Raw genomic sequence first — 72089 nt, 5'->3', positions numbered from 1 at the left:
TTTTTTTTATTTACATGTATTTTTCATCGTGTTGTTCACCGGTGAGTTTGTTCAACATGAAGCAATAAGTAATAACAGTGTTACGACCGTGATCATAAGTCTTGCTGTATGTATTCTTCTATCTTGGTTGTGCATGTCAGCTACAGGTGTGTTTGGGGAGGAGAAGGTGATTGGACCAGCTCCGAGCCCTCGACGCTGATTGGCTGCTAAGTGCTACTGGTGCACCTGCCCTTGTCCCACCTGCTTACCTGAACAGGTTACAGGACCCTCGGCAAATTCACACTTTGGAAGGTTTAGGGTAAGAGAGGCCTCGCGAAGGAAATGACAGAGTGTGTTCAGACGGTCGGACCAGGTAGAGGAGGAGGAGGAGGAGGAGAAAGCGACATCATCTAAATAAGCGTCACAGTTTCTGGATGTTATGCAAGAGACGCTGGAACAACACAGGAGCGTTGCACAACCCGAGTGACATAACTGCATACTGGAGGAGATGATCAGGTGTGACGGCAGCAGGTGTTGCAGATTCTTGCGGCGTTCAACAAACCTGCCAGCGACCTTTTTAACACGTCCAGCCTGGTGACCCGCTCTGCCGCTGCCCTCCACCGTCCTGGGGAGCTCGGCACTGCCCTCAATGACGCCCTACGCACGGTCTCTGGATGCCTACGAGCCACCCCAACCCACCGACTACCTGTCCCAGCTGGAATCGCCCCAGCCGAGGTCAGACGAGAAGGAGCTATGCTGGCTCTTGCTCGGAAGGCACAGGTGAATGAATCCCACCTCCTTCACAAAACCATCATGGAGAGACCGCAGCGCAAGCGTCTCAAATCCTGGCGCCCATTTGCCATACACGCCCAGGAACTGCTCAGCACCACACCAGCTGACATCAGCAGAGCTTCCTGGGTCAAGGCCAGATGGAGGGAACAGTGGAGAGCAGCAGAACCATCCAGGCTCCAACACTACATCGAGGACCCCACAGATGTCCCTGGCGAGCACCTTCCCCGAAAGCAGTGGACAACCCTCAACCGCCTAAGGAGAGGTGTGGGATGTTTCGGAGAATCAATGCAGCGGACAGTGCCCACTGTGAATGTGGAGACCCCCTACAGACTGTTGATCACATCTTGACCAGCTGCCCCAAACACCGGCCACCAAATGGCGACCTGGGCCTAATGAACCTGGACGACGAGACGCTGGAATGGCTTGCTACATCAGAACTGAGGATCTAAAGACATACGCAAGAAGAAGGGAGAGGAAACGAGTCGGGTTTTGTGATGGAGTTGACTTTTCTGTAGTCAGAGCAGAATCGAGCGGTGCTGCCACACACAGGGAGGAGCTGGTACTAATTACTCCTGAGCTGTGTGTTACGTGAAAAGTATGAAAAATATATATATATATTGGTGTTTTAAAGCTGATACAAGTTTGTGTTTCCCAGTATTTCATCCCTGGGCTTTAGGGCTGGGCGGTGTGTGTCCACACTGTGTCGTCTGGTGTTTACAGTGAAGTTCATCACAGTGAAGTGATGTAATTACAGTGTTATGAAACTTTCTGAACTTACTGGACTGTTTGCCTTTACCCACCAGTATTTATCAAAATGCCTTTTCATGAAAAATCTCATCGTGTAAATATTTAGTGAAACCAAATATTAGTCCCCACAAGATCATCACGATTTTGTGCATAACCCTACTAAATATTGTTTTATTGTTTATCGTTTCCTCGCCTTGCTCTTCTGTTTCCGACTTCTCGTCCCTCCTCTCCTGCTCTCATATTAGGGTTAGGGTTAGGGTTGGGTTAGGGTTAGGGTTAGGGTTAGGTTGGGGTTAGGGTTAGCTCCCTCTCAGGCCTGGCTGTGGTGGGAGCTTTTCACCAGAACACCACAAGGTTGCCCGACGCATCTTAAAACTCCTGTGTCACCGTCCGCACTGATTTGAACTGTCAAAAGAGGCAAACTTCCTCAGAAAACGCCGGTTCTTAAATGGTTCTTCAAAATGCTCATCATCAATTGGACCATCAGCAGCTGAAGAACCTCTTTATCTAGGGGCTGGTTCTCCACACACTCTCTGTGGTTCTTTAAAGTGCTAAAGGTTCTTCATTTTTATTGGAGTTATTTGGTGGCGGCAGCAGCTAACAATTCTTTTCCTTGTGGATTAATGTGCAGATTATTTCCTCAGTGAATGGATTAATGTCTCGCTCTATAAACCGTCAGAGAACAGGGAGAAATGCCACAGCGCCACAGCTGACATTTTTAATAGCTCGTCTGGAACCCAATGAAGGAACAGGGAACGTGAAGAACCGGCCAACAACATGTTCATGTTGGTTTTCAACCTAAACACAGAACCTTTAATTCTGAACTTGCACCTGCTAAACAGAGCAGAATCTGTGTGGGTCAGTGGGGCTAAATGCTCTAAACTGATCAGTCCATTTGATTCCAGATATTGATCAGTAACTGGACCGTTCCTGTCCATATTTCTGCTGCAGACAGGATTATAAACTGGAATTATAATCCATGGCTGTAAAATGATGTGAGTTTGAACAGATTAGCACTGGCATTGAGGCTCTGTGCTGCTGACTGGCTGCAGAACCACAGGAGAACCAATCATCTGCTTCCTAAATGTTCCACATTTCCTTCCTCTGAGCTCAGAGAAATGTGGAGCTTCTGAAGCAGCGGCTGCTCATTTTCACCAACACACAGGAGGAAAAAAATATTATCATTTAGAGAGCCGATTTTCTGGAAAAGTCCCATCCATTGCTGTTCATTTGACTCTGTTTAGCCCCGTTTGGGTGCTCTGCGTCGCCCCCTGGAGGTGGAACCACATGTTCTTGCAGAGAGGAACATGTCAGGTTGAACTGATCTCTAGTTTTGTGTGTGGCCGCTGTGCCCTCTCTCTCTCTCTCTCTCTCTCTCTCTCTCTCTCTCTCTCTCTCTCTGTGTGTCTCCTGGCTCTGTTTGAAACGAGCGAATGACCTCCAACTCCTCAACTTTTTTTTTCACCGGTTGCTTGTGATGTTGCTGATGTGGGAATTGAAGATTATTCTGCTGTTACCCTCTGGACACCAGCAGCTTCCACCCTTTATATTTCATACTGGTTTACGGCGTCGGGTCTTGACCCGGCTGTGCCCACGCCAGCTGTGGTCGCTGGGAGGTTTGTGACGGGACTGCACAGCCTCTGTAGTCACATTCACAGTCCCAGTCCCACCGCCCACGCCAGCAGGATCTCTTCCCTGGCACCAGTATCTGTCTCTCGTCTTCAATATGTTCTGCTTGTTTCATGATCCTCAACATGTGCTTTCAGTTATTCATAATTATTTGCTGTTTAATCTTCAGCATTATGCATAGCACTATTTCTATTTGTTCTGTTCAAGTCTATATACCCCTTTTTTTTTTTTTTTTTTTTTTTTTTGCTACAGCAACAACCCAAACTCCCCACGGGGATCATTAAAGTTTCATATAATCTAATCGTTAAAAACGTGCGTCAGTTCGAGCCAGCAGCCCAGTTCCAGCTGACCTGGAGCCAAATCATCCGCTCCAGTGCCAAACTCTAAATCTGAACCCACGGGAGAGACTGTTTCGCATACCGTAAATTCTCATCCTAGAGTGTGTGTGTGTGTGTGTGTGTGTGTCCTGTGTTAGGGTAAGGGGTCTGTAATGACTACCACATGCTGCCGTACGTCGACCCAACTGTTTGTGTCGGAGTTTGAGTTTATTTCCAGTCTGACTCATAACACAATGACTGAATTTCGAAGAGTGTACATCTCCAAAGCCACAACATTAAACACAACACAATTAAAATTTCAGCAAGTCAAATGACTCACTGTCAGAGGGTCTGGTGCCAGTGGGTACGATGGCATTTCTCAGCCGACTAGTCCTCGCTTTTATGACTAGCTTTGACTCCGGCCTGCGCATTTGTGTGGTCCCTCGTTAAAAACAAAGAGATGCAAAATCACCGATCTGAATTCCCTGAAAAACACAAAGAACATGAGTTCAGCCTGGTTTAGTGTTCCCAAACGGACTGGTAGGTAGCGTTGACAGAAAAACTGCTGCTTAGGAGGCAGTTTCTCTGCTTTGGTTGTGGAGTAAACATCCTCGGTGCTGCCAGCAGCTCGTACTCGCTGGGCCTCGGGGGTTCCTGAACCTGGAGCTGAGCCTTGTGGTGCAGCGCGCCGCGGGCCGCCAAGCCGCTGCGTGCACAATAACCCACCATACTCCAGGCACGGTCATAAATGATTTTGACACCAACTGCAATAGCGGTGTTTTGACGGAACGGGTTGGGGTTTAGGAATTAGCTGCGGCTGAGGGGAGTGAAATGATGGAGGCGAAGTCAGGATGAAAGTCAGGATCTGGAAATCACCACTACAAACTCAAACAGGCTCTGGTCGGCAGGGTGGCCTCGCGGTTAGAAAAAGCCGAAGCCGACCACATAGCTGAAAAGTCACAGGGTCGATCCCTACAGCAGCTAATTCCTCTGACATTTGTGAGTGCGTCCTGTCAAACAATCCCTAGTAAAATCCCTAAAATGTACATAAACTATATGGAGTATGACAAACACTGACAGCCATCTCTCTTAATATCTGCAAAATATATATACTTTAAGTTTCTGCTTGTCTTTTCCCAAAGCAAGCGTTGTATTTTAGAACTGTGATATCATTTTCCCTCCCTTTAAATCAGCTGCTGGTCTCCATTCATTCCACTACAAACTTTCAGAGACTTCAGACTTTCTTCACACCAGTATCCATCACCGTAATAACATCATCCACATTAGTTTTCCTCAAAGCAGCAGCACTGTTGTGTTTCGATGACTTGATGATTTGGGGTCAGAAAAGACTCAGGTGTCTTTTCTGGTTTCCAAGCGTCTCAGGTGTCATTTCCCCCTTGTGGAAACAGCAAAGTCTCTTGTGTCCATCTGAGCTCCATGGGCGTGTTGCTCTTAAAATGAGGTGAGCTCAGCTGCAGTGTTGCTGCGTTGCTGTCTTGAGGCTGAAAGTGACTGAGCAACAAACAGCAGCTCTGAAGTCTCTGCTGCAGTTAGTAAGGTGCAAGTGCGCCTGGATTTTAAGTGGAATTTGGGGACGACACTCTGATTGGTTTATTACATGTTATGTAATAAACCAATCATCACACTCATGACACTCATGATTCATTTAGAGAATAAGCACAACCCTTTTGAACCATGTGCCTGGAGCAACCAGCCTTTTTGTGGACTTGGACACACCCTGCTCTTCAGACCCACATTTCTGCTTGAGCGCTTAGGCATTTTTTGGCCTGTTGGTGGCGCTGTGGTGGGCCAATCATGTTCGTTTTGTGGCTACTGGATATCAATTTAGAAATACATCATTCCCTAAAGGTTCACCAAACTTGAGCGGGCAGTATCTGAGACATGAGGGGTGATTGATAAGTTCATGGTCAATCAATAAAACTCTTAGGATCCGTCTTTAAAATGTCCACATTGTCATTGACATGTTGTGCCGAGTCGTTTCTGATCAAGTCCAAGAAGCCTCCGACGGGCTGACACCACGGACATTTGGAGATCATTTCAGATGACTGCACGGACGGGTTCCTGGGAGATACCCAGCTCGATGGCATCGTCACGCTCGGATGCCCATCGATCCGCCGCGATGATGTCATGAGTCTCGGCGGTGGTCCCCTGACGCGGGTCGTCTTCCAGGCTCTCCCTGCCACGTCTGAACTCAGCGGCCCCTTCTTTACCGCGCTATAAGAAGACATGACATCCGACCCCTGTGTGGCCACCATGTCCTCGTGGACCCCCTTGAGGGCGAGGTAGTGGATGACAGCATGACGGCTGATGTTTTCCATTTTCTCAGGGACGGATTACTTTTTATTTATTTTGTGGCATCCCACAGTTAATAACGTCAAACTGTATAGCTCTTCTCCTTCTAATGTAGGCCACAAACTTATCAATCACCCCTCATGTTGATCGTGAAGGTTGGGGCTCTGTTGGTCTGGTGGGCCAATCAGGTTCAAAGATGGACGCCATTGTTAAAATCTGTCATCCCTTCAAGTTTCATCCAAAAGAGGCGGCAGGGGATCGGATATCACGCAGAGACCGATCCACAGTCCCTGAACATCAATTGTGGGAGACAATTAACGATAAATAATTAATGCCTACATCCCATCTTTCGACAAAGACGTCTTCTCAGTGACAGCTGAAAGAGCTTCGGGCCTGAGAGTCGACACTGTGAACTCCCCGGGGATCGAGAAGGGGAACGGGTTTAAAGTAATAATCTGTGACAGTTCCTCACTAATAAATGTCCATTGTTCTGTCTGTCACCAACTGTTAGAGCACAGCTGTGATCCAGGCTACACGAGGGTCATAAATCTTCTCCATTGTCTCTTGTAAACTCTGAGTGTGTGGCCGCACTTTTCCTTCTGCACAGGAAGTGATGCCTTTTAATTTCTGCTGTGTTTGGAATAAACAGAAGAAGAAGAAGAACTGGGTGGTTAGCATGAGCAGCGAGGGCGTCTGGAACCGAATCACAAGGGACATCCAAGCCCCGCCCACCATGTTTGATTGACAGGTGGTCTATGTGGGGGTTGGGAGGCGGGGTTATTCCAGAAAGCAGGTTTACTGACTAAACCGAGTTTGTTAAGCCAGAGTTAAGGGAAAGCTTGGATTTTCGGTTCCACAAAGTGAGATTAGATTAACTCAAAGTCAGTTACCATGGTAACCGACGCTCTTTACTTGAACTAACTATGGAAATGAAGTTTGGCCTTCTTGCTCAGTGAAAAAGTGATAATAATTCTGGCTTCTGTCACTGGCGTTTCCAAAGAAAAAATCATTTTAGATATTCTCCGGTCTTAAACTACATCATCTAATGGCCATTTTATCACCTGTTCACCTGTTTAAGATCCTCTTGTCTTGCACATTAATATAGTCTGCATATTATTCCTCCAGCTCCCATTTTCTCTCCCATCACAAACACACACACACACAGACACACACAGACACACACACACACACACACACACAGTTACACAGAATCAAACAGATTCAAAATATCTCATCAGTCTGAATCTGAATGAAGTTGAACTTTTGTTGTTGTTTTTTTTTGTCTGTTTGTTTGTCTGTTTGTTTTTGCCATTTTCACTGACTAGGATGTGTGATATATCAGCGATTGAAGTCTTGTGTTAAATTGTTGAAATGTATGAACTCGCTCCCCTGCAGCTGCTGCCATGTGACGTTCCTCTCATGTTCCACACGGCGTTGAACTCTAATTTCAAATTCAGGACGAGTCAAACATGACGCGCTGGTTTCCTGGTTGTCGGTTGCCATGGCGAATTTATTTATCTGCACTCGGTTGATGCTGTCTCACCGAGAGCGCCCCTCAGTTTGTTCCCACCAGCTGTGATGAGCTGCTCTGGAGCCTCGTCGGCTTCACCCAAACCTGAGTCTGGACAAACACACAACAACAAACCTCTGAAGAACCACAAGGATGAAAACTTTGGGCAGGGCTGCAGCATACAAGGAATTATGGGTATTTGTAGGAGGACCTCTGAGTCGAAGTCATGAGGTTCCCAGAAGCCTGATTGTATATTTTTGTCTTAATTTGATTAATTTAAGCTCAAATCCGTGCCTTTTGTCCAGCAGCATGGAGGTAAATTATCACAAATTTAGTGCAATAGCAGATCTATTCATGCACTTGTACTCACTCTGTCCCACACACACACACACACACACCATGTCCATCTTCGGGGGGAAAAGAAAAGCAGGGAGGGGAATAACACGATTTAAAGCTGATCTTCCCTCTGAAGTGCCAGGAACAACTGTCCGGTCATTATTCAGCTCAGTGTGTCCTCCCTCGCTCTGAAACTCGAGCCCCGCAGGGACCAAACTGGACGCCGCCCGATCAATACTGAATTAGCCAAACTGGCAAATGTGCTAAGATCTCTGCCGAGTGTTTTGGGATCAATTACTGCAGTTGATTTGAATTGGATAAGGAATTTGCTCGGGGCGGCGGGTGAGGAGGCGAGTGTGTGTGTGTGTGTGTGTGTGTGTGTGTGTGTGTGTGTGTGTGTGCAGACTTTAATGCAGTGAGTCAGATGTGTTTTGCTTGTCTCTCATTAAGCCAAATAAACTCAGACAGAAAGAGAGCGAGAGGCCAACTGGCCGCTCTGCCTCCCAACGCGACCATCGCTCCTCATCGCTTCCCCCGCTCTTCTCGTCCGTCCCGTCTCATCCGGTTTTCCCCCAAACCCAGAGAGCACACATCCACATCTCCAGACCACATCAGGACAGATACATCGATAGACAGACAGACAGATAGATAGATAGATAGATAGATAGAACTACACAAAATCTGGCTAACAACACTGGAAGAGAAAACTATTTATCTTCAGAAAAATGAAGCAACAGTAACAAAATGAGTGGATCAATACAAACAATATCATAGAAAAAAAAAAGCTTTGCATAGACTGTAAGAGTAATAAAAAATTAAAATATACTAAAATATATCTATAGAATACCTAAGGACCTGTCATCTTTGAACCCTTTGCATAGACTGTATGTAGAATGAACTATATCTGCAAAATATCTGTCAAAATATCTATCTATGGAAAACATTATATAATTCAACTTACAAGTATACAGAGAGTAAAAAAAAAATCAGTGCATAACTGACTAAAACTTCTGTCTGTATAAAATCTATAGACCTTTATATAAAGATATAAAATGTGTATCAATGAATACACAATATTACACAGGATAACATACTGTATGCTAAAGCAATGAGGGAAGGCGGGGGGTGGGGGGGGGCGACATCTGATCACTGATCAGTTTGATCTGGGCTGATCAGGAAGGTTTTCACTTTGTTCAGTCATGATGGTGGTAGAAGTTTCAGAGCGTTTGACGTTTTGTTCTGTGACATAAATTAACATCTCATCTGCAAAACTGAGCAGTTATCTGCTTTAAAACAATAAGCTGCCAAACTGACGGCTGACAATTTGAAACTGATCCTGCATTTTTAACAGCTTGAGTTTGTTTAGGAGGACCTCAGCCTCCTCCTGTCCTGTTTTTGTGTTTTTCACGTGGAGAGAAAGTTTTCTGTTGTTATTGTTGTTGTTGGTTTCCTGTTGCTGTCTGTTGTTTGGTGCTGGATGCTTTGTGTTGTAGCTTATGGCGTTTATGGAGACGTTGTCAGATCAGGCATCCAGCCAGTGGACATTGATCTGCCCAGCCCTGCCAGCGCCTCCTGAAGGTTCCTGGATTTAGCATCAACCCTCAGAGCAGACCTGACATCAGCCTCCAGGAACTTCACCTTGAATCAGAGCCGGTGAAATAGCTTTAATGATGCAGCACTTCTCGCTAAGTTTGGTAAAAACAACACTTTCAAGATGATGTAAAAGCTGTTTAATCGAGGGTTTTTCCAGCCTGACAAGGATAGAGTTTTGTCTCATTAGTTTTTTAGCTTGCATACTGACACAGGTGTCAGCCCACTGGCAGGTTTCAACCAAAAACAGCTGACCCCTGTTCTCCTATTGACCTCTGGGCTTTTAAAAGACTAAAACCTAAAACACACAAATGGCCTGAGAGTCAAACAGCTGTGAGAGGTGGGGCTCCTCAGTGTCTGGTGTTGTTTCCAGGACGTTGTCGTCCTCTTCGCTCTGACTGCCTCCGGCTTTTTGTCAGAGTGAGGTTCAGACCTGAGACAGGACAGGGCTGCAAAGAGCAGGGGTCCGTCTGTCTGACCACTAAACGATCCGCTCATGAGCTCCAGCTTGACTTCATCAGCTGTATCCCGGCATCGTTGACCTCTGACCTCCTGCAAGCCTGGGGCGCAGGCCTGTCAGAGAACATTGCTCTCTGCCGCCTCCCTTATCTCAACTCAACACGCGGCGAGCGGCTCGAGCCGGGGAGGAACCGGCACAGCTCCTTCCCGGCGAGCCACGCTCTGCAGGCCAGGGAGTTTCTGTGAAAGCAGAGCTGGATGTTTTCTGACGTGGTCACGCTGCCGAGGCTGCCGAGGCTGCTGAGGTCTGCGAGAGCCTGGGTGGCTCTGCCGCCCTCGGCTGGGAGGAGGCAGAGGATGCTGGAGATCTGGATGCAACACAGGAGGCTTGTTGCCACACTTTTACCAGTTCAAAACCACCGGCTGGAAAAACTGGGTTTGGAAATGGAGAATTTCCCTCCTCACCCAGAGGCCGAGCTGTGTTCAGTCAGAAATACCCTGCTTTTATTAGCAGCCTGTCTCTATTTTCTTAAAACTCTTAAAACTCCAGTCCAGGTGGCAGTAAAATCGTCCTGAATTTTACTTTTTGGCACCTGCAGATACGCTGCTTGTTAATCAGCAGTTAGCACAATGAGAATACATGATAGTGTCACTTTATCAGCTCCACCTGTATCATCTAATCTAATCTAATGTCACAGTAATAGAGGTGTCCATTCACTTCTGTGTTTGGCATTGAGCTATAAGAGACTATAAGACTGTATGTATGAGATCTAAAACTAACCTCAGACACTAAAAATACTACGAAATGACATCATTCCACCAGTCTAAATATAGAAAAATGAGAATTAAATAGGTAAGATACAAAAAAGTGCAACTAACATCACAGTGTAAATGGATTCAGAGTAAAGAGAAATGGATGCTACTCAGATGGACTCCCTGGGAAAAATGCAGGGGTCACTGATGGATTCATGGGACCTTGAACTGGAAACAAAAAAGAAGAGAAAAAGAAAAATAATCGTGATCTGCTGGTCTAAATAACTCTGTTGGTGTAACTAAACACTGGCTGGGAAATCCTGGGTGTGGTGAGGAAAACCAGAAAGTCCCTCTCCTCCCCTGACATCAGAAAATGAGGTGAAAGGTAATAAAAAAAAAAAAAAAGCAAGGATGAATAGTGACTCAAAGCACTGAGGCGACCTCTCTCAGCACCTCCATCAGCTGTGTGTGTGCGTGTGTGTGTGTGTGTGTGTGTGTGCCCTACTTTAACAATCAAAATGGCAAGATTAACCAATGAGATAACAGAAAATAATCCTGACTCATAACAAATAAACTGGACTAAAACAACAGGAGCACAGAACAAAGTGAAACCTCCTTAGCTCAATTAAAACAGAGACTTTAATCTCAGAGTTTAGAGTTTTTCTTTTGTGACTTTTGTGAATTTGTGACTTTATAATCTCAGAATTTTCTATTTTTTTTCTCATTTTTTTTCTAGTAAATTTACCACTTAATCTCAGAGACTATCCGGAATAGCCAAGTTTTTCTCGCAAATTTATGACTGTAATCTCGAAAATTTGAGATTACAGTCTCGATTACAGATTACAGCCCCCCTCCAGATCCATATTTTTTTTTTTTTTTTTTTTTTTTTTTGCCGTGACTCTGATACACCATCATACAGTTTAAGAAGAGGACCAGCAAATAACCCTGGTCATCCATCTAATGGATTAACAGTTCATTGTTTAGCACGGCCACTCCTCCTGGCTACTTTTTATTTTTATTTTATTTTCATTTTTATTTTATCATTGTGGTTTTTCTTATGCACAAGCTATTTTTTATTTATTTTGAGGATTAAAAGATAAATAATTGCTATAGGGTTAACATGTAGTGTACAGGCCACCGTTTCATGCACAGGCTGCATTTCTAATTTCTGATTTGGAGCGTAGTTCTCATGTTGTGTGTATTCAGTGTACTGAGCTTCTGCAGGCCTAAATTTGAATCAAACAAGTATCTATCTATCTATCTATCTATCTATCTATCTAATGTGTTTAAAGTGCGGCGAATTTTTAAACATAAAGTTGGGAGGCACAGCACTGAGAGACACTGAATTTTCCAGACAAACGTTCCTGAGGGATCACAGGAGGAACGATTAAAGGAATAATGAATAACCAGCAGCTTTCCTTAGCTCATCCTGCATGGTGTGTGTGTGTGTGTGTGTGTGTGTGTGCTTGCAGCTGCAGGTTACTGAATGGGACAGGACAGTTGGAATAAATCACACGTGTGACATCACCTGGTGGCGACCAGCTCGGCCTCCGTCTGCGAGCGTGAACAAGATGGATGATTATAATTAGCAGCCGCGGCTCCACGGGACGGTGAAACACCGCATGAGAAAAGGAAGTCAAAGCCTGAGTCAGCAGAAACGGCCGAGCACAATCCCCAACGCAATTAAGCGCAGCGGCACCTGGAGCGGCGGCCGAGTTACAGAGTTAATTAGAAACAGGAACGTGTGAGCGGCTTCAGACACGACTTCCAACACGACTCCACAGAAAAACCTGCAGCACAGAGACAAACTCCAGCAGGCCTATAGAAACATTATGAATAAGAGTCTGTGAGCTTTATCTGTTTGAGTGGCATGTTTGTGGCATTTTTATGGTGTTCTGGGTGAAGTGATGGCGTGGCACATGTGCTCCTCACAGTTCAGCTACACATCATCAAACTTCATTTACTTGACAGTTTGAGTTATGAGGATCAATTCATTCATTCAGTCATTCATCCTCAGCCACTTATCCGAAGTCGGGTCGCAGTAGAAGCAGTGTCAGCAAGGGACCCCAAACTTCCCTTTCCCCCCAACATCAACCAGCTCTGACTGGGGAATCCCGAGGCGCTCCCAGGCCAGTGTGGAGATATAGGGTCCTATCTTGCGCCAGAGTCCCTAAACCCGTTATTTGGGGATTTAGCATTGTGTAAGTGCCAGGTGCCATTGCCTTTAAGGGCAGGCTGCACTATCCCAAATCCTAAAACCAAAACCCGTGATGGAGAGAGGAAGGTCGCAATTTAGTACTATCTGTGCCATTTTCTCAGGGGTTCAACTGAGGCTTAAGTAAGGTGGCTTTTTATTCGGGAGGTGGAGCCGCATGTGCACGTGCACATGTGTCCAAGTGGACGCGCATTGAAGCCGCCTGGGCGTGCTCCTGTAAAAGCCCAAATGGGATAGCGGGTGGTTTTGAGGACCCGCTATTCACTTTCCCTAAAGTGTGTGCTCAAGATAGCAATAGTACAGAAAGCGCATAAACACGCCCACGGCCACACCTCCAGGCGCAAATAACGGAGTCGGCATAATGAATAGTGGGTGGTGTGGGCGCAAGATACCATTTAGGGATAGCGGAAGCTGCTAAATGCGCAATTCACGGGTAATGGGTAGTGGCAACGGGTAGCGGGTGGCGCAAGATAGGGCCCATAATCTCTCCACCTGGTCCTAGGCCTGCCCCGTGGCCTCCAAGCTGAATGTGCAAGGAATACCTCCCTTGGGAAGCGCCCTGAACCACTTCAGCTGGCTCCTTTCCATGCAAAGGAGCAGCGGCTCTACTCCGAGTCTCTCACAGATGACTGAACTTCTCACCTTATCCCTAAGGGAGACACCAGCCACCCTCCTGAGAAAACCCATTTCAGGCGCTTCTATCCGCGACCTTGTTATTTCGGTCATGACCACAGGTGAGGGTAGGAAGATTTACCGGTAGATCAAGAGCTTTGCCTTCTGGCTCAGCTCTCTTTTACTCTTCTCTTCTCTTGCGTTCGCTGTAACAGTGAGGTACAGCGAACGCAATACCGCCCCTGCTGCTCCGATTCTCCGGCAAATCTCCCGTACCAGTGTTCCCTCACTCGTGAACAAGACCCCGAGATACTTAAACTCCTTCACTTGGGGTAAGAACTTGTTCCCCACCTGCAGTGGGCATTTCACCGGTTTCCTGCTGAGAACCATGGCCTCAGCTTTAGAGGTGCTGATCTTCATCCCAGCCGCTTCACACTCGGCTGTGAACCGGTCCAGTGAGTGCTGAAGGTCACAGACATTAAAGTGTTTTTTATTAAAAACATCAGCCGTGGGGGAAGGAGGCTAACGGTTAGCATTTGTAGCATCCAGTCAGAATCCACATAGACATAAAAGTGAAATAAAATCACAGTTTTTTAAAAATGAAAAACTCTCCCTACAAACAGCAGGAAGCTGTGTTCCTCTGTTACTGACTCACCACAGAGCAGCCCAGACTCACCTGTGTGTGTGTGTGTGTGTGTGTGTGCATGTGCATCCCAACCACTTCCTCCATAACCCAATTATGTTACCACCGAGGACGTTTGGTTTCCTGTTTGTAATATTCTGATGAAAATGACAAAACCACTTCCCGTCGCCGACGGCGTCGCCGGGGGCAACGACCTCGTTAAGCCGTGACTCATCAGAAAAGTAAAATCAAAGCCATAAACGTGCAGAACGTTCACCACAAGTGAAGGAGGTTGGGAAACACACACAAACACACAGCAGAGCAGTGGTTTCCAAAGCGGGGTCGGGGGCCAGCCGGGGGCCCTCGCGGGGCATCCAGGGGTCCTCAGCAAAACAACAAATAATGTAATTTCTCTGTAATTCAATTCACTAGAAACTGGTTAGAATGCAGTGAATATTTGAGGGAACATTTGATCATTTTCATCTTTTTGGTTTAATCTCAACACGTCTGACATCGACTCAGTTTAACCCTTTAAAACCTGAGAAACAAGCAGGGAAAAGGGCAAAACAGCAAACTAGCAAAAAAAAAAAATAGAATACTAACCCTAACCCTTTTGAGCGAGGTGTCTTCTGTATGAAATAGTGTCTAAGGTATGGCCACGCTGTGTTTAAGGTTTAGTTACAATGAGTTAAAGTTTTATCACATTGGTTTAAGCAGATGTTCTTAGTGTGTAAGCAATCGAAAAAACACTGTGATAGAAATGCATTTCACTAAAATGCATTTCATCGATTAACCCTAATAATAATTCAGATCTCACTAAAATCTGACTGAAACTTGTTTGCATTTTAAAGGGGAAGCTCTTGTGGCAATAAAACACCTTCATAGCAGAACCTGCTGCTGCTCGCTCCCTCATCTGGGACCCGCAGGTCTGATGTTCTGTGTGTGTGTGTGTGTGTGTGTGTGTGTGTGTTTTCTGAGACACACACAGCTCTGAGTTCACACAGATTACATAATGCGAGGGGAATTCAGCTCGGAGGGAAACAGCGACCGCTCAGGTTCAGGAGCCACAGGAAAATAAAGCAGGCTGCGCCCTCTAGAGGCGAGTCAGGAAACTGCAGCCACACTGGAGCCCAGCCATCTGCTCTCAGGTCGTAATATATAATCTTTTTTTTTTTTTTTTTTTTTTTTAAAGAGCTTTTACAAAATTCTTTACAACAGGTCACAGAAACATAATCAATTAAAAAAAAATTCATGGTTGAAAAGCAGAAGGAAGAACTATTTGATACTTACAAGCCTGAACATCCTGAAGTTATATACAAATAAAAGAGGAATAATAAGTTAAATAGCTATAAATTGTATGTTTTCACTGATGTTTGCACTTTCCTGAGTCCCTGCAGGGAGAGAGAGAATGTTCTGCTGTGGTAATCTGGAAAAATAAAAAACTGTAAAAACACAACCAAACCAGACAACCTCTCTCTGCAGCTTTCTTCTTCTTCTTCTTCTTCTTCTTCTTCTTCTTCTTCTTCTTCTTCTTCTTCTGCGTTTATTTTCTGTTTGAGCGCTGAGAGCAAATCAGATTTGAGTCAGAAAGTCCCGGACAGACTCCACACCAGCTGAGCCGTCGGGCCTGTAATGCGATCTGGAGAAAACCCAGTTAGACGCTTAATTTCCTGGGTGGGTCGGAGATATCTGAGAGGGATAAAATGTTTTCCATTCCTCTCCGCTGCTCTCCCATGAATCACCAGCTCAGCTGTCTCAGCAGCTTTTTATCTCTGTCCTCTTCCTCTGGTCATCAGCAGAAAACTTCATGTTCTGATGAACTCGCACACTCGTGCTGGTGGCATTTTGCTTCTGTAATTAAACGTGTTTCTGAAAAACAACAGGAGGCTGGAGGCTCAAAACGCATCGTCGTTTAAAACAAATTGTCTTGCTGTTGTGATGAGGGTATTTTCTCGATCGCAGCACGTCTGCACCTCCTGATTTATTTCCTCCAACATTCTGCTTCCATAAAAAATAACTAAACATTGCACAAAAAGTAAGGAAATTTGTGTTTGGTAGATTGTTTCTTTGTTGTAACAATGCTTCTTGGCAATAAATGTCATACCGTTGGAAAGCCTGTTTAGTTCACTTTTAAATGGAGCCACATTTGTGAGGAACATGCGTTTGTGGGATGAGCAGCAGAGCTGAGGATGTGGGTTGCGCCCATGAAAAATTTGCCAAATCTTCTCTGCCAGTGCCAAACAGCTTATTTTGCTGTTGCTATTGACTCTTGTTTTGAGCTTCTGGTACGTCCAGGTGCTGCCAATCAGGTGCCTGATTGGCAGCACTGATTGTGGGGTGGCATCTCCTCACTGGAAAAACGAGGCTTGTCATCATTGGAGGCAATCTCAATGCAGAGAGATATGGAGATGAGATTCTGCAACCAGTGGCAATCCCATATCTCCACAGTCTGGAACCGAACTCGATCCTCCAAGATGACGCTCGCTCCCACAGAGGAAGTCTGTATCTTCAATCTTTTATTTTCTGTGTCTTTTGAGTAATTTGCTCTTTCCACATCAGGATCAATAACTGAAGTAACTGAGGTGAAGTAAGAGATTCAGATTTTGAATAGAGCTGCAGGTTGGTGTGAATGTCAAATGTCAAAATAGGTCCACCTTGCTGGTGCTGGGTTGAACCCCCTTTTGCCTTCAGAGCTGCCTTAATTCTTCTTGACATTTAGATTTGTCGGCTGCATGTCCACGATGCCAGTCTGCCGTACCACCTCGTCCCAGAGCTGCTCTGCTAGACTGAGATCTGCTGACCGGAGGCCGTGAGAGTCCAGTGAACTCACTGTCATGTTCAAGAAACCAGTTTGAGATGATCTGAGCTTTGTGATGTGGTGAGTTCTCCTGGTGGACGTACCCATCAGAAGATGGTCCACTGATGTCCTGAAGGGATGGACGTGGTCAGCAGCAGCACTCAGGCTGTGGCGTTCAGACGCAGAAAACCTCCTCCAGTCCATCACGGCAGCAGCTCCTGAGCCGCTGATCCGAGGCAGGACAGATCCAGGCCGTCATGTTGCTGGCGGCAAATTCTGACCCGACCATCCGAATGTCGCCGCAGAAATCCAGACTCATCAGACCAGGCGACGTGTTTCCAACCTCCTGCTGTCCAGGTGTGGTGAGTCGTGTGACCTGCAGCCTCAGGTTCCTGTTCTCAGCTGCTTCAAGGTTCCTCAGGTTCGGCCTTCAGAGATGTTCTCCTGCAGACCTCGGCTGGAACGAGAGGTTCTTTGAGTTCCTGTTGTCTTTCCATCAGCTCCAGCCAGTCTGGCCGTTCTCCTTCGACCTCTGGCATCAACAAGGCGTTTTGAACCAGAGAACTGCTGCCCGCTGGGTGTCTTCTCTTTTCCAGACCGTTCTCTGGAGACCCCAGAGATGGTTGTGGGTGAAAATCTCAGCATATCAGCAGTTTCTGAAACACTCATCAACAACCACGCTGCATTCAAAGTCACTTAAATCCCCTTTCCTCCCCGTTCTGATGCTCGTTTTGAACTTCAGCAGATCATCTTCACCGTGTCTACAGGCCTGAATCCACAGAGCTGCTGCCGTGTGATTGGCTGGTCAGGTATTTGTGTTAACAAGAAGTTGGACAGGTGGACCTACTAAAGTGGCCGGTGAGTGTGTGAGGTGAGTGAGAGGGAATCTGATGAGGTTTGTGAGTTCCCACTCAACCTGCAGGAGTGTGTGCAGCTTCAGTTCTGTCAGAGGCTGCTGAACACTCACTGATTCCTCTTCTTATTCATATTTTGGTGGTTCGCCAAACATTCATTAAACCCCTCTCTCTTTTTGCCTCATGTCGATCATTTAGGCGATCATTTTTTGACTAATGACAAGGGGTTACTTAAGAGTACATCATAAGCCAGAAGAGTTTGTTGTAGCTTGAAAAGTGACTTTCCAGAACACATTTTAAAGGCGGACTCTGTGATTCCACAGAGAGATTGATGATATTTCTGCGCAGCTTCACCTCAAGCATCAAGGAAGTATTTCTGATTCTGATTTTAATTCTGATATTTGAAATGAACAAATTCTCCTTGCAGTCCACGAGCTGTCTGTTCTCTCTCTCTCTCTCTCTCTCTCTCTCTCTCTCTCTCTCTCTCTCTGTGTGTGTGTGTGTGAGACAGAGAGACGGTCAGTCTGGCTACTGAATTCAGAATCAACAATTTCTCTCCATGATTGCTGACTCCACCTTTAACTTCACATTACTGGATGACTGATATTCCACCACATAACCTGTTGTCCTTGGTTTTGGCGACACCTTGTGGTCAGAAGTGGTCACTGCATTGGTCTCTGCTCTGTCTCTTACATTTCAAACAACCCACTGTTGATGCAGAAAACACATCACTTACACCGGATTATTCCTGGGGAAAAAACCCTAACCCACACAGGAGTGACCAGCAGCAGTTAAAGCTCTCATGAAGTGGCTGCAGGTTGGATCAGTATCGTACGATATCGATCAGTATCAAAATGATTGATTGATTTATGTAAAAGTGCTGTGCTTTCATTTCAAAAGCTGATGGTGCTCATAAAACCTGGACTGTGTGGAACTGGAGGAGGAACAGGACAGACAACGAGCAGGAATCTGAGGGTCAACCTGCTGCTTTGGAGGTTTAATTTAAACTTTCATCAACCTCAGGACCAACGTGAGTCTTTTGGATGGAAATCAGAAATAAAGCACAGCTCTGGTGGCACATGAGGCATTTCAGTAGAGAGAAAGTTGGTTTAGTCCAACTTGGTCTGTCCAGCTTCTGTATCTGCTGCCCTTTATCAAGAGTTTAACAGAATTTGAGGATATTTTTTGTCCTGTAAACTAGAGGAATTATCTGCAGCACCACAGCTTTATCTTTAAATGATACAGTTACAAACAAATTCAAAAACAAATGATTTAAAAAAGCAAAATTAGTTATTAGTTTTTTTTTTTCTTTTAGATGGGAATTTATATTTTTTCCAATTCCAGTGTTTATCAAAATGACAGATGTTTTTCCCACAATACAGCAACTTTTCATCTTTTTCATCTTTATGTTGTTTACCAGGAATCCTTGGATTAAGAGCTTAATCAGTCAACTAAAGGATGAACATGCCTCCACTCATGACCTCTTGTTGTTGTTGTTGTTGTTGTTGTTGTTGTCCGACCCATTTGTTCATTTCATAAGATTCATGATTGATTAATCGACTGATCATTTGAGCACTTAATGGTGCAGTTTGTCATTCATTCATCTTCCTTGGTCCTGTATATCAGCTTCAGCACTGGACAGAATGATGATGATGATGACGATGATGAAGTCCACTGACACTAATTTGCACCAAGTAACGCCAATAACATGAAATTCAGGAGTCTGTGATGCGAACCTTCACTTCCTGTTCGGTGTGAATACAGCTTTAGGAGATTAACTCCAAATCACCAGACAGTTTCACAGCAGCACTGTGGCTTCACTTTAAAAACGCTACTTATTAAAGTAGACGACATTTAGAGAGCAATCATATTTTAATGCCACCAGTATCGATGAAGTGGCTGTGATGTTTTCTGGCAATCTGCTGGTCTGTTATCACTTTTCAAATACAAAAAAAAAACTGACAACGCACGAGGTTTACTGCATCTTTACAAGCATTTTTATTTATTTATTTATTTTAATGTTTAGATCACTAAAACACGTCGGTGTGTGGCCCCATCCCATCGATCAAACCTCCAGAAATCATAATCACAGAGGAAAAAAAACAAAACAGGAAGAAAAACAAACGGCACTACGGCAAAATGTCTTACAGCAGCCTCTGTGTTTCAGGATTTATCTGTCCAGCTCAGCTCTCCAGAGGAAGCAGATGAACGGTGTGTGTGTGTGTGTGTGTGTTGTGGACAGGTGGCTGTGCTGCTGCTCTGTCCATCACAGGGTGTGTTTGACAGCCTCTCGTCTCCTCAGTCCTTGTCCTTGTTCTCCTTGAGAGCCAGCTCGGAGCGGACGGCGCTCCTCATGGCTCTCTGCAGGAGCCAGGTGGCCAGGTGGACGCCCAGGAAGGCTCCTCCGGCCGCCCACAGCCAGTTCCTCCGCAGCCAGCTCCCAGCTTTCATAACCGCCCTCTCTTAAAAGTCTCTTCCTCCAACGTGACCTCCTCCAGACGCCCGCAGAGTCCTGGAGAGACGACAGAACAGGGTTAAAACACCGAGGAGACAAACCTGCAGCCCACAAGGTTTTTATTTTCTGGAGGAATCAGGACAGAGGAAAAAGGCAAGAGAAAAGAAAAAAGGAAAAAGACAAAATGAAACAAAACAAAACAAAACAAACTGGTGCTCAGGCCGCGTTCAGACTGCAGAAATCTGATTTATTTCTTGAAGTCAGACTGTCCGCACTGTTTTTATCAAGTGATCAGATCAGATTTATGTGTCCAGACATCACCAACTTATCTGCATGGGTTGCTATGGTAACAGCATAGACTTGACATTTCTGGATGTGACAAAAAACAGATTTGGGCTGACAGTCTGAGCGAGGCCTTAGTGAGCCGACAGAGAATCAGCTGATTATAGTTTGATACCTGCTTATTATTTTAGCCATTTATTGCGTAAAAAAGGCCAAACAGTGTCTGAGTCCAGCTTCACCGAGATTCATTCATCCATTTATCATAAACACCTCTTATTTTTGTTGTCACTCACAGTTCTTAATAATTGGATGCAAATAATTTAGAATAATATTTTGATTTAGAAATGTGTCGTCTTTCTTCTCCCTCAGGTGATGACATGACTGAAGTCTGATTTCTGATGAAAGGCCACGACACGTCACCGTCAACCGCTGGCACATGTCCAACACACACACACACAGACACACACACACTGCCTCTCACCTCCTGGCTGCCTCGGCTCTACTTTGTCTTGGCGGGTGTGGTGGCCGGGGGCGACACGTAGGCGACGATGCCGGGCTCGGGGATGTGCTGGTCTCGCTCGCGGCGCAGCAGAGGGTTTGCCTTCAGGGTGTACCAGCCCAGGTGGATCAGACCCAGACTGGAGCCCATCACAATCAGCACCTTGTAGCTCCTCCAGACGTCCCGCAGGCCCATGACTGACAGGCACCTGGGAAACAAAACACAAGAAGGAACGTCTGTCTGCTGCCGTCACTGTACACACCTGACACAACATCACTTAAAGGAACAGTTCACCAAGAAAACCAGATTTTGTCTAATCACCCTCATGCTATTTATAAATTAATTAATTAATTAATTAATTAATTTATGTATTATGTATTTATTTATTCCTCTGGACAATTTTTATATAACCATGCTCAGCCTGAGTCAATATTTTGCCCTTAATGTAAATAAAATTAACTATAATTACTATATTCGTATATGTCAACTTTCTGCTCAAAAGGTTCATGACATCAGCGCAATAGCCTTTGCATTATCGCCCTCTTGTGATTAGTGATAGAAATGAATTGTCCACAGACTGAAGGTCAATAATTAGATAGAATAATAATATTTCTATTATATGACAGTGGCGGGCCGCATAAAAATGACGCACGGGCCGCATGGGGCTCCCGGGCCGCAGGTTGAGTAGCACTGGTGTAGTGTATAGCGTGTGACTATTCCAGCATGTGCATTCTATATTGTACATTTGGTTAATATTGGTGTGCCCCCCCTCTCTTGAGAAATTGAGGGCTTGACCCCTCCAGTGGTGGAGTCAGATTAGTGCCCGTGTGTGTGTGAAACCATACTGGCACTCGCACCTACCTGCACTTTAGGTATTTTTCCATTCGATTTCTTTCTTTTCTTTTCTTTTTTTTTTTTTTTTTTTAAGTTTTTGTAATTTAAAATAAGTGCACTGCGGGCAGAGTGCAGATCTACTGAAGCAAACCGAGACAGAGCAGACAATAATTTTAATGTTATATAAATGTTCACTTCAGTTATTTTGGGTCTCATGTGTTATTACATTGTGGTATTTCATTAGATACCAAAAAACTTATTAGCATTATCCATTAGCATCACTTCCTCAGCTCCATCTGTCCAGTTTATAATGTTCAGTTTGTGTTGACATTGTGCAGAATGTGTCTCTTTAATTCTGTGTTTATTACTGAGGTTGTAGTTTGCAGGTCTGCTACTGAACTGCATTATACTGAGAGGGGTTTCTAGTTTTTTGTCCTCCCTATTTATACACAATGAGGGGGGACAGAATAGTGGAAACAGCTGTCAGTAAAGTGCAGCACTAACTATGAGCTCAATGCCAAACATAGAAGTGAATGAACACCTCTGTTACCGTGACAACAAGACAAGCTGAGCATTACAGGCAGCAGGAGAGGAAACTGTATGGCACAACAGCTGGATTAGATTAGATTAGATTATACAGGTGGAGCTGAGTGTGCGTTCATCATCAGCCGCTCTGCTCTCTAAATGTCGACATCAACTTCTGAAAAACGCAAATCAGTCTATCAGGCAGACTTCTCCTTTTATATACCTCAATCTTTAAATTTTAGTTTTATTCTGTTCTATACCTCTACTCTTTCTTCTTACTGTCTTTAGAGTCTTTACACTTTTTATTCCTATTTTATTTTGCTGTTCGCAGCTCTTTCATCACTCTCTGTTGATCCTAATCAGCTCTGTACATTAATAACAGCATTTCCTCTGGTTTCTGATAATCTTGGATTATTGTTTTAATTCACTGGTTTTGTATTGTGTTGACTTAAAGACACGTTTGTATGAAAAGTGCTGAACAACTTGAAACCATCCGGATACAAACTGTGTCTGCTGGTTATCGAGCATCAGAGCCACCGGCAGACATTAAGAGGAGCCGGTTCGTGTAAAATAAAGATTAACTCAACAACTTTACGGGTGACCTGAGGTGGAGTTATCTAACTAACTGGCCGTTAGCTGTTAGCATAGCCGCTACGCCGTTAACTAACCTGTCTGTGATGCTAGCGAGCAAACCGCGAGCTCCGTGCGCAGCGTGTCCGCACACCTGGTTCACACAGGTGAGGAACACCTGGACATAAAGTCTAAAAAAGAGAAAAAGAGAGGAAAGCAGAGGTTTGGAGGGTGATATAACCGAGCCGGGCTCACCTTCAGGACTCCGCTGCTGCCCCTGCAGACGCCATCATGGTCTCTCCAGGTCCTGAGTGAGGAGGCTTTCCACATGCCTGAGCGGTTTACGGATTTACCTGTTACATAAACGGTGTTCACTCTGAGGGTTAAAAAAAAAATAATAATAAATAAAAAGGCATACAATGCCAGTAAAATTTAATAGAATGAACCGTAAATATGTGATTCAATTTTGTCATGAAGTTCTAGTTTTACAGTCAGGCAGGGATGTAGACACACACACACACACACACACACACACACACACACACACACACACACACACACACACACACACACACACACAAACACCACCACCACCACCACCACACACACACACACACACACACACACACACACACTTTTACCCTCCTCCCACATTGTTTTTAAGCACCCTATATTGCAACACTTACAGTAAAAAAAAAAAAAAAAAAAAAAACTTCCATTCACTGCAAATGCCCCTATATTGCAACCCTTATGGTAACTCATACGTCAGGTAAAACACTCAAATCACTCACTCACTCACTACTCCCTACTCACTATATAGGGAATTCAATGTAGTGGACTATATAGTGAAGATTAATAATCACGAAACATTCGGACATCCCTATAAAATGGCGTAATCACTATATAGAGCACTATACAAATAGATATAATAAAATAGATGGATCCTTCCTATCCCTAACCGCCAAGTAGTGTCTGAGATTTCATTTGCCAAATCTTCCTCTCATAACTTCTTTAAATGATCAAGCATAGGTGAGGCTGCTGTTTGAATCATACTATACAATCCACAAGGTTGAGGAGAGTGTTTATAGGAATTTTTGACCATTCTTCCAAAAGCGCATTGGTGAGGTCACACACTGATGTTGGTCGAGAAGGCCTGGCTCTCAGTCTCCGCTCTAATTCATCCCAAAGGTGTTCTATCGGGTTCAGGTCAGGACTCTGTGCAGGCCAGTCAAGTTCATCCACACCAGACTCTGTCATCCATGTCTTTATGGACCTTGCTTTGTGCACTGGTGCACAGTCATGTTGGAAGAGGAAGGGGCCCGCTCCAAACTGTTCCCACAAGGTTGGGAGCATGGAATTGTCCAAAATGTTTTGGTATCCTGAAGCATTCAAAGTTCCTTTCACTGGAACTAAGGGGCCAAGCCCAGCTCCTGAAAAACAACCCCACACCATAATTCCTCCTCCACCAAATTTCACAGTCGGCACAATGCAGTCTGAAATGTACCGTTCTCCTGGCAACCTCCAAACCCAGACTCGTCCATCAGATTGCCAGATGGAAAAGCGGGATTCATCACTCCAGAGAACGCGTCTCCACTGCTCTAGAGGCCAGTGGCGGCGTGCTTTACACCATTGCATCCGACGCTTTGCATTGCACTTGGTGATGTGTGGCTTGGCTGCAGCTGCTCGGCCATGGAAACCCATTCCATGAAGCTCTCTGCGTACTGTACTTGGGCTAATCTGAAGGTCACATGAAGTTTGTAGCTCTGTAGCAATTGACTGTGCAGAAAGTCGGCGACCTCTTTGCACTATGCGCTTCAGCATCCGCTGACCCCTCTCCGTCACTTTACGTGGCCTACCACTCCGTGGCTGAGTTGCTGTTGTTCCCAAACGCTTCCATTTTGTTATAAAAGAGCTGACAGTTGACTGTGGAATATTTAGGAGCGAGGAAATTTCACGACTGGATTTGTTGCACAGGTGGCATCCTATGACAGTTCCACGCTGGAATTCACTGAGCTCCTGAGAGCGGCCCATTCTTTCACAAATGTCTTGTTTCACAGTCTGCATGCCTGAGTGCTTGATTTTATACACCTGTGGCCAGGCCAAGTGATTAGGACACCTGATTCTGATCATTTGAATGGGTGAGCGAATACTTTTGGTAATATAGTGTATAAGGCCCCTGTCAAGTGGATTTAAATTCATACAGTCCTCTAATTTCTAATCATCAGGTGGAGAGACGGGAAGCCCGGAAAGTGTTTTTGAACAAAACTGCGTATCTGCAGATACCTAAAAAAATGTGTTTGTGGAATAGCATATTGTTCCCTTAGTGTCTGAAAGGAAACAAATGTCTTATCTCTGTATAGATCTGTAACACAAGTTAATCGTTTCCTCAACCAAACCTGATATCCTGAATCCAAGAGGGAGGGAGGATTGGCTGTAATAGGGATAGAAGGCAGAGCTTGTTTCTGTTTAAGATGGATCCTGAACTGTGACCATATTTTTAACAAGACAACAACAACTGGTGAAGGAGCCATTAAGTCTTATTTGTTTATGTTATTTGGTTGTGTTGGCCCCTAGATGGCAACAGCTTTCTTGCCTGCACAGGAAGTGAGAGGTCGTGGGTCACAGGTAGGTGGGTTCAAGTAAGGTGCCACAGATAGTGGAAAATGGAGCACATGGGTGAAAGGCACACAGTTTTTACCATGATAGTAATTTTTGGAGCATTTGAGTTTTTTCTCTTGTTTTTTGTAATTAATTCCACCAACAATTCATCCTCATCAATATGATCAAGCTGGTATCTGTCATCTACAATATTCCACCACTTCAATAAATGGAACGGATCAAAGGCAAGTTTGTTTGAACCTTCTTTTTATTACTGGAAATAGACATGCGTTAAAACTCCCTAAAACCCATGCTGCAGGTGACTAATTTTCTGTTTTGATAGTCACCACAACTGGGTTATTCATGTGTCTGTGTTTACTAAGGGGCAAGGGAGCACACATAGTGCCAAGATGGACACAGGAGAAGCACCACTTGGTTCCAGTTGAACCCACACTGGTCCTATACCTTCACGGAGACCAGACACCCAGTAGGTAGTTTCTGGATAGTTGCCGCCCAATAATAGTATAGGAAATTTGGCAATGGCAAACTCCCTTGCTCCCTCATCCTTTCCAAATATGTTCTCCTTATTCTAGGGATAGGCTTGTTCCATATGAAGGTAGATAAAGCTGCTTCTAATTCCTAAACAAATGCTTTTGTAATTAAAACTAGTACCGCCTGAAACAAAATACAAATCTGGGCAAGATGGCAAGTGGACCAATGTGTAAGGTTCTCTTTAGCTTTGTTTAAGGCTGGATAAAAATTGTTTCTAAAAAGGTCATTATATTCTTTAGTTCCCTTGACAAGGGAATTCTTCAACTGACATTTGCTGTGCTAATGTATTGATTGGAAATAACAGCCTCTTGGTAAAATTAATTTTGTAGCCTGAGATCACGCCAAACTTAGAAATTATGTTCACAGCTATGGGGATAGAAGTATGAGGGTCCGATATATAGAGTATGAGGTCATCGTCATTGACAAATCATGAACCTCTTCGCCCCTACTAATACCTCATAAACTTGATAGAGATAATAGAGCTAGCCAGTGGTTCAAGGGCAACATTAAATAAAACTGGTGACAGCGGGCACCCTTGCCTGGTACCCCTTGAAAGACAGAAATATGAGGATATGACCTAATTTGTACGAACTGATACTTATTTAAAATTTTGATCCATAAACACAAAGATGGCCCAAAGCCAATCCTTTTCCAAAACTTTAAATAAGTAGTTGTACTCTACTCCCACGGTTCTCAAAGTGGGGTCCGCGGACCCCCAGGGGTCTGCGACGCATAGCCAGGGGGTCCGCGAAAAAATTCACAGAAATGTATTTTTTTATTATTATTAATTTTTAAAAAACTTTTTTGGGGGGAGGGGCGTTAAACTGTAAAATAAACACTGTGTTCGTTTTTAAGTGTCTCCCATGACTGATTTGGGGAGCTTACTCATGTGATTACACATCAGGCAATCTGGTATGACACCTCACAGGTGCTCGCACAGCTTCATAAATAACAGCGACAACGAACACAAAGTCAAAGTCCATCAGTCTCTAGTCAATTCTTATGGTACACAAAGGGTTAACAGTTGGTCTCCGCTAGGAGTCCCGTCTCTAACCTGATATCGCTCATCGATTGGCTCTGCCGTTTCTCGCTAATGTGTGATTGGCTGTCCCCGCTGTCACTCCATGTGGTTGTAAAAAAGCGCTGGAGGACGTGCACAGCGGAGTTTGTTTGGCTGGTTGGCCAGCAGATACACACACGGACTGATTTTCTTCACTGTTTATTTCGTCAGGTGGCAGTTAGAACAATAGTTCAGCATGCTTCTCTGACATGAGAGCTTTTATCAGGCACACTGGCCTATTGTTTCTAGGTTAAGCAGGAATTATCCAATTTTACTAACCATGTTTTAAAATGTCAAGCTTATAGAACTGTAGAGCCTCAACAACAGATTTTTTTTTTTTTTTTTTTTTTTTTCAAATAAGAGCAAGACAATGGACACTAATCTGTTTGTATTTAGGTAGTGTCAAACATTTATTTTATTTATGTTTCTGTATGGTGTTGTTGATGTACAGTATGATGCACAGTTGCACTAAAGACAAGAACTCAGTTAAATTGCCTGCTTGTCTTTCTTTAGTTGCCTTTAACTTACATTACAGAATTGTTAAATACTTGTAGTCAGTATAGATATTCATATATGCAGTATAAACATTAATGTCAATCCCTTACTAGTTTTTATTTTTTCTGATTATGATCGTTTGCTTGTTTATTTGATCAGCTCTACATGACATGAAATTGCAGTCATAAATATAAAAAACATCGACTTTCAGGGGCACCACTTTGGAGCGCTTTTATGTCCCCACCCAACCAAACCTACGCCCTTGGATGAGGCTATGTGCTAATGCTGCTAATCAACTAGCTAAGAGTACAAATGTGGTTATAAGTATTATGCTTATCGGTGTTGCGAGTGTCAGGGGGTCCCCGGAAAATTTTGACCCCTCCAGGGGGTCCCTGAGCCAAAAAGTTTGAGAACCCCTGCTCTACTCAATCAAATCTTGAGAAATCAACACGTCTGGTGTTTGCCCATTATCGGGAGAGTATGACAGTAAATAATCTGAGTACATTTCCAAACAGCTGGCGTCCTGCCATGAAGACAGTCTGGTCTGGATGGATTATTGTAGCTATGACTGGCTCAAGCCTGGCCACCAGAACCCTGGCGAGGATTTTGCAGTTGCAACACAACAAACTTACAGGTTGTATGACTCACATTTTAATGGAGTCATACAGGAGTTTGTTTAGAAGAAAATTCGGTTGGAAAGCCATCTGGCTCTGGAGCTTTACCATTCTTCATTTGTTGACTTGCCCTAACCATCTCCTCTGCTGATATGGGCTGTTCCAGGTTCTCTACTGCCAATAGCCTACAGAAAAAATGAATGCAAACATCAGAAAAGAAACATGATCAGTGTCTTTTCAGGTCTCGGTAGTATGTGAGAAACCAAACATTATTTGCCCCTTATTTCCCAAAGCTCACAATGTATAGCAAACAGCGACTGACTGGATCAGCAGGCTATCTAATAGACCAACAGTTCAAATGTTAGAGCTGGTCCTGTTAAAAAAAGTCTTTGCCTGAGCGAACATGACTGTCTCAGCAGTTCAGCACAGATCCTTACCTCAGGTTTTTCAGTATGAAGTCCTTGGCTTGCTTTGGGTCTCCATCCGCTGTTATAATCCTCATCTGGGCTGGATAATACAGGCCGAGTTTAGTCTGGCTGGATCCAGACAAACATCTCCATTTCTTCACCTGTTTCATCTGTACTGCTTTCCTGAAGATACCCTCTCTTTCTTGAAAATAGTGACACTTTATGACATAGGCTCTCATCTCCGGGTTTCTGGTGTTATGTGTGGTGTTCTCTGTCTAGCAGAGGGGCTTTCTCCAGCCCTAACGCCTCCTGCAGCAATTTGGCCATAAACTGAGGGACCTGTTTCCCATCTTCCCGACCTTCCTTGACGCCAATGATGCGCAGATTGCATCTACGGGAATGTGCTTCGGGGTTTTCGTTACGTTCTTTCAGTGTGGCGACTTCTTTCTTTAGTTGAGTCATCTCCTGCTGAAGAGCACTGATATCGTCTGAATGAGTGTTCTCCGCAGTTTCCAGTGAGGTCACTCGGGCTTCCAGCGCCTTGCTCCTGGCATTGGCCTGCTGTCTTGTGTGTCTCATTTCTGCCCGTAGCTGACCGACCTGGTTTCTGGTTTCTGTAGTCTGTGATTCTGCCCTTCCGTCAATTCTTGCGAGTAGTTAGGCTTTTAACTCTTTTATTGCTTGGAGGACGGCCTCTTGTTCGTCCTTGTTGGCCGGTGGCTTCACTGGGCTTCTATTAGCGGCGGTGGCTATATTAGCCTCTTGATTTTTGCTCCGAGTATCAGGCATCTTTTTTAGGTGTTGGCAACAAGTCGCAGGTCAAACTGTCAAACCAGGGATTCTCTCACCAGTGTGTGTAAAATATTGGAAGAGAAGCTCTCAGAAACAAAGTGACAGAGTTACATTAATATAGCTCTGGCGTGGAGCTCAGTCAAGAGACATCCTCAAGCTGCATCACTCAAACTGGAAGCCCACTGTTATTATATGTTATTAAACATTTATTAAACAAAGCAAACCAGTACATTTTGCTGCAATTTTCAAATTTGGCGCAAATGAATATCAGTCCTAAATATCAGTGATCAGTATCCTGGATTACTAATAATCACTATCGCCATCGGTCCTGAAAAATCAATACCAAGCGCCTCTTGACTCCCACATTAAACCGTCCAAATCACAAACCACTGCAGTTGCTGGCTCTGCAGCCTTCACTTGGCTGATTTGTTCTCACTTTAAACAAAATGAACAAAACATTTCCAAGTCTAACATGAGGTCAAAGACTGTGCCGACGTCCCATTTTCCACACGTTTCCACGCTTCACATGGATGTGAAGTCAACCTGGAATGTGAACTGTTACGGTAAGGAAGGGGTTACACTGTCGGGCTGATTGACAGCTGCCTACAGTCTTTCCCCAGCAACAGCATTGACCGTGATTGATCACGCCTGCGATCAATCATGTTGCCTGTTTGACACCGCGGCACTGCTCGGAAGAGAAGGGCATTTGGTGAAAAGGAGAAAAGCGAAAGGTAGAGATTCCTCCTAAATCCTCCACTCTCTCCCTCTCCGCACAACCTGCGCGTTCAGGAGCAGCAACATTCTAAAGGATGGCAAGGAAGCAGCGGTGGTACAGCATAAAAGTGTTTGGAGAGGCAGCCGGTGAGAGACGGACTTTGATTGTTTGAGTCATAAAAGCTGAATGACCTGTCGGCGTTTGTAGTGCACAGTAGAATGTGCGTTCTAGACTAGTCAGTTCATTTGTTGATATGTGTGATGTTTAAAAAGTAAAAGTAATATGTTAACCACAGCTTTTTCTTTTAAAAGGTAAAACAAACATTTTACCTTACAGGCCTTTTAAAAGAAAAAGCTGTGGTTAACATTCATCTGTAGGCCAAATGAACCTTTTTAATATAAAAGTAATATGATTGATTAAAAGATAATTTTTGCTTTTGAGATTGTAAATTTTGATAAAATCTGTTTAAATGCTCCTAAAATTCAGTCTGCTATAATTAAAATTTTCATTTGGGACTGCATATTAAAATGGTTGTTAAAATTAATTAGAAGTCAATTAATTAATTAGAAAAACAGGAGACACAAGTAATGATAATTTACAAATGCTTAAAAAAAGAGATGCAAGGCATGAACATTGTATTTTTTATTTTTCATGTGCATTTTATTTACAATAGTTTGTGTATTGCATTGGCTTGCTTGTACACAACCAAGTTTAATCAAAAGCAAAGAAGATAAAACGAAGAAAAGTTGTGGTCATTGCATGAGTGAAATCCAGTTAATCTCCTATGGACTGTATTGTCCCTGTCAAGTGGGCAAGCTGCACAAATAACTTTACAATGGACATAGTTTTGTTTAAAAATTCTAAGGCACATATTTTTCTACTTATTTATGTTTCAATTTCTTATAATTGAATTCTTCCCTTGAGAAGCTGAGCAACTGCAGCTGACCCAGTTTCCCCTCGGGGATCAAAAAAGTATTTCTAATTCTGATTCTGATTGTTCCTGTGTTTTTTTTTCTGCTCGTAAATTCATTCATTCAACCTTTATTTATCCTCGAATGGACATTGAGGTTACCCTCATTTTCGATGCCGTCGAGTTTACAAGCGCATTAAAAAAAATAACACATACATATAATAAGAAAATCATTTAAAACAAGTACAATCAGAAACACAGTGTTCTGAGACTAAAGTCTTAAACTGTGCAAGAGAGGGGAGTGCTTGCATCTTCAGAGTGTGCTGGAGGGTGTTCCACGAGTTTGGGGCATTATGTGAGAATGCAGTTTTACCAAGTTCGGTACTAGCTCGGGGAACTTTTAGGAGTAATAAGTCAGCTGAACGGGTCATGTAAGTGTCACAGGGTGACGTGTGTGTGTGTGTGTGTGTGCGCATGCGCCTGCCTGCCGTAATTGACACACTCCCCTGGATGCACGGCACGTGTGAGTAATTAGGCCACAGGTGTGGGCAGTTTGGGGTCTCTTTGTCTGCATTTCTTTTTTAGGTGACGGCAGACGAGCAGAACGAGAGCGCGGCTGAGTCGACAGCAGCTGGTACACCAGGGAAACACCGTGGAAGAACGCATTGGGACGGCTGTTACAGCAGACGGTCATCTTGGTCCCGGCGCGGCGGACAGTGGGTGGTTTACCTCGCGGACGCGTGTACCGGTTGCCGGAACGGAGGAAGCTGCCGCAGCCACCCTGGACGGACAGGTCGCCATACGCCCGGAGAGAGACAACGGAGACGCACGGGGCAAGAGGGGGAAGCCGTGGATGAAAGTGGAGGGGTGGGGACACGTTCCACCCTTCCTCCAGCTAAGTACCCCTCTATTATCGCTATAAACATATTGCCTAGTATACCATCTGCAACTGCTGTCGCCAGCTATTTTATTACAACTTTTTATCCTGGGGAACTACCTTTAACTTTGGGCATCCCGCCATTAGTCGCTACAGGGACAAAAAATCCCAGTAATTTTGGGTTGGGTTTTATTAAGTTGCATGGAAGTTTCGACCTCCTATTTGTTATTCAGTAGTTGCCTTGGTTGGATTTTTTTGGTTTATTTGCTTGGTTGATTTGCTGTGTTTATTTTGTAAACTCCCACCCAAAAAGCTACTATTTTTGCCCTAAACCAGCCAGTCCGGCTAGCGACTTGTAGGTGGTTAAGTGGCCCTGACAGATATTTTGTTGTACTTATCCCCCAAGATACTGGGCCTCTACTGCACGGGGACCCATTGGATGAAGACTCATTGTGGACCACAGCGATTGTTGGACTCTCCGTTTACATTGGACTCTCTGGAGTATCTTTTTATTCTGCTTTTTAACTTTTGTAATAAAGACGTATTTTTAAAAAATCTTAATCCTCTCCTGGGTTTGTTGTGAGGTGCTTGCTCCCAACAGAAACAGTGGCACAGTCCTTACACTCGGTGACATTTTGGCGTTGTTCGGCAGGATTTCTGTTGAGTTGAGCAATTCCACCTTACAACATGCCTGGGGAGGAACAGTCAGCCGCAGAACAGGCTGCAGGTCAGCAAGCTACAATGATGCCCTTTGTTATGGGAATGTCATGGGTACAGAGATTTGGTGGCTCTGGGTCGGAGGTCAAATTGGGAGAATGGCAAGCGCAAATGGAGACCATGTTAAGCTTCCAGCCACTCAATGATGCCCAAAAAGCAGACTTGGTTATGGGGTTTTTGGATGGCGAGGCAAAAAGAGAAATATTGACTCTAGAGAAAACTGGTAGAAATACCCCACAGAAAATATTTGCTGTATTGTCTACGCTGTATGGTGACACCACACATGTATCTGTCCTAAGAGCACAATTTTTTAATTGTAGACAGGAACCTAACCAGTCCCTTAGGTCCTTCTCTCTTCGCCTCAGAGAACTGTTTTTTAGGCTGAAGCGCAAAGATGCTACAGGCCTGGAACACAGTGACATTCTTCTGCGTGATCAGTTCATCATGGGACTACGAGAGGGGCCCATCAGGCAAGAGCTGAGGCGCCAAGTAAGGAAACGTCAAGCTCTGTCATTTGACGAGGTAAAACTGGAAGCCCTTGCATTAGAAGAAGAACAGGATGATAAATGGTCAGTAGAACCTTCATGCTTAGCTGTAAGTGGACCTAACCCCTCTCTACCAAAGGATGCTAATGACTGGAAACAAGAATTTCGTAGGGAGATACTTAAAGAGGTGAAAGAACAACTGACAGAAACAGCAAAGGCACTTGTAAATGAGTTGCGAGCAGAAATGAATAGTTCTCCATGCCCTCCTGTATCCACATCTCGGCCTAGGGCCTATTCAGACGATCCTGGTAGGTCGAGGCAGAGGTTCAGAGCCCCATCCAATAACCAAGAGTTTAAGTGGGATTCACGTGGCCACCCTATTTGCAATCAGTGTGGCGAACCAGGCCATATTAGGCGTCATTGCCCCCGCAGGGAGGCACCACAGGGTTTTTAGTTCCGCCGGTCACTGTGGGTCAAGTGACCGGACCCCCCAAATGCGACCCTATCCACAACCTAGCAGAGGCCACCATTGCTAGAGCTTGCCCTGTAGCAGAGGTTAAAGTAGACAACGTAGATGTTAAATGTTTGGTAGACACTGGTTCCCAGGTCACATTATTTAGCGAAAGTCTATGTAAAGAACTCTTTGAAGATAAACAGACTAATAACGGAGACCTCCCATGGTTGACCCTACGGGCTGCCAACGGACTTAAAATCCCCTATGTTGGATATATGGTTGCAGATTTCATTGTTGGGGGGATAACAGTGCCATCACGTGGAATTGTCATAGTGAAAGATGACTGCCTGGGAAAGCATAAAGCCCTTCTGGGGATGAATGTGATCTGGGGCTGTTGGGACCAAATGTTTAATGAACGAGACAGACTCTGCCCAAATCCTCAGGTACGAAACCTTGGAAAAGAGTGGGAGAATGTGTTCGCGGACTGCAGGAGGATCCAAGCTGCGGAGGCAAAAGAACAGTGGGAAGGCACCGCCCGGGTTGCCTGCCGCTATGCAGTGACTGTTCCAGCCCAGAGTGAGGCCCTGCTGTGGGCCCGAGTGTCAGCACCACCAGGCCTCGAGAACCCCTGTGCCCTAGTGGAGCCTTTTGGAGGAGACATAGGAGTCGAGGTATCTAGGGCCCTAGTAAGGGTAAAAGGGGGGAGGGTTCCTGTGCGGGTGCGTAACGTTAACCCCTACCCAGTCTCTCTGTACAAACTCCAAAAGTTAGCCACGGTCTCTGCTGTGGATCCACTGAGTGTGAGGGAGGGCACTGACGTCTCTCTCATGGAAGTGAGTCCAGGGGTGGTAGAGGTGGGGGTCGTCCAGGCTGGTCAGGGGCAGGACTCAGTGGAGGCGGACAAGTTGGCCAGCCTTTTACCCCATAGTGACCACCTGAGTGAGGAACAACAACAGCAGCTCAACCAACTCTTGGCTAAGTGGCAACATGTATTTTCTGCTCATGAAGAAGATTATGGCCGCACTGACATTGCTAAACATCATATTCCTACAGGTGATGCTGCCCCTATCCGTGAGAGGTTTAGACCGCTGCCCCCTACCCTCTACAAGGAGATGCGCACCTTGTTACAAGGTATGTTGGATAAAGGTGTTATCAAGGAGAGCTGTAGCCCCTGGGCCGCACCAATTGTCCTAGTCCAAAAGAAATGTGGTGCCTGGCGGTTCTGCGTGGATTACCGCAAGCTGAATAGTGTGACACACAAGGATGCTTTTCCCCTCCCACGCATCGAAGACTCCCTCACCAGCCTGACCAGGGCCGAATGGTACACCACATTAGATCTTGCCAGTGGCTACTGGCAGGTGGAGCTGGAGGAAAGAGATAAGGAGAAGACGGCGTTTACAACTCCCCTTGGCCTCTTTCAGTTTGAACGGATGCCGTTCGGGCTATGTAATGCACCAGCCACATTCCAGAGGCTGATGCAAAGGTGTCTGGGTAACCAATTAACTGAATCTGCCTTGGTTTATCTTGATGATGTGGTAATCTTTTCCCCTGATTTTGCAACACATCTGCATCATCTAGAGACAGTGTTCCAGTCCCTGGCGCGCTATGGCTTGAAGCTCAGACCAGAAAAGTGCCAATTCCTTCAGAAGGAAGTTAAGTTCTTGGGCCATGTGGTGAGTGGACAAGGTGTGTCGCCTGACCCCGAGAAAGTGGCCGCAGTCCAAGACTGGAGCCCACCGACAACAGCGAAGCAGGTACACTCCTTTTTGGGGTTTGTGGGGTATTACCGGCGCTTTATCAAGGATTTTTCTAAGATTGCTAAGCCCCTTCATGAACTTTTGGTGGGTAAGAGCCGCAGGCAAAGGGGTGGGTCGCCGCCCATTAACTGGACTAATGAGTGTGAGGCTGCCTTCCAGTTGCTAAAACAAGAACTGCTTAAAGCACCGATATTGGCCTATGCTGATTTTACACGCCCCTTTACCCTGTATACTGATGCTAGCCATTTAGGTTTGGGGGCGGTCCTGGCACAGGAACAGGACGGCCAGGAAAAGGTCATAGCCTATGCCAGCCGCAGCCTCCGTCCTGCAGAGCGTAATGACTCCAATTATAGTTCATTTAAGCTTGAACTGCTTGCAATGAAATGGGCCATTGTGGAAAAGTTTAAGGACTATCTGTGGGGTGCCAAAGTGACTGTGGTAACTGATAACAACCCACTCGTACACCTGCAGACAGCAAAACTGGCGGCTGTCGAACAGAGGTGGGCTGCTCAGCTGGCGAATTTTGATTATACCATAAAATACAGACCAGGGAGGGACCACACTAATGCCGATGTATTGTCCAGGTTGCCTATTTCACACTCAGAACAAGACCCAGCGGAACCGATGCCCGAAGAGGAATTGCTGGTCGGAGTAGTGATTGCTCCCGGGGCCTCGGCGGAGATGGTACCCACAGGCTGGGGGTGGGACCCGTGTCGCTGGGAAGAGCTGCAAGGGAAGGACGACACACTCCGACTTGTGAGGGAGTACCTTCACAGAGGTTGGTTACCTAAAGGCCCCGAACGTGTCAAACTTCCTGAACCGGTAAAGAAACTTTTGAACCACTGGAGGCGGCTGTACCTGAGAGATGGTGTGTTATGCCGTAGTGTAAAAGACTCATTAACTCATGAGACTCTCCAACAGGTGGTTGTGCCTGTAGACCAGACAAAGGCCCTGTGGGAGGCCTACCACTCTGAAACGGGCCATCAGGGGGTGGAGAGGGCGATGTCACTTCTTCGAAGGGGGTTCTACTGGTCAGGTATGGAAGAAACTGTTAGTTCTTGGACTCAAACCTGCCCCCGGTGTGTATTGCGAAAGGCTAAGCCAGAGACTAGGGCCCCATTAGTCCCCATTGTGCCCAAAGCACCATTAAATATTGTGTCCATGGATTTTCTGACCCTGAGCCGGCCCACCGACCGGTATCAGAACATTCTAGTTGTAACAGACCTGTTCACTAAATATGCCTGGGCTATTCCCACTGCTGATCAAACAGCCACCACCACTGCCCGTGCCCTGGGGAATCATGTTATACAGCCTTTTGGCTGTCCAGAGATCTTGCATTCAGATCAAGGCCCCAATTTTGAGTCAAAAGTGATTGCAGAATTGTGTAACCTTTATGGCTGTCGCAAGAGTCATACTACCCCTTACCACCCTCAGGGAAATGGGGGGTGTGAACGATTTAACCAGACCCTGCTAAATTTGCTTGGCACTTTGGAAGCAGAGAAACAAAATAGATGGCCAGAATACTTACCTGGGTTAGTTCATGCCTATAACAACAGTATTCATAGTTCCACAGGATACGCACCCACATACCTAATGTTCGGCCGCCACACAAGGCTGCCGATTGAGATGGTGACCGGCACGACAGGGGCACAAACAGCAGTCACCACTACTGAGTGGGTTGCGAGGCATGCTGAGCAGCTGTCATATGCTTACAGCAAGACATCTGAAAACCTCCGAAAGGCCGCGGAGAAGAATAAAAGGTTGTATGACAAAACTGCTCGAGATGCCCCATTGCTTCCAGGTGAACGCGTCCTAGTGCTGGACCACAGAAGACCAGGCAAAGGGAAGCTGAGTGACCGGTGGGAAAACCGAATCTATGTGGTAGTTGGCCGTCCTGATGCAAGCCTCCCTGTCTACAACATCAGACCCGAAGGGAAAGACGGGCCCGAGCGCACCCTCCATCGTAACCACCTTCGCCCCTGCCTATTGTACCCCATGCCAGAACCGTCCCAATCTGCCAGCCGTAGGACCTCTGGGCCCCCTTTGCCAACTTGGGGGTTGATGTTCCAGACAGGCCAGGGCAGGGCACCGGAGGAGGCAGACGCCGGCCCAGTACTAAGACGCTCCCACAGGTCCAACCTGGGTAACCCCCCTCTTAGATATAGATGAGGGATGAGTGTTCTAGGGACTAGAACCCTTTGGTGTGGGGGGGTGTCACAGGGTGACGTGTGTGTGTGTGTGTGTGTGCGCATGCGCCTGCCTGCCGTAATTGACACACTCCCCTGGATGCACGGCACGTGTGAGTAATTAGGCCACAGGTGTGGGCAGTTTGGGGTCTCTTTGTCTGCATTTCTTTTTTAGGTGACGGCAGACGAGCAGAACGAGAGCGCGGCTGAGTCGACAGCAGCTGGTACACCAGGGAAACACCGTGGAAGAACGCATTGGGACGGCTGTTACAGCAGACGGTCATCTTGGTCCCGGCGCGGCGGACAGTGGGTGGTTTACCTCGCGGACGCGTGTACCGGTTGCCGGAACGGAGGAAGCTGCCGCAGCCACCCTGGACGGACAGGTCGCCATACGCCCGGAGAGAGACAACGGAGACGCACGGGGCAAGAGGGGGAAGCCGTGGATGAAAGTGGAGGGGTGGGGACACGTTCCACCCTTCCTCCAGCTAAGTACCCCTCTATTATCGCTATAAACATATTGCCTAGTATACCATCTGCAACTGCTGTCGCCAGCTATTTTATTACAACTTTTTATCCTGGGGAACTACCTTTAACTTTGGGCATCCCGCCATTAGTCGCTACAGGGACAAAAAATCCCAGTAATTTTGGGTTGGGTTTTATTAAGTTGCATGGAAGTTTCGACCTCCTATTTGTTATTCAGTAGTTGCCTTGGTTGGATTTTTTTGGTTTATTTGCTTGGTTGATTTGCTGTGTTTATTTTGTAAACTCCCACCCAAAAAGCTACTATTTTTGCCCTAAACCAGCCAGTCCGGCTAGCGACTTGTAGGTGGTTAAGTGGCCCTGACAGATATTTTGTTGTACTTATCCCCCAAGATACTGGGCCTCTACTGCACGGGGACCCATTGGATGAAGACTCATTGTGGACCACAGCGATTGTTGGACTCTCCGTTTACATTGGACTCTCTGGAGTATCTTTTTATTCTGCTTTTTAACTTTTGTAATAAAGACGTATTTTTAAAAAATCTTAATCCTCTCCTGGGTTTGTTGTGAGGTGCTTGCTCCCAACAGAAACAGTGGCACAGTCCTTACACTCGGTGACATAAGTGCCAGAATTCCATGCTAAAAGGTTTGTGATGTATGATGGTAGTCTACCAAGAAGGGCTTTAAAGATGAATAAAAGCCAATGTCCTTTGCGCCTCTCTTCAAGGGAGGGCCAACCAACTTTCTTGTAGAGCAAGCAATGATGAGTGTCATATCTATCGCCAGTTATAAATCTAAGGGCAGAGTGATAAACAGTGTCCAGGGGCTTCAGAGTTGAAGCAGCAGCATGTTTGTAAATTACATCCCCATAATCCATGACAGACAAAAATACAGCTTCAACAATTGTTTTTCTCGAGTGTACTGGAAAACTTGATTTATTTCTGTACAGAAAGCCAATCTTTTGTCGCAACTTGGAGGCTAGCTCATTCACATGGAACTTGAATGAGAACTCCTCATCAAGCCAGATGCCTAGGTATTTGTATTCTGTGACTCTCTCGATTTCTGAACCGGTTTTGGTGTATAAATGCACACTATTGTAGTCAATGTTTTGGGATCTGGAAAACAACATGAATTTTGTCTTAGTTGCATTAAGAAGTAGTTTATGTCGGATAAGGGATTCTTGAAAAGAGTTAAAAGCAAGTTGCAGATTTGTGATGGCTAGCTGTACAGAATCCGCGATACAATATAAAATTGTGTCATCAGCATAAAAATGAGCATGGCAATCACTTACAGAGGAAACAATATCATTTATATAGACAGTGAAAAGTAAGGGGCCCAGGACAGAACCTTGTGGCACACCTCTATTAGTTACCAAAAATTTAGATTTTGTATGACCAAGTTTAACACACTGACGTCTATCAAATAAATAGCTCTGAAACCAGGTACATGCATTTTTATCCAAACCAATACCATCTAATTTTCTGAGAAGCAAGTGGTGATCAACTGTATCAAATGCTTTAGACAGATCTATAAAAAGAGCAGCGCAGTGATACCTCTTATCTAATGCAGTTATTATATCATTTGACACCAATGTGATGGTGGAGATTGTACTATGATTGGCTCTGAAGCCAGACTGAAAAGGACTTAAGAGTGAGTGGTCTGAAATAAAAGGCTTGAGTTGAGAGTTGACCAAGGATTCCATTACTTTTGCTAGGCAAGGTAATTTGGAGATGGGGCGATAGTTGTTTAAGTCATCCCTTGTGCCACCTTTATGTAAGGGGACTACATGAGCAGTTTTCCATAGTATGGGGAATTTTCCAGTTGAGATGGACAGATTAAAAATGTTGGCAAGGTGCTGTGTGATAACAGGGGCTGCGAGCTTTAAAAAGAAGGAATCCAAATTATCCTCACCAGTAGAGCATTTAGGGTCTATGGATTGTAGTGCATTCAGCACTTCACTGTGTGTGAAGGAACGGAAGGAGAAACTGGTTTGAACCCTAGCACTCTCACTATCAGCATCAGCATCAATGCTATCAGTACTGACTGAAAGAAGCTCTGGATACTCTCTCTCAAATAAAAGTGCAGCATCTGTGAAGTGCTTGTTGAGGATAAGGCAGATCTCTAAGTCATCTGAATCCACAGAATTTCCAGTGTTAATGATTTTTGGCTGAAATTTAGATGTCTTATTTTTGTTCAGATTTACTGCTTTCCAGAACATGGCTGGGTTTGAGGAGGAGCTAGTGATTAGAGCTAAATAGTAATCAGATTTTGATTTTCTCACTGCTGTAGTACATTTATTCCTAAGTTGTCTGAAGTACAACCAGTGTGCAGGGTCACCTGAACGCCTCGCACGAGACCAGGCTTTGTTCTTCTCACGGAACAAAGTTGATAGTTCCTTTGAGAACCAAGGTGCAATTCTGTCTTTGATCCTGAATTTCTTGAGGGGTGCATGTTTATTAATGATTGAAGTAAATGTAACTGTGAAGCAATCAAGAGCCATCTCCACATCAGTGATTTTTTCTGTGAAGTCAGCAAGGCTATGTGAGACATCCTCCAAGAAGAGTTGTTCATTAAAGATCTTGAGATTTCTTTTTGAGACTGTGTGAGATCCTGTTTTTTCTATTTTTGCTCTCCTTACACATGCTATGGGGCAATGATCACTATTACCTAGTTCAAAAACTCCAGTGGCTATAATTTTATCAGCTCTATTAGTGAAAACAAGGTCAATTAAAGTTGATTTTGAAAGGTCCTTCATATTTGGCCTTGTGGGCTCAGTTATAAGCTGAGTTAAATTGAGATTAGAGCATAGATCCCTTAGATAATTTGAGGTGCTGTCGATCCAATTCAAATTGAAATCACCCAAAACAAGCATTTCAAAATCAATATATTTTGAGATAAGATTTGTTAATACATCCACAGAATTTACATCTGCGGATGGAGGTCTATAAACACCAATAACCACCAATGGCAGAGGTCCAAGTTGAACTTTTAAAGCAATAAATTCAAAGCATTTAGACCTAGAAACAGAGTCCAATACAGACACAATTAAACCAGTTTTGGCAAAAACTGCCACTCCACCTCCTCTTCTAGCTCGATCTGCTCTAAACAAACTGTATCCAGCCAAATTTACATCACAATCTTTAATACTTTCCTGTAGCCATGATTCACTTAAAACTAAAATGTCAGGATCAGTCTGTAAAACTAGGACTTTAACATAATCCAAGTTCTTTGACAGGCTTCTAATATTCAGATGAATTATTCCTAGACCATTTCTGCTTTTGTCTGGGTTAAGTGATGGATTTGAAACATGGGTAGGAGCAGCAATGCAAGGTTTCAAAGGAATCAAGATTAAATTTGAAGTGGTGATAGTAGCAGTGGAGTAACAAGTGTGGCTTTTGTTTGAGTGCTTAGGTCTTTTTCTGCTTATAACCGGAATATTGTATATTTGATTATTGTTATAATTATTTATCCCAGACCCATAGTTGTTAGCACTTGGAATGAAAGCTGGGGGTGCGTTTGTGAAACAATAAGTGACAGCGGGGATGAGTGGGGTGGAGTCTCTATTACATTTAGCGAGTGGAGACAGTCAGATGGAGAGAGCTTTGCAGGATCTTAGTGTGAGGTCGATGTTCTGGGATAGAAGGCGGGACCCTGCATGGTTCAGGTGGAGACGGTCATGCTTGAAGAGTTCTGGTCTGTCAAGAAAGGTGGTGAAGTTATCTGCATAGGGGATGCCAGTGCTATTGCAGTAACCTTTAAGCCACACATGAAGCTGCCTGAGTCGGCTAAACTTCATATCGCCAAAAGAGGGAGGAGGGAGGGGCCCAGAGATGATGCATTGCTTATTTGAGTGTAGGATATTGTCAATGAGCTGAATGCAGTCATCTCTGAGCTTCATTGACTGTTGCTGTTTGAGGTCATTTATTCCTCCCAAATGAACCACAACGGCACGGGCAGAGGGGAGTTTACAGAGCAGCGGGGGTATGACGTCATTAAGGTGATTAGCGCAGGCACCTGGGTGACAGGATGTGTAGCACATGTTGATTCGCACATCACGAACCATAGAGGACCCGACTAAAAGAACAGGGGAGCTGCTGGCACACTTCTCATCGGAACCCGATTCAGCAGGCAATCCAGACTCACTAGGAGCGACCCAGCGGTGGAGCGGTAGTTCCGAGTCGCGACGGGCAGGAGGAGCGCGCTTCGGCTGGCGATGGACAGCTCGACCAGGAAAGCTCTCGGTGGTGGCTCGGGGGCGTTGTGACTGTCGGCGCCGATAGCTGTGTGGTTTGAGCAGCGGTGGAGGTGAAACTCGTAGCTGCATCAGCGGAGGGGGAAACGGAGGGAAGTCCTGTTCTTCCAGAGAACTAAACCGGTTTGTGAGCGGAATATCCTCTGAAGAATCTGCAGGAGCAGGTGAACGTGGGGACGACTTATTTCTTCTGTTTTTATTTTTAACTGGGATCCAGGGACCGTGACCAGGAGTTGAGCTGCGGATGTTAGGGTTGGGGGTAAAGCAGGCGAAAACTGCCGACTTTTTCTTGGGTTTCGCTCCCTCTTGTAGCCAGCGGGCTTCGGTACCCCCGGAGGGAGGCTGGGCTACCTGGATGGTGGACTGGGGCTCGGCTTCGGCTAGGACGGGTGGAGCAGTGGTTGGGATGGGGATATCGAGTTGAGGGGGCATCGGGATGGTGGTGTCCAGCTCGGCTTCTGCAGGTGTAGCAGCATCGGCTCCCACGGTGACCACCAGCGACTCCATAAACTCTTCCTCAACCCGGAGTTGGTGGAGGTCGGATATGCGTCCCTCCAGCTCAGCGATGGTGCGGCGGTTGCAGAGGATGGTTTGGCTAAGCTGATGGCAGCGATCACACCCGGATGGCGAGGTGAGTGGACCCATGGTGGTGGTAGATTGTCGCTGTGGGAACAGGGAAACAAACTCCGGCAGCAAAGGTGTGTTGTGTGTTTGTTTCGTTAGCGGCTGGTTAGGCTACCTTGTAAACAGAAGGCTAAACACTTTAAAAACGCTCCTGTGGAGTAGTAGTGCCAGTCACGAGAGACACGGATTGTAAACTTACACACGAGGACTCCACAACGGGAGTCCACGGCGATTTCTTGGCTTTAGAGCAGGCTTAGGTCTCCAGGTAGGAAACTTACCGGTACGGGCCCAAACACTGGGCCCGCTGCGGTGATCAAGCTTCTGTACAGTTACGCTGGTCCAGTCTCGGATTCTGCTGTTGTTTCTCAGATGAGGCGTCTGGTGGCTAGGAGTCTTGATCCAGTTAGAGGTGAGGGTTAAAAGTAACCCGATCAGTCAGTATTGGACAGATAGCTGCGATTTTTCCCACGCTGTCAGTTGACTTGTCGCTTTCAGGACTACATAACAGCTAAAATCCACAGCTGATTCTTAACCAGTTAAACAATATGGTTAAAGATAACCACCATTTAAAAGTGGAAGACAAAAATGTCATTAGTAGTAGATAAAAACACACTAAAAACACACTAATTCAGTTAGTTTTCGTTAGAGCTCCAGCTGGTGCACATAGAAATGGTTCAGTAAGTTTATAAAAATGCCTTTGCAGTGAACAGTCATGTCAGCAGCTGTCTCTGATCAGCAGTGTGAAGACGCGACTCTCACTCCTCAGATCTCACACAGAGACACTGAGGAACCAAACCCAACCCAAAACCCCGGGTACAGAGGCTCAGTGAAGGTGCTGCTGAAGGTGTGGAGGTGGATCAGTGTGTCAGAGGAGACGCTGTAGAAGGACAGAGAGCCAGCAGGCCAGTCCAGATACACTGCCACTCTCTTAGAGGAGGAGGGGGCAGGGATGACTGTTCCTCTGTTATTGTGTCTGGCAGTGAATTCTCGATCAGAACAGATCAGACTCCAGGAGTTTTTATTACATCCAAGCCCAGCATCATCACTGCCTCCTCTCCTGCTGATTCCTCTATAAGTCACTGCTATATCAACTTCTTTTCTGCACATGACCTCCCAATAACAGCGACCAGTCAGACCATCTCTACACAGAATCTGTTTCCAGTGCTCAAACCTCTCTGGGTGATCAGGATATGGCTGCTCTTCTGTCACTGCTGTCACCTTCCTGTTGTCCTCAGACAGGACGAGGTGTCTGTTTGTTGTGTTTGTGTCCAGTTTGAGTTCACAGGAATCTGATGGAGAGAACAAGACACAACAGACCTGCTGTGGTTATTATCTGCTGATTTATTAACAGTTTGATTATTGATTTGTTAAAACTTTGATGATGACACACACTCTGGAAGAGCCATTTATATACAAACTAAACAAGTTATGTTCACTTGGTGGAAACTACATACACAAAATGCTTCATGCATTATTTTCACAGTAAAAACAGAAAAAGGTTATTGCAGTGCATCACTTTGTTATTGTATAATTACATGAAGTTTTTTCATTTCTAGCATATTGAACTTTTAAGAGAAATGTGTAAAAATCAAATTTAGAAACTGATCATGTTTGCAGTGGAGCATCAGATCTGTTTGTGTTTGGTTCAGCAGGTAAAAGCAGCTGAGAACAAACAGCAGAAACTGCAGCTGCACCATCTAAACAGCTGAAGATTTTGTGTTGATGAATCAAACTAAATCCACACTTACACTTCCTCAGGCCTGGTTTCAACCACTGCTCTCCACCATGGTCCACCCTGGAGGAAGAAACAGAGTCAGAGCAGCAGATTCTCTTTGAGGATGGAAACATGGGCAGTAAATAACCTTCCCTATGAAGGATTTAGCAGACCACGTCACTCATATCCACCATTCAACATGAAACAATACTCCTCAGCCCTCTATAGACAAGTTTATGAGCCGTTTCCGCTCTACATCCTAAACTCCTCCCATCGATGCAATCCATTTCCGTTTTGGCGTGCTGGTTTGTTTTTAGCCACAGACATACATAGGTTTTTAGCTAGCTAGCTCTGTCCTGCCGACAAAAGGAAATTAAAGATGGATACTTAAAAAAAAAAAAAAAAAAAAAAAGTGGTTTGGGAACGACGTGTGCGGTAGTGTGCTGGCCTAGTTAACCTGAAGAGTCCACTGATCAGAGAGCCTCGTGAGGTTTAGAATCTTGCCTTGTGTCCCTGTCTATCAGCACCCAGCCATGTTGTTCATTAAATACAGATAAACACAACAAATACTGTGTGCATTGTAGTTTTTAATATTATATATGAATATTTTTATAGTGATGTAATTATGTGGGCTGCTTCTGTATTTTACGGTTTAATACCTGTTAGGATTAAACACGTTCTCTTTCTTGTTGAAGCCATTTGTTTAGTTTCCTCAAAGCAATTAATTCATCCAGTGTTATTAATGTACAGCATGAGCTTACTATGAATGATGAACTGTGTTAAAAGAAACTGTTACACTAAGAAACATAAGGCCTAGCATTCATGATCGTAGTTCAGTGCAATAATGAAATGAAATTACATTTTTACATTTACATAAACTTTTATTTTCACACAAACAGTCAAGGTGGTTGAATCGTGTTCCCATTGTAAGGACATAATTATTAAAACTGAAACCTCACGAGCAGCGAGCTACATGTCCAGACGAAGCTGCGTTAGCATGGAAGTTTGTTTACACCGGCATACGGTGCGCAAACCACTTCCGGCAGAAATAAAGTGCATTTTTGTAGGGTAATGGCGTCCCCCGGGGTTTGGCGCGTAAACTTGTCTATAAGACATTGTGTGTGTCTCTCCATACCTGAGAGCCTCCAGTCTCCAGGTTGGATCCTCCCGTCCAGCAGAGAGCAGCTTCACTCCTGAGTCTCCTGGATGATTGTAGCTCAGGTCCAGCTCTCTCAGATGGGAGGGGTTGGAGCTCAGAGCTGAGGCCAGAGAAGCACAGCCTTCCTGTGTGAGCAGACAGCCTGACAGCCTGCACACCATCACAAACACAATCAGTCCACCACATCATCTGCTTTGTGTTTTCACAAAAACCTACACAGCTTATGAATGTGTTCAGTGACATGAAGCTGCATGGAAATCAGGACTGAACTGGTCATGTGTTGAGCAGGTTGAGGAATCCTGACCTGAGAGCCTCCAGTCTGCAGTGTGGACTCTCCAGTCCAGCAGAGAGACGCTTCACTCCTGAATCCTGCAGATTGTTGTTACTCAGGTCCAGCTCTCTCAGACTAGAGGACTGGGAGCTGAGAACTGAGGCCAGAGCTGCACAGCTTCTCTCTGACAGATTACAGTCACTCAGCCTGAGGAAAGATATATGGACATAGAATTGTTGCTGTAGTATATAATGTGATTCATATATGAATTCTGACTGTATGTAAAGTTGGGTGACTGGAAGAAGGCAAAATTTAGGAATTCCATTCCAATGGGAATGGTAAGTAAAATGTCTTATAAATCCTGATGTTAAACTCACAAGGTCACCCTTTAAATATTCAACATAACTGACCTGAGAGTAGAGTTCTCATATTCTGCCCGAACCCGACCCGACCCGACCTGACCCGAAAATGTCGGGTCGGGGTGGGTCGGGCCTAAAATTTACGTGAATTGGGCGGGTTTCGGATTCTGTGGGGGATTTTTTTTTTTTTTAATTAAAAAAATAGAATTATGTGTTCTGTTATTGATTATGACGTTTCATTTTTATGTGACTGGTGGAGAGAGTGAGAGACTGGATTGGATTTGGAGGCTAAACTTTCCGTGACAGACAGACAACCAGCTGTGCAAGCGCAGCGCAAACAAGTGAGAGAGAGTTGCAGCAGTATCCCGCTGTGCTGGCAGACTCGGCAGCAGGGACGGTTTCTGCTATGGGCAGTGTGGGCAACCGCCCAGGGCGCAATCTACTTGGGGCCCACGAGAAAAAAAAAAAAAAAAAAAAATCGCCAGTTTTCTAGACTACCGTATTGACTCGCACATGCCGCGGCACCATCAGTCGGCATCAGGCGGATCGGCCGCGGCACCGGTCTGCCGGATCTGACAGGTGAGCTGCCTGATGCCGGCCGGTGCCGCAGTGCCACGGCCGAATGGTGCCACGGGGGCGGGGGGGTTGGAGTAGTAACATGAAAGGGCGCAAGCCTATGGCTATGGCGGCAACATGGCGGCAACATAGAACCGCCACTGCTCGGCAGAGTCATAAATCAAAGACACTTTACAACAGAGAAGTAGAGAACAGAAAAATTAATAGCCTACTTTTATGTTTTATGAACAACTGAACATTTGAAGCTGCCTTTCGCCAACTATTATGTCCGTTCTCTCACTGCTAGGCTACTAGAATTTGAGCCACCGGCGCTGCTAAATAATGGCAAATTTGGTGATGTTTTTTTTGGGCTTTATCATGCTGATAAAGTGGGGTCGGGTAGGGCCTCAGGCTGGCCCAGTCGGGCCCGGTTCGGGTCGGGTCTTAATTTTCAGGCCCGATGTGAACTCTACCTGAGAGCCTCCAGTCTGCAGTGTGGACTCTCCAGTCCATCAGAGAGATGCTTCACTCCTGAATCCTGCAGATCATTGTGACTCAGGTCCAGCTCTCTCAGACTAGAGGACTGGGAGCTGAGAACTGAGGCCAGAGCTGCACAGCTTCTCTCTGACAGATTACACACACTCAGCCTGAGGAGGAATCAAAGATGACTGTCATTATTTTCTATCTTGAGTAGAGAGCATCATGTATTTAATATGTCCAGTTTTCTATGAACCTACACAGATTTCCTGGAGGCTTTGACCACTGGCAGCAGCCTCAGAAGAGCCTCCTCTGAAGCAGAGTATTTCTTCAGGTCAAACCCCTCCAGATCTTCTTGAGATAACAGTAAGATGAAGACCAGAGCTGACCACTGAGCAGGAGACAGTTTGTCTGTGGAGAGACTTCCTGAACTCAGGTACTGTTGGATCTCCTCAACTAGAGAATGGTCATTCAGCTCATTCAGACAGTGGAACAGGTTGATGCTTCTCTCTGGAGAGGGATTCTCCTTGATCTTCTCCTTGATGAACTCAACTGCTTCCTGATTGGTCTGTGAGCTACTTCCTGTCTGTGTCTTCAGGCCTCGTAGGAGAGTCTGATTGGTCGGCAGTGAAAGACCCAGGAGGAAGCGCAGGAACAAGTCCAGGTGTCCATTTGGACTCTGTAAGGCCTTGTCCACAGCACTCTGGAGGAGTTTTAGTTCAGATTTCTTGTTGAACAGTACAGACCACCTGAAGGCTGATTGTTCTTCTGACAGCAGATTGACTCCAGAGTTGATGAATGTCAGAAAGACATAAAGAGCAGCCAGAAACTCCTGAAGGCTCAGATGGACGAAGCAGAAAACCTTGTCCTGGTGCAGCCCACGCTCCTCTTTAAAGATCTGTGTGAACACTCCTGAGTACACCGAGGCTGCTCTGATATCAATGCCACACTCTGCCAGGTCTGCTTCATAGAAGATCAGGTTGCCTTTCTCCAGCTGCTCAAAAGCCAGTTTTCCCAGAGACAGGATCAGCTTCCTGGTCTCTGGAGTCCAGACTGGATCTGTCTCTGCTCTCCCATGATACTTCACATTCTGCTTTTTAGTTTGAACCAACAGGAAGTGGATGTACATCTCAGTCAGGGTCTTGGGCAGGTCTCCTCTCTGTCTGGTCTTCAACACGTCCTCCAGAACTGTAGCAGTGATCCAGCAGAAGACTGGGATGTGGCACATGATGTGGACGCTTCGTGACGTCTTGATGTGGGAGATGATTCTGCTGGCCTGCTTCTCATCTCTGAATCTCTTCCTGAAGTATTCCTCCTTCTGTGGGTCAGTGAAGCCTCTCACCTCTGTCACCATGCCAACGCACTCAGGAGGGATCTGATTGGCCGCTGCGGGTCGTGTGGTTATCCAGAGGCGAGCAGAGGGAAGCAGGTTCCCCTTGATGAGGTTTGTCAGCAGAACGTCCACTGAGGTGGACTCTGTAACATCGGTCAGGATCTGGTTGTTCTTGAAGTCCAGAGGAAGTCGACACTCATCCAGACCGTCAAAGATCAACACAACCTGGAACTGCTCAAACCTGCTGATTCCTGCTTCTTTGGTCTCAGTGAAGAAGTGATGAACAAGTTCCACCAAGCTCAACTTTTTCCCTCTCAGCAGATTCAGCTCTCTGAAAGTGAATGGAAATGTGAAGTGGACATGCTTGTTGGCTTTGTGTTGAGCCCAGTCCAGAGTGAACTTCTGTGTTAAGACTGTTTTCCCAATGCCAGCCACTCCCTTTGTCATCACTGTTCTGATTGGTCCATCTCTTCCAGGTGAAGGTTTAAAGATGTCCTCACATGTTATTATTGTTTCTGGTGTGTCTGGTTTCCTGGCTGCTGTTTCAATCCACCTGACCTCATGTTCCTCATTGAGCTCTCCACTCCCTCCCTCTGTGATGTACAGCTCTGTGTAGATCTGATTCAGAAGTGTTGGGTTTCCTGCTTTAGCAATCCCCTCAAACACACACTCACACTTCTTCTTCAGCTTAGATCTGAGTTCACGTTGGCACGCTGCAGCGGCAGTTTCTGAATGAACAAACAACAAAAACATCAGTAAGTGAATGTCACATTAATGAGAGAAATGTGAATATTTGCTGGTAAATGTATCTGAGTTGTGGCTGCATGGCATCCATTTAGCTCATAGCTGCTGGTGGAAAAACCAGTCCTGACTGTCTGCAGCCAAATGTGAAAGGCAACATTTTCCATGTCAACTTTGTGTTCAGCATTTTACACAAATATGAACAAATCAACACTTTAACCAGGTTCTCCATGAGGATTGTGCTCATTTCCCTTCCAATCTGGGATTGCTGAGCTCTTGTTTTAGAAATGTCTGTATTTCCAGCAGAGGTTACAAATGCAAACATTCAGTTTTCCCATCATTCCTCCTTTCCATCCTGTTAAAGGAGTTAAAAGCCTCTTACTGCTCCGCAGATGCTCAGCCAGCTCCTCCTGCTTCATTCTCCTCAGGAGGTGCAGTGTGATCTGCAGAAAAGCCTCCCTGCTGCTCCTCCTCTGCTCTTCCTCCTCACTGTCCAACACCTCCTCATCCTCCCTCTGCCTCTCTGAGCATTCTGGGTAATCTGGACTAAGAGTCCTCTGCAGGTTTTTCAGCTCCTTCTTCACAAAGGTGTTGATGTTCTCCTCCAGCAGCTGCAACAGAAAAATCAAAGAATTCAAGTTCCATTTTCAAATTTGGACCCAAAACACAAAATCAGATCCAGGTTGAAGAGCCTGAAAGTCCAAAGTGCAGCATGGAGACGATTATGAGCTGAGCTGCTGCTCAGTTTGGACCTTGTTGTTCATTATACAACAGTTAGTGTCAGTGGAGCAATCTGATTGGACAAGAGGCGTTCCATGAGAGCTGATGTTCAGTAGAACAGCACTCGCTCTGGTGTCATATCGCTGCATTTACACACCAGAAATATGGAGGCCAGGTGTGTTTGATGCTCCTGGGCAGACTGACCACTGGGAACCTCTGAGCTCTGTTGCTGGACTCTGAGGAGGACACACACACACACACACACACACACACACACATGTGATTAAAGGTGTTGTGCTCTGTCAGGATGAATCCTGGCAGAAACACAAAATGAACTCCATGTTAGAAGCTGCTCTGATTATTGGATGTGATGTTTTGAAAGAGGAAACTCAGTCAACAGAGTCTGAGGGGCCGAACCGACTCTGGATCTTTAAATAATTACCCATCATCAGCAGAGGGCTGTGTGTCTTTGAAGAAAATAGGTCGAATCATAGACCAGTCACTCTTGAAGGATACACAGCTGGGTCCAGGGGAGTCTGGTCTCTCCTGCTGGATCCTGATAGAAACATCATGAACACAGTGAAGGGATCTGTGTCTCTATGAACAACACTGTTTTACTTTCTTAGGAACACTAACATACTCAGATAATAATCATGTACTTATTTTCAGAAACAACATTATGTGTAAGAGCAGGCACGTAGCCAGGGGGTTGCTTGCAGTTGCTATAGCAACACCAAAATGTGGCGAGAAGGAGAAGAAAGAGACTGTTGATTTTCACCCGATCTCAGCGTCTGTGTTGCTTGGCAACCATTCTGTCCACCATCTTGCTGGATTATACACTATTGCTTGGTGGAAGAGTAAATAGTTTTCAATTAATTATTTTGTTGTGGCATTATTCCTAATAAATCATTGACTTTATTTTATGGGCTATATGTAGGGTAACCGTTTTATGGCGTGTTTTATAATGCAGTTCTTTTCTGTGACCTATTCCTTCGCATTCTGCCATTCAGTTAATTCCAAAAAAGGTTATTGTTAAAGGGTTTGTAGGCTAGGGCTATTATGTGCATTTCTCACTGCTGTGAAAAAGCGGCATATAGTTAAATTATCAACAACGAACATCAAATTGATTTTGACAGGCGTAGGGTTACACCATAATGTTTATCTGGTGCACGAGCATATTTCCCAGACGGCCCTGATTTGAATGAGTAGGCCAATCATGACATCCATATCCTTATTTATACTGTTTAATTGGCATTGTAGTAAATTGACAAGCAACTCTGTACAGTTGTATAGCAACTACTAAGCAACTGCAGTGAAAAATTTCTGGCTACGCCCATGTGTAAGAGATAATCTAATGTGAACACACACAGAGCTTTTCCTGTGAATAATGCTGCTGTGCTGATTTGCCTGCTGAGCTCTGAGATGGAGAACAGTCATGGACAGTCAGAGATCCTCATCTCACCTCTTAGCTTTGGTCTGGCTGTCATGTTCCCCAGACAGAGTGCTTTCAGAGGCAGGGAGCCCCTCCTCTCTCTCCTCACACACATCCATAGCCGAGCCCACACCTTGACACAAACACAGCGGCTGATTGATGACAACAAGCTTTCCATGACAGGATGTGTGCTGTCTTCCTGTCAGCACCATGTCACATATACAGAGTGGACGTAACACTCAGAGCAGCCGCCCTTTACATCAAACCCACTGAGCAGCTTCATCTACAAAGGACTTTGAATCCTCTGGGACTCTTCACACATGGACTGGAAACTACTGACCTTTACAAAGCTCTCATTTCAGCCTCTCAGCAACATTCCAATAACTTGAAGTTTAAATGTGTAATTATAATAATTATAAGTCATTGTCTATTTGTTTTACTAATTGCTTTGCTATGTTCAAGTAATTATTTTGATAATTTTCTGATGTTTTTTGTTTGTTTTTTGTGAGAAAGAAATCACGTTAATTTTCTCATGTTTCAAAGGGTCAGTATTGAATGCAGATGATAGCAGTATAAAAAACTAAAAATAAAACGGGTGAAATAATTAAGGAACATGTTTTTCTCTCTTGGTGAGTCAACAGCAGAAAAGGGGAACTTCAGTCAAGCTGATCCAAGCAGGAAAACTCGGTGTTTCCTGTTTTGTTCACCAGTCAAATGAGTTCAGATTAGAATCTACCCTGAACTGACTTTGAACACGGATAAAAAACACATTTAAAAAGTTTACACAAAGTTGATTTTGTCCTCAGTGTCAGAGATTAAAAGTGAACATGACGGCACAATGAATATTTCGCTCTGTAAAACATATAAATCACATGATGACAGACCCTCCCGCCATCTTGTGCTCCCAGTCTGCTCTGCAGTCTTCCAGCTGTGAGACACAAACATCTGTACTGATCCCTGGTCGGGTCTTTACCTGCTGAATCACATCCACATCAAATCCAAGAGACTTTCCAGCTTCATGTGGAGAGGAAACCCAGAGAGAGAAGACACCGCTGCTTCTCCTGTTGCTCAATCTCAACTTTCAGCACAGAGGGAGCAGCACAGCCCGTTCAAAGCAGCACCAGGCTCTGCTTTCACTTTCACATTCTGTTTATGGACCATGAGCGCCCTCATGTGGACAGGAATGGAAGATCTCTCAATCCTTTTCATTCATCCAGAGAATATCAAAGTGAACAGCAGGCTTCTGAACTTTTAGAAATGGCTTGGAAATCTCATTCCAGAGCTACATTAATAATGAAGAGACAGTAAGATCATTATGAAAACATGAATAGATACTGCAAACAAATTCGTAAATAAAAAATAAAGTGCAACAGAGTGTAATCAGACTCCAACCCTTCAACATATGGTTACCAGCCCATATCAGCCCACCTCCTCCTCCCCCCTCCCCTCCTGACCAAGCAGTTGTGTAACCTGATGGGGTACAAATGACGTCCTGAGTCTGTCTATGGAACAGCTCTGTGAGGGCAACCTGCTGCTAAATGTCCCCCTCTGTTTAATGATGGCAGTAAGCAGAATCAGAATGAGTACTCTCCCTCTGTACTCGCCCTCCCCTAATACACACCACGATGGCAGTATCATCAGCTGATTTCTGCATATGACAGAACTCAGAGCTGTACTGGGAGTCTGTTGTGTACAGTGTGAAGAGGAGGGGAGATAGCACAGTCCCCTGTGGTGACCCCGTGCTGCTGGTTACAGTGCTGGACTCAGTGCCTCCAAGCCTGACAAACTGTGGTCTGTTGGGAGGTAGTCAGTAGTCCAAGTCACAAGATGTGGGTCAGCTGTCATGGTGCTCAACTTTTCATGTAATAGATAAACTTGAAAAGTCAAAAAAGAGAATCCTCACAGCGCAGCTTCTTTCATCAAAGTAGGAGAGGGTCCAGTGGAGGAGGTAGAGAACAGCGTCTTTGACTCCTATCCTCTCTCTATACGAGAACTGGAGGCGATCCTGGGCTGCACTTGAGCTTTTAAGAGGAACAGTACTAACCGCTCCAGGGTCTTCATCACATGAGAGGTGAGGGCCACAGACCGAAAGTCCTTGAGATCATTGGGACATGTATTTTTTGGGAACCGAGACAATGCACAGTGTTTTCCAAAGGGAAGGAACTTTCCCCAGGTGCAGGCTTAGATTGTAAACATGCTGGAGAGGCTCCTCCGTCTACACAAAACCTGCACCAAGGGCACAATCTCCCTAACAAGCCCATCGTAACAACTGACAATATGTGTAGCTGATCTGACAGGACTTAGGGCCCCAGTTTGGTGCAATGCGTAAAGACTAAGGGGACGAGGTGATTCCCTAAGGCTGGACCAAGTCTGACAGCTCCCACCACCCAGTCCCAGGCAGCAGGAGGCGCCACATGGTTTCACGTTAACCGGTGTCGAGGCATGTTGTTCTTCTAGTTTGTGGCAGATAAGACACGGACGTGGGCCAGAGCCTCGAGTGTATCATTCCTAACAGCTAACCTTAACCTAACACTGACCTCAACCACTGACACTGACTCTCTCTCTCTCTCTCTCTCTCTCTCTCTCTCTCTCACACACACACACACACACACACACACATACACACACAGTTTGACTTTTCTTTCAGGAGAGCTCCTTTAAATGTTTGTAAGTGTTTTAAAAAATGCTAATTTTTGTTGTTGGTGTTTTATGTGTATTTTTTTTTTCCTCCTATTTTTAAATTTTCATTTTTTAAAATCAATTGTAGCCCCAGGCTAAAAGTCATTTTGACATAAAATAGAAATACTTTGTATATCATGTTCATTTATATAATATGGTTAGAAAAGGATAAAATGGATAAAATGTAGGAAAATAATAATAACAATTAAAAAAAAGCTGTAAACTGTACAGTTAAAAGGTCAGAGGTTGGAGTTCATGTAAACAAGCATAGTTTGTCTGATACACTCCTGATCAAAATCTTAAGACCAGTTGAAAAATTGCAAGAATTTACATTTTGCACTGTTGGATCTTAAGAAGGTTCGAAGTAGAGCTTCAAAATGCAAAAAGAAGAAATGGGAGTGAGACAAAAAAAAATGAGTAAGCAATTTATTGCAAACAACCATTAAAGTGAAATAGGAAATAGAAAATAAATGTGGATTCAGTGTCATTTTCTGTCAGGTATCCACACTGTCATGACCTCCTGATGGCAAAGGCAAAAAGCTTTCTCTCTTTGAACGCAGTCGGATTGTTGAGCTGCATAAGCAAGGCCCAACAACAAGGCCCTCACAGCGTGCCATTGCTGCTGAGGTTGGACGCAGTAAGACAGTCATTTTAAACTTCTTAAAAGATCCAGAGGGTTATGGAACAAAAAAGTCAAGTGGTAGACCCAAAAAAATTTCACCATCCCTGAGCCAGAGGATCCAATTGGCTGATTTCACTGATTAGTCCCTCCTCTCTTCTTGAAGGTGAGGTAATTAGTGAAATCATCTGGTGGAGTTTTTGGTTGGAATGAAAACCTGCAGCCTCTTGGCTCACTACGGCACATGGTTGCCCACCCCTGCTCTATTTACAATACACTACTCAATACAAACGTCCTATCTAAAGAATTTCAAAGTAAGAGTTCAAATTGTAAACATAAACCCTGTTAGCTTACTAAACCAACTGTGAAATTCAAGCTCTTGTGGTGGATTATGAACTTCTCAAGTAGACCGTTCTGATCCAGATCAAAAGAGTTTGGAAAAAACAGGCCTCGTCTGCCCGTGCATTTATGTGGCGCCTTGGAAGCTCTGACATCTGGGCGTTCTCAGTCTGAAAAACAAATGTCCTTGTGGGTGGTCAGAATAATGATCCCAGCATTTCAGAAGACAGAAGCAGCTGGAAGCATGGCGTCCTTCCTCACAACAGTGTCTCAGTGTAAAAACACTTTATCTCATTTGGGGTCCCAAAGTGGGGGTCACATAGAGACCAGCGATTCCCTCAAGTCTGACCCAATACCATGTTGTGGAGGAAGCACCTGAGGTCGTGGTTGTGATGGAGAAAGAGAGCTGAGAAGGTGCTGCCAGCATCCACTGGGCTGCTGTAGAGAGGCTGCAGTATGCTGGACTGAAGGAAGGCCCCCTGACCCTGGTTGAGACTGAGAGCTGCAATGGAGAATCACACAGATAGGATATATCATCTGATGTCTGAGATGGTGGCTGTTGAAGCGCAGTGTAATCAGAAGCTGCTGCAGAGACAGGGATGGGAGGCATATTTGGCAGCTGCAAGAGACCTGGAGGACGCAGCAGAGGCTCTGGTTGTGCAGACTGAGGGACACTGGGAGTCATAGCACCACGTGAATGAGAAGAGGGAGGAACCTGAGAAGGGCTAGAACTCACATGGACCTTTCCAAAGGATTCAGAAGGTTTCTGCTGTGGTTGTACTTGAGGGGGGCGGTTCTGATGTGTTTGTGTTATCCCCCAGCCTCTGGTGAGGTCATGTGACTCCCAGATGGGAACTTGTTGACATTTACTGCTCAAAGGACAGGCTGTCCATCAAACCTCGACACTTTGAATAGAACCCCTTACTTGTTGGCTTAGTGTTGTACTTGCTGTGGCTTGTTCTTTCAACTTCTTTTTAAACTGTGTCGCCTCAACAGGGCTCTGCTTCTTCACGCCCACATTAAACCATCCAAATCACAAATCACTACAGCCGCTGATTCTGTTGCCTTCACTTGGCTGATTTATTCTCATTTTAAACAAAACTAACAAAACATTTCCAAGTCTAATGTGAGTTCAAAGACTGTTGGATGTCCCGTTCTCCACGTTTCCTGCATGTTTGCTAAAGAAAAAAACAAGATGCCACCCTGCCAACACAGCTGATCATCATCTGATTAATCACAATTGTGACGGCCTCCTGCCTGGCAGGGCCTGCTGGGTGTGGTTATGGGTTTCCCCCTGTCTGTTGTTGTGTGTGTTTCTCCCTGTTGCAGGCTGCTGGTGGGCGGAGACTAGTCTTCCCAATTGGGAGCACCTGGCCAGGCTCCCAGGGGTTAAAAGGCCCCCTCTCCTTCCCTCATTCTCCCTCTTATCCACCCTGATGGCACCATGTCTTTTCTTTGGTTGGCTTTGGCCTGATTTAGTTTTATTTCTCTTACACAACACCCCGCACTCACCATTTGTTCACACATCCATCGGCAGACACACTGACATTACAGATTCTCACACTTCACAACTATAGAATGGTTTTGGTTAATTTATGTTAATAAATCTTTAATTCTTTACGTTAAAAACTGTGTACCTCCACTTTTTGTCACGGCTCATGAGCCGGGTCGTGACACAATACATACAAAATAATTGATTAGAGTATTAATTTGAGTATTTATTAATCCATTAGTCAAAAGAAAAGTTTACCTCACCTCGATGAATTACAAAACTGTTAGAATATAATTTGCAGTGAGCAGAAGAAATGGCTCCAACAATGACTCAGCAATTTCTGTGTCGCACATCGCTCCTGTGTGGAAAAAAAAAGTCCTTCGCAGTCACGGCTTAGTTCACTTGTTTTTGTTTGTTTTTTTTTTTTTTTACAAATTCTAAGGCACCTGCTTTGTATTTCGTATTTCTTTCTTTCTTTCTTTCTTCTTTTTTACTTCTTTTTAATTCTTCTCTTGAGAAGCCTTTGGAGTGAACTGTCATGTCAGCAGAAATTCACTTTACATCTGGAAGAGCCATTTACACACAAACTAAACTACATTTACATATATTTCTTTATAGATGTGAATATTGCTCCATTAGTATTATTTTCAAGTTATATTCACTTGGTGGAAACTACATAGACAAATTGCTTCCAGAATAATCTTAACTGTTAAAAAAAATGAAGTGTGTAATTGTTTGTTTTAATTATTATCATTATCATTATTATTATTATCATTAATAGTGCCCTCAGGCCTTTGGCCTGAGGGCACTAATGATATTCTTATATTCTTATTGTTATTGATATTCTTATATTCTTATTGTTATTATTAACAATATTAGTAGCCTATGTATCCATTTTCAAACCGATCAGAATTTGCAATTTCTCGTAATTCAAGTTTCAAATCACGATTTTCGCGCTCATTGAAAAATAATGGGGAATTGGCCGAGACCCATGCATTTTCAATGCTTCATAGCTCCCTCATTCTTTGGCCCACAGACTCCATTCAAAGCTTAAACTGGTCAGCAGAACTTCAACTTTATGTGTGTCATCTTCAATTTTTGAGCCACCTCTGACTTTTGAATGAGTGTGTATTGCGTGAGCTAGATTGGTGACATCACAGGTAGAGTGGAGCAGCCCTGAAAAATCGCCTAAAACTTTTGTCTTTTACTTGCTCTCCTGGCCACAAATTTCAGTCCACATGCATATTTTTTTTTGGAAAAGTAGTAGGAAAACTAGTTCTGCTTTGAAAAATGTGAATACAAAAGCAAAGCAACGTATATTTTTTACACACTGACACGAGGCATGAGTGCCTTCTCACCCCCCATAGACTCCCATTATACCTGGAACCCACAATCTGGGGAGAGAAGGAGAAACACACACTTTTTTAACTCGCCGAATCTCAGGCATTTTTGGGAGTTGGAAAATAATTTCGACACAGCTTGAAAGCCAAAAGCCTTACTTTTCTCATGGTACCTTTTATTTACTGCTTGGACTTACAGCTCGGTAACTTTCAGTCAGTCTGTCAGCCTGAGAGGCAGCAGCCTGATGAGAACTAGCAAGAAAACCTCCTCAAGTGAAAGCCAGTGAGTCATTTATCACACCACTTGTTCACCAAGCACAAGGCTGTAATATGAAAAGCGATATTTTCCCCTGCTTGGTCCAAAACCTGCCTCTTTCAGCTCTCTGTTTAAGCTAAAAGCTAATGACTGTTTACCAGCTCAAGCGAGTGCAGTACAGTGAGGGAGAGAGAGGACAGACCACAGGAGGAGCAAATACTGAGCTTTTTATTCTTTCAAAAAGTCTGTCAGTCTGTCATATTTCACTGATATTTTCAGTTAATCTCTAGATAAATATCTATTTTTTTTGCATTTAAGGTGCATTATTTTGTGGCATAGTTTCATTTCATTTTCTTATTTGATCTAAAAGGGACAGTGTACAGCTCAAACATATACTGTATGTCAATATTTGATGCCATATCTTGCTTTGTTTTGTTTTTTGTTTTTTTTTTTGACACTACAATAAATATGTTTTTTGAAGAATAGTTTGCTGTAGTTGAAGACGAGGACGCGATCCCGTTGTCAAACTTTTTTATACCACTGGATAAGCTAACAGAGCTAACGGCTTCATCGACTGCTCTGGAGCAGCCTATCCCGACCTACTCCAACTTCAAAGGAAAATGTCGCAAATCCCCAACGAGCCTAGAATCTCGTGGAAAACGTTATCGACGTTTTTCTCCTCCTGCTGCCTTAAACTCCAGGTGTGCTTCCCCTGGACTCCCGCCGGTGCCTCACCTGTCCAGCGGAGCACCAGTCGCTGCGGCGGTCAGTGATGACGTCATCAGAAGCAGCGACCCACCAGTTACTTTTGTCTCACCTGACTCTCCCAGTCGGAGCGTAATCCCAGCCACCGCCCCTAGCGGCAGTCCGCAACTTCTCTCCTCCAAACTCTCTGTCTACAGTGGTGGTTGCAAGAACAGGCAACCTGAGATCCTTGTAATTGGCGACTCTATAACGAGATCCATCGAGCTTCCTGGCACAATCACTTTCAGCCTTGCTGGTGCCAAAGTTGCGGATCTAATTGAACTGATCCCAGTGCTCACAGACTCTTACCCTTCTGCCCACACACTGATCGTGTGTACATGTCTGTACCAGTGACGTCATGACTAGACAGTCAGTTGCACTTCGCGATCAACTAGAGTCTCTCGCGGTTACAATTCAGAGCCTTGGCAAAACCTGCATTTTCTCTGAGGAGCATCTTTCCCTGGGTCCTGCTGATCTCTTTCCTCAAAAGATTCCCACTAGGATTTCATTCAATCGTGTCGCCTCCCACCCCAAACATATGAAACATCCAATTAGAAGAGCATATCTAGCTCCCGTTCCACGTTCGGTACTACACGAGCTTAATTCCTCTCTAGCTCATCACCAGTCACTCTCTCCAACTGTCACTGCTCAGACCACACATATCCGTGCTGCAGTTTTCTGTCTTCTTAATGTGAGGTCTCTTGCAAACAAGTCCTTTTTGTGCCAAGATTTCATCATGTCCAACAATATTGACTTCTTCTGTATCACTGAGTCCTGGTTAAGCCCTGAGTACTCCATTCCACTTACTGAAACTTGCCCCCCTAACTATTCATGTCTCAGCCAACCAAGACCGTCTGGTCGCGGGGGTGGAGTAGCTGTTATCTTTAATAACAATTATAAATGCTCCCCTGTCTCCCTCAATAACTTCTCATCTTTTGAGTCTCTGGGTTTTCTGATAAATGGCCAACATCCTATACTGTGTGTGTTAATCTATAGGCCGCCTAAGACAATCACTGTTTTTATTCAAGAGTTTTATGAATTTCTTTCTTCAATTTTGCCCAATTACGATAAAGTGCTTATTATGGGCGACTTTAATATACACGTCTGTTGCCCATCTACTTCTTGTCTTACCACAGATTTTATTACCCTTTTGGAGTCTTTTAGTTTTGAGCAACTGGTTAAAAAGCCAACTCACAATAAGGGGCATACTCTAGACCTTGTGCTGTCTCACTGTGTCTCCGTGGATAATATGGAATTTCCAGACTTCAGTGTCTCTGATCCAACCTGATCTCACAGAAATCCGTGAAATGAGCACAACCTCTTAACAACGCATTGCGTGCTCCTGGCACATAACCTGTTATAATTATGTGTGGCCACCACAGAAACAGCGTCCACTGAAAGTCAATTAGGATCCGTGTCGTATGGCCACCACGCAAACGCTGTCCACTGAAAGTCAATTTCATGTGGGTGGTAGTTCATAGATCCCGGAAGTGCAAATTTAATCAAAATAAAATAATAAAATAAAAAATAAAAAATCGCCAGTTTTCTAGACTAGGCCTACCATATTGACCCGCATAAAAGACGACCCTGATTTTAAGATGACCCCTCTTTTTCAAGACCATTTTTGGAAAATAGGCTACTTTTTAGGCTATATGGACAAAATCTTGTTTGAATAAAAAAGCCACCGGCCTGCATCAGGCGGGTCGGCCGCGGCATCGGCTGGTACCGCGCCCACCCGGTCAGGTCTGCGGGATCTGACAGGTGAGCGGTCAGTGCCGCGGTCGGCCCACCTGGTGCCATGGCCGGTAGGAGTAGTATCTAACATGGAAGGGCGCAAGCCAGTAATTTCGCCTAGGGCGGCACATAGGCAGAACCGCCACTGTATAGTTTATACTGTCATCATTTTCATATTTTTCTAGTCCACAAAAATCACATTTTAAGCCATTTTGAAATCAATGAACGAAATTTTATTTTAATCTGAAAAACACCGGCGTTACCAAGGCAACGCGCTTCATGCAACCTGGTGACTCCCGGCTTCTCGGCTTCAAAGACGTCACGCCGTGGGTGGTGGTTCATAGATCCCGGAAGTGCAAATTTAATCGGTATTCTGAAAAAAAGGTCTGATTATTAGCCATAACGTTGTAACCACCCAAGGCAGACTTACCACGAGCTATGAGGATGTGTAACGATGGCATGTGTCCACAAGTCCCGTATAATATCAACTTTATTTTAAGAAAACACGTTTTATTTGCGATATCATATCACGGAGAAGCACTACATTACCCATAATCCTAGTGTTTATCAGCGACGTGTCTGAATTGACAGCTTTCATCAATAAAGTCAATAAAATCTAATAAAGTGCATGAAAGTTGATAATGTGCTGATATGTTACGCCATTGAACACAACCCTTTCAGTCAGCGAAACAGAGCGGGTGGAAAACCCGTCGAAACACGTCAAAAATAGCACTAAAGATTTATATAGTCTATATATATATTTTTTTTTTCATAACACATCTTTATTCGTGGTTTAAACATAGGCTACATGTTACGGTTATGCTTTTGCTGTTGAAAAACTACCGTATGTATGGTTTTTAAACCTAAATTCACAATGTTTATCCTAACCCGGAAGAGGGGTACCAGAACTACAATTTGTGCAGAGTTGCAACACACAGAGCTGTCCTGCGCCATAGCTTTTGTAGTTCTAACATGTTATGTCTATTATATGAAGTGGTGATCACTAATTTTGCGATCTTAATCAAAGTTGCAATCTTAATCTAACCCTTGTTCTGGAGAGAAATCAAGTAGGGGAGAGTGGGGTAAGTAGTGCCAATAGAGTGGGGTAAGTAGTGCCAATAGAGTGGGGTAAGTAGTGCCAATTTTTACTGCCTTTAAAGTGAAGGGATTACAGTAATGCCTCCAACTAAAATATGCACATATAGTTTAGGATGTTGTGCATCCCTGGGAACAATCACTTTGGATCTTATATAAACTGTTTGAGAAATATAGCTTTCGAAAAAAAAAAAAGTGGTTTTGTGGCACAACTTGCCCCCGGTGCGGGGTAAATTGTGCCATTAGAGAGAATACACTGGGGTAAATTGTGCCATTGATAATTGAAGTAAAACAGATCATTTTAATCTCACAAATGATAATGCTATATAAAAGCAAAACAAATTCAATACAAAATTATTTATTTAACATTTATTTATTATTTTAACAAGATCTCAGGCCACTTTTCTATAACAAGGCCTAGCGCCACATACACATACCCAGAACAAAATAAAAATTCCAAAATGAGCACCTGCAAATCATCTTCATCTGAATCTGAATTATTGTAGATGTTTTAAGGCTGTAAATCCCCTCACTACACACTTTATACACTTTTCTCCGACAGACATTAACATTTTCTCACTTTTCTCTCTTGTTTAAACACTCTCAAAGTTCAAACCTTCGTAGAAAAATAAGTCCAGTATTATAGAATGAAACCAAAGATCAACACGGCACGGAAGAGATTGATTGACAATGGTCTACAGTCCCTTAGCCAATCAGGATGCAGAACACAATGCGCGGGCTCTCCCTTAGCCAATCAGTATGCAGAACACAATGCGTGGGCTCTCCCTTAGCCAATCAGGATGTAGAACAGAATGCGCGGGCTCTCCCTTAGCCAATAAGGACGCAGAACACAATGCGCTGGAAAAAAAAAAAAAAAACGCGCAAAATTGCACTAAAAAAAATCCGCGAAACTGCGAGGCCGCGAAAGGTGAACCGCGTTATAGCGAGGGACAGCTGTATAGTAGATATAATCACAAGTTGTGCCACTGGCACAACTTACCCCAAGCCCACCATTTTGAAAAAAATGCATCCCCCAGCTGTTTTGAGCTAACATCATGCTAACTGTATAGACTCATGGTGTAGCTTACTAAAGTACTAAAACCTGTGTGAACTGTTTTCAAAGTTTTCTATAATTGTTCAAACACAGCAATCAAAAAACCTTGATCATAGAAATTTTACTTTGGAGGGCAAAAAAATGTTTTTTGAACTTAAATGTGCTTTCCTCTCAAGCCATGTGTCTCCCTTCTTTGCAGGATGAGTGAAATGGATGCCTCTTCAAAAATATGTGGTCACATGACCAACTTCTTCTATGGTTTTCTAGATAACAGGGGTGGCACTACTTGCCCCTTGGCACAAATTACCCCACTCTCCTCTAAATTTGCTCACGTGTCAACGCGTCAGCATTGAATGGTAGGATAGCGGTGTGAAGTAAAAATAAAACAAGTTAAATGATTGATAAACATGTTAGTGAGTCAACACCAAGAGGAAACTTCAGTCAAGCCTCTCCAAGCTGTCAGACTGGCTCTACAACATATTTGATCTATAAGGTGTGTTCAGATTACAATCTACCTGACACTGACTTTACCATTAAAAACAAGAGTCAAGTAAAACATTTTAGACAAAGTTTGTCTTCAGTGTTAGACTTCAAAGCTGAAAACAATAGTACAATTATTAATTAGATCAGTAAAACATATAAATCCCATGTTGACAGACCCTCCTACAATCTTGTCCTCCCAGTCTGCTCTGCAGTCTTCCAGCTGTGAGACACAAACATCTGTACTGATCCCTGGTCGGGTCTTTACCTGCTGAATCACATCCACATCAAATCCAAGAGACTTTCCAGCTTCATGTGGAGAGGAAACCCAGAGAGAGAAGACGCCACTGCTTCTCCTGTAGTTCAATCTCAACTTTCAGCACAGAGGGAGCAGCACGGCCGTTCAAAGCAGCACCAGGCTCTGCTTTCACTTCCACATTCTGTTTATGGAGCATGTGCGCCATCAAGTGGAAAGGTATGGAAGTTATCTCAATCCAGAAAATATCAATGTGAATGCCAGGCTTCTCAACTTTTATAAATGGCTTTGAAATCTCATTCCAGAGCTACATTAATAAGAAAACATAATAAGAACATTATGAAAACATGAATAAATACTAAAAACAAATTAGTAAATAACAAATAAATAAAGTGTGTAATTAGAGTGTAATTAGACTCCAACCCTTCAACATATGGTTACCAGCCCATATCAGCCCCCCTCCTCCTCCCCCCTCCCCTCCTGACCAAGGAGTTATGTAACCTGATGGAGTACAAATAACTTCCTGAGTCTGCCTCTAAATGTCCCCCTCTGTTTAATGATGGCAGTAAGCAGGGGCTGTTTGGCATTGGCCAGTATTGCCCTCAGTCTGGAGCGACTTCTCTGTTCCACCACTGCTTCCACAGAGTCCAGCTGCAGGCCAACCACAGAGCATGCTCACCTGATCATTCTGTTCAGCTGCTGGTTGTCTCTCTTCCTGGTGCTGCCCCCCAGCAGACCACAGCATAGAAGAGGACACTAGCGACCACCATCTGGTAGAACATCTGCAGGAGTTTTGTGCAGATGTTAAAAGTCACCAGCCTCCTGCTTAGTCCCTTCCTGTGGAGGAGGTCTTTATTCAGTGACCAGTCCAGTTTATCTTCCACCAACAGCCCGAGGTGCTTGTACAATTGAACAATCTACAGAATCACTCCAGGGTCTTCATCACAGGAGAGGTGAGGGCCACAGACTGAAAGGTGGCACACGCAATCTTTGTCTGCAACAAGCACTCAGTGGCTAAGCAGTTCCAGGAGCAGGACATAGGGGGCAGTCTGCTTTATAGGTGCTGATATGCAGTCCCCTTGGAAGGTGTTGATCGGAACCCTACTCCTGAAACTTTGAAGCACCCTCCTCCTTTGCACCTCCCATTTGACCGGTCCCGGCCCTTATTTCCAGCCCAGGCAGTGTGTTCACATGCTGCTGGAGCTCACTTTGAGCAGCCAAGTAAGAACACATGCCCTTTGTGTTCAAGCTGTCCGTAATCCAGGCAGTGGGCACCCTGCCTCAGCATTGGTGGTATCATGGAAAAAATAGCTGCTTGCCAAGGAGTTGACCCGGGTTTAGTTCCGGGCCAATGCAAAGGCTTACCAGCATGTCGTGCCCAACCCTTTTGGTGACGGAGCGGCTGTGTTTTCTAACACTTGTCACAAAAAAACCCCCCAAAAAACAAAGCGCGACAGCAACTGCACGCAACCGCAGAAACGTGAGGCCGTCTGGCTCCACGTGCAGGTTCTGTTGTGGCCGCAAAGTGCCGTGCTCAGGTCCTCCACTCTTTTGGTGGATGGCGCTGACAGTGCTTCCAGTGACATAGAGCACCTGGGCTGGCCAACACTGTGGGACCAGGGCAAAAGGTTCTTGCTGGAAAGGCCTTGTCCGGGATTTGAACCCCAAACCTCTCTCACCCTAAGCGAGAATCATAACCCTAATATATGTACAAAATATTTCAGTTATATGTGTTAATTAGGGTATTTTACTTACTTCCTCTTGTAGAAGTCTGAGCCAGACATCTCACTCAGGAGGTGCAGGCGGGAAGTTAAGAGGCCTGGTCATGTGACCATTCACACTAGTTACATGTAATTGATACAATTTAGAGGAGACAAGATATTTTTTCATTTTAAAACTTGCATTAGGCACCTAAAGCCAAAACAAGACTCTTAGAGCTTCCAGAAGTTTAAAAAAATTACTGGCAACAATTGTTGCCGGTGGGATTTGTGGGCCACAAGAGTCCGAGTTCTTTTACAATGGGGATATTAAGTCCTGGAGTGACTGCAGGATTGAGTTTGTGGAGCTGTACAGCGGAGTAACGGAATGTCATGCCGACTCAGGACGGATGCTGGTTAACTACCTAGCCATGGCAGCTGATGGCCGACTATGGTTAGCACCGTTCAAACAGCCTGCTGACAGCCGAGATCATTAAACAGAGAAAACTTCTCAGGATGGAGTCCAGGTTGAACTTGTGTGAATTTGACAGCCGGACCCAGTCGCCAGTGGCAGGTACTTAGGCCAGGTAACATACCCATTAAAAGTAGGTAATCGTACCACAAATAAAAACAGTTTGCGCAATAAAACAAACGCGCATTAAAATAATGCTGGAGACTTTCAAGTGAAACAAAACTAGCTTAAAATAGTGCGAGAGACTTTAAAATAACAAACCGTAGTAGCGAGGAGTGGGAGAGCGGCGAACAGTCAGTGCCAGCGTCCCTCCCAGGAATTGAACACTTTGCCAGGTTTATGTAGGTTTATTCTCTGATCCAGAGGATCTGGACCTGGATTTTGTAGTCCAGTCCGACCTGTGATCAGGATTAAATGCTGCCTTTGGGTTTTTCAAAACTCAAGGCAAGAATCTGGATCAATTTAAAACCAAAAGTCAGGATCATTAAAGACACCCTAACCCAAACCCTAACCCTAACTCCTTGTTTATTGCATTGTTGTCAAAGTGCTATGCATTTCTCTGTTTTTTAATATATCTAAAATCATGCACAGATACATAGAAATTGTACTTCATCATTGTAATTATTTGCTGTAATATGCTGCCAGGAGAACACCAATTTTCAAGCAGCTTGAGGGGTTTTTGGGCAACTCTCCTTCATGTTTCCTTTCAAATTTTAAACTATATATCTGTATACATAAAGAAACTAAACCAAACCAGTCCAAATGCAGTTTGGAAATCCAGATCCTGTGGTATCTGGATCAGCATTATCCAGTCTGTCAGTGGTTTTAAAACCTGAGTCAAAATTGAAGAGATCATTTGGATTCTGTGTAGGCAAAAATGGGATCTGATTACCCAGACCATTCTGATCCAGATCAAAAGAGTGTGGGGAAAAAAACAGCCCTTGTCTGCTGATGCATTTAGGTGGCACATTGGAAGCTCTGACATCTGGGTGTTCACAGTCTAGTGTTACCCGTAGGATTCTGGCTTTAGCGAGGGGGGGTGTGCGCATGCCTCACATGCGGCCCAAAAATCTTGGGGGTACACAAACATTTTGGAGGTGGGGACAATAAGCTTCTCAATATTCTTTGGATTTGTACTCATTGACTCATATATATTAATAGAAAATGTAACAAACTAAGGAGCTTGTACCCGCAGCTGTAGTGCTTGGAACACTCTGATATTTCCTCCTGTTTCTCAGGCGGCTGGAGCCAACATCACATGAATTATTTCATTTAAGGGGGTACAGGTGTGATTCTCCTCTGTTCTCCTCCTCTCTCTGTCTGCTTATGGATGGGTGAGCATGTTTGTGACTGTTGTGTGATTAGAGCGGAGCCCCAGCCTACTTACTCACAAGACAGCAGAGCGCATTCCCACTGATATCAATTAGGTTAATAACCACATTAACATTAAATAATTTCTGTTGTGATTTTATTTATTTTTTAATTTGAAAATTAATTAAATTAAATTAAATTAATTTAGTGTGACTTTCAGGCTCCGTTGGCAAGACGCTGTGCCCCACCAGTCCAACAGAATGATAGGGGAAACACTGATGTTTGCTAGAGAAAAAAACAAGACTCTACCCTCCCATCAAAGCTGATCATCATCTGATTAATCACAATACATACAATATAATTGATCAGAGTATTAATTTGACATCATACCGGTTCATACCGAATACCGGTGTTATTTTTTTTTATGATATGAATTTTTCAGATACCCCAATACCGGTGTGTGTGTGTAGCGCACATAACGTTGGCAACAGCACGCAGAACGTAGCACCGCGGGACATCGTTGGAGGGGGGACTGTTTTTGCAGTTGCACTCACTAAGCAGTGGGAACTCAGAAAATGAAACTGAAGAACTTTTACCAAAAAGAGGAGCTGTGTCGGCTGTTTGGAAGTTCTTCGGCTTCAAAAAATCCGTCTGGCAAAGGCAAAGAAACTTTCCAAGCTACCGCGCACTGACATAGATTGTGTAACAAAGTGAAGAGTTCCCTCTCGGCTCTATTTTCACTGGCTAACAGCAGCACACTGGCTTAGCTTGTCTATTCAGAGAAGAGGTATCACTTCGGCTTATTTTTCAATCTATGTTATCACATGCACTGTAACAAATTACTGTTTTTTTACGGTGGATTTACAACAGTATCCTACTGTATTTTACAATAATTGAAAAATACTGTTAAATAGTCATCCCTCACATGTAAATTAACAGTAAAATCGGTCAGTTAACAATAACAGTAGATAACTGTAATTTAACAGCATAAAACAGTATTTGTAATGAATTGCTGTAAATTGCAACAGTATCTTACTGTATTTTATAATTATTGTAAAATACTGTTAAATATTCATGCTTACATGTAAATTAACATTTAATGCTCTGTTAACAATAACAAACAGTAATTTAACAGCATTAAACAGTATTTTCTGTCAAGCAGTGGAGACAGGCGCTGCTGTATGATCCCTTCTCAAGTCCAGTCACTATCTTTCAGCATCATCTGATGATTGTGGGCTTATGTTTCTTTTCTTTTTTTGATGATAGCACTTCTTTATTGATCAAACTCCTCATTTTTGCGTGACAAGATGTAGCCTAGCCTAACTGGCTATTCCTGCACTTGACTTTCTGGAAAACGGTGTTAGAGTGAGTGTTCTTCTTTGTCAGTTCTGGTTCTTGGTTCTTGAAAACAGCGTCAGAGTGAGTAATCACACTGTTCACTCCGTGCTACGCTGCTTCTCCGTGTCCTCCGCTAGTTTAACACATTGCCATATACTGTAAAATTACCATGTTTCATAGCTATCCGGTGGCGTGGCTCAGGAGGTAGAGCGGTCGTCCGGTAACCAGAGGGTTCCCGGTTCAATCCCCAGCTCCTCCAGAGTGTGTCGAAGTGTCCTTGAGCAAGATACTGACTCTGTCCTGCTGGACAGTTAGGCGCCTTGCATGGCAGCCTCTGCCATCAGTGTGTGAATGGGTGAATGTAAGGCAAAACAGTGTAAAGCGCTTTGAGTGGTAAGTAGCCTAGAAAAGCGCAATAGAAATACAGTCCATTTACCATTTTACTGTCATGTAGCCTACTGTTATGCAAAAAACGGAATTATACTGTTTCATAAATTACGGTAGATGCGCTGTAAAATTACCATAACCCTGTATTCTTACTGTCATGTGCTGTACTCCAAAAAACGGTATTATACTGTTAGATAAATTATGGTAGATGCGCTGTAAAATTACCATAACACCCACCGTTATCCTACAATCATATACTGTAATCCAAAATACGGTAATATACTGTTAAAATAAATAACAGTAGATTGACTGTAACATAACAGTAAAATACTGGCGTCCCTGCTGCCAGTATTTTACTGTTATTTTACAGTGAAATTCCTTACAGTGTGCATACTACTGCTCATTCACTGGTGGCTGAATTGTTAGGTCTATTTGATATTTGGGGCTTAAATTTGCATAATAAAAAGGTTCTGTATTTTGACTGCAACTGTCATGCATTCTGATTCCTTCACTTCATTAGAATCATGAGTGCCACCTCTTTGCATCATTTTGTGTTGCCATGTAAACCTGTATTAATACTAGGGTGGACAACTTGGACATTAATGTCGAGTTGTCTGGACATTAATGTCCAGTATTCATTCCTCATGACAGTAAAATAGGTCATTCTAAGTTAATTTACTGCAGTAATTCTTCTCTAAATCATTAGAAAATGTGGTTAACACCCAGTTGTGCATGAAAAAAGAAAATACCATGATATACCGTGAAACCGTTATAATTTTGAAAAATACCGTGATATACATTTTTGGTCATACCACCCAGCACTACATCACCTTGATGAATTAGAAAACTCTTAGAATATAATTTGCAGTCAACACAAGAAATAGCTTTAACAGTGACTCAGCAGTTTCTGTTTCGCATGTCGCTCCTGTGTGGAAAAACAGACGAGTCCTTCCCAGTCACGGCTTAGTTCACTAACAATTTTTTTCAAATTCTAAGGCACCTATTTTGTATTATTCTTATTTATTTTTTTCTTCTTATAATTTAATTCTTCTCTTGAGAAGTTGAGTAACTGCAGCTGACCAAGTTTCCCCTCAGGGATCCATAAAGTATTTCAGATTCTGATTCTGATGATTCGTTCTTTGCGTTTTTTTTTGCTTGTAAATAGTTCAATAAGTTTATGATAATAATTATTTAAAAATGCCTTTAGAGTGAACTGTCTACACAAACACTGCTGTCAGCAGCTGTCTTTGATCAGCAGTGTGAGAGTTTCTCCACACAGGAGGCGACTCTCACTCCTCAGATCTGACACAGAGACACTGAGGAACCAAACCCAAGCCCAAAGCCCGGGTACAGAGGCCGAGTGAAGGTGCTGCTGAAGGTGTGGAGGTGGATCAGTGTGTCAGAGGAGACGCTGTAGAAGGACAGAGAGTCAGCAGGCCAGTCCAGATACACTGCCACTCTCTTAGAGGAGGAGGGGGAAGGGATGTATGTTCCTCTGTTATTGTGTCTGGCAGTGAATCCTCCATCAGAGCAGAACAGACTCCAGGAGTTTTCATTTAATCCAAGCCCACAGTCATAACCACGTCCTCTCCTTCTGATTCTTCTATAAGTCAGTCCTATATAAACCCCTCCTTCCCTCTCGACCTCCCAGTAACAGCGACCAGTCAGACCATCTCTACACAGGATCTGTTCCCAGTGCTCAAACCTCTCTGGGTGATCAGGATATGGCTGCTTCTGTCTCACTGCTGTCACCTTCCTGTTGTCCTCAGACAGGACGAGGTGTCTGTTTGCTGTGTTTGTGTCCAGTTTGAGTTCACAGGAATCTGATGGAGAGAACAAGACACAACAGACCTGCTGTGGTTATTATCTGCTGATTTATTAACAGTTTGATTATTGATTTGTTAACACTTTGATGATGACACACTGTGTCAGCCGTCCTCTTCATTCACAGCAGGATCTGAATGAATGGACGTCACAAACTGCTGTGGAAATTCACTTCACATCTGTAAGAGCAATTTACACACAAACAAACTACATTTACACCTCATATATTTCTTTACAGATGTGAATATTGCTCTATTAGTATTATTTTCAAATTATATTCAATTGGTGTAAAGTGCATACACAAGCACAAGCTTGTTTTTTTCTATTTTTTCATTTCTAGTACATTTAAATGTTTTGAAAGTTTGGACATTAACTTGAGAAATGTGTAAAAACCAAACTGAGCAACTGTTCTCATGTTTGCAGTGGAGCATCAGATCTGTTTGTGTTTCGTTCAGCAGGTAAAAGCAGCTGAGAACAAACAGCAGAAACTGCAGCTGCACCATCTAAACAGCTGAAGGTTTTGTGCTGATGAATCAAACTAAATCCACACTTACACTTCCTCACACCTGGTTTCAACCTCTGCTCTCCACCATGGTCCACCCTGGAGGAAGAATCAGAGTCAGAGCAGCAGATTCTCTTTGAGGATGGAAACATGGGCAGTAAATAACCTTCCCTATGAAGGATTTAGCAGACGATGCCACTCATATCCACCATTCAACATGAAACAATACTCCTCAGGCCTCTATAAGACATTGTGTGTGTCTCTCCATACCTGAGAACCTCCAGTCTCCAGGTTGGATCCTCCAGTCCAGCAGAGAGCAGCTTCACTCCTGAGTCTCCTGGATGATTGTAGCTCAGGTCCAGCTCGCTCAGATGGGAGGGGTTGGACCTGAGAGCTGACGCCAGAGAAGCACAGCCTTCCTGTGTGAGCAGACAGCCTGACAGCCTGCACACCATCACAAACACAATCAGTCCACCACATCATCTGCTTTGTGTTTTCACCAAAACCTACACAGCTTAGGAATGTGTTCAGTGACATGAATCTGCATGGAAATCAGGACTGAACTGGTCGTGTGTTGAGCAGGTTGAGGAATCCTGACCTGAGAGCCTCCAGTCTGCAGTGTGGACTCTCCAGTCCAGCAGAGAGACGCTTCACTCCTGAATCCTGCAGATCGTTGTGACTCAGGTCCAGTTCTCTCAGACTAGAGGACTGGGAGATGAGAACTGAGGCCAGAGCTGCACAGCTTCTCTCTGACAGATTACACTCACTCAGCCTGAGGAGGAATCAAAGATGAAGACAAATTTAAATCTGTTTCCCTTGAATGGAACATGTCATGTTATATGTTTAATATGTCCAGTTTTCTATGAACCTACACAGATTTCTTGGAGGCTTTGACCACTGGAAGCAGCCTCAGAAGACCCTCTTCTGAAGCAGAGTATTTCTTCAGGTCAAACACCTCCAGATCTTCTTCTGATGACAGTAAAATGAAGACCAGAGCTGACCACTGAGCAGGGGACAGTTGGACTGTGGAGAGACTTCCTGATC

The 72089-nt window shown here is 44.5% G+C and overlaps 1 protein-coding gene across 1 annotated transcript; it reads right to left on the bottom strand.

Annotated features, from left to right (window-relative positions):
* Positions 1–43427: 43427 nt before the first annotated feature.
* On the bottom strand, positions 43428–51545 carry LOC115357424 (protein NLRC3-like). Its single transcript, XM_030048843.1, has 8 exons — positions 51501–51545; positions 50152–50181; positions 49657–49885; positions 47461–49261; positions 45843–46016; positions 45515–45688; positions 44414–44460; positions 43428–43954 (listed from the first exon to the last, which is right to left on the bottom strand). The coding sequence occupies exons 1-8, from the start codon at positions 51543–51545 to the stop codon at positions 43428–43430; spliced, it is 3027 nt and encodes a 1008-aa protein (XP_029904703.1).
* Positions 51546–72089: the final 20544 nt, after the last annotated feature.

This window comes from Myripristis murdjan, chromosome 1 (genome assembly GCF_902150065.1).
Source record: "Myripristis murdjan chromosome 1, fMyrMur1.1, whole genome shotgun sequence".
In the NCBI taxonomy this organism is placed as follows: domain Eukaryota; kingdom Metazoa; phylum Chordata; class Actinopteri; order Holocentriformes; family Holocentridae; genus Myripristis; species Myripristis murdjan.
The sequence above is the reverse complement of the archived record's forward strand: the minus strand, read 5'-3'. Positions and strand labels throughout refer to the sequence as shown.

Excerpts from the sequence above, each read along its gene's own strand:
- LOC115357424 (XM_030048843.1), bottom strand. The coding sequence starts at position 51,545 with ATGGATGTGTGTGAGGAGAGAGAGGAGGGGCTCCCTGCCTCTGAA. Across the intron at positions 44,461-45,514 it reads TGGAGACTGGAGGCTCTCAG|GGTGGACCATGGTGGAGAGC; the intron begins GTATGGAGAGAC and ends TTCTTCCTCCAG. Across the intron at positions 43,955-44,413 it reads GAAACCAGGCCTGAGGAAGT|ATTCCTGTGAACTCAAACTG; the intron begins GTAAGTGTGGAT and ends TCTCTCCATCAG.